Source organism: Tasmannia lanceolata, unplaced genomic scaffold (assembly GCF_043159265.1).
Source record: "Tasmannia lanceolata isolate RefF3 unplaced genomic scaffold, GAP_Taslan_0.1 ptg000015l, whole genome shotgun sequence".
NCBI classification, from domain to species: domain Eukaryota; kingdom Viridiplantae; phylum Streptophyta; class Magnoliopsida; order Canellales; family Winteraceae; genus Tasmannia; species Tasmannia lanceolata.
In genome coordinates, this window is record NW_027518692.1 from 51,638,355 (window position 1) to 51,692,674 (window position 54,320).

At 38.3% G+C, this 54,320-nt stretch overlaps 4 protein-coding genes across 5 annotated transcripts; 3 read left to right on the forward strand and 1 right to left on the reverse strand.

Annotated features, from left to right (window-relative positions):
* Positions 1-13,708: 13,708 nt before the first annotated feature.
* LOC143892291 (aquaporin PIP2-4-like) lies at positions 13,709-17,597 on the forward strand. Its single transcript, XM_077396805.1, has 4 exons — positions 13,709-14,122; positions 14,843-15,138; positions 16,667-16,807; positions 17,239-17,597. The coding sequence occupies exons 1-4, from the start codon at positions 13,819-13,821 to the stop codon at positions 17,356-17,358; spliced, it is 861 nt and encodes a 286-aa protein (XP_077252920.1). The 5' UTR covers positions 13,709-13,818; the 3' UTR covers positions 17,359-17,597.
* A 4,859-nt stretch (positions 17,598-22,456) lies between these two features.
* LOC143845938 (zinc finger, C3HC4 type family protein) lies at positions 22,457-33,096 on the reverse strand. Its single transcript, XM_077354335.1, has 3 exons — positions 32,939-33,096; positions 32,669-32,773; positions 22,457-22,703 (listed from the first exon to the last, which is right to left on the reverse strand). Exons 1-3 carry the CDS (start codon positions 32,957-32,959, stop codon positions 22,587-22,589), a joined length of 243 nt encoding a protein of 80 aa, XP_077210450.1. The 5' UTR covers positions 32,960-33,096; the 3' UTR covers positions 22,457-22,586.
* A 3,866-nt stretch (positions 33,097-36,962) lies between these two features.
* On the forward strand, positions 36,963-44,070 carry LOC143892292 (protein disulfide isomerase-like 1-4). Its single transcript, XM_077396806.1, has 12 exons — positions 36,963-37,606; positions 39,721-39,850; positions 40,400-40,565; positions 40,660-40,778; positions 40,860-40,940; positions 41,283-41,369; positions 41,541-41,615; positions 42,311-42,379; positions 42,478-42,558; positions 42,641-42,775; positions 43,553-43,609; positions 43,708-44,070. The coding sequence occupies exons 1-12, from the start codon at positions 37,047-37,049 to the stop codon at positions 43,864-43,866; spliced, it is 1,719 nt and encodes a 572-aa protein (XP_077252921.1). The 5' UTR covers positions 36,963-37,046; the 3' UTR covers positions 43,867-44,070.
* A 1,905-nt stretch (positions 44,071-45,975) lies between these two features.
* LOC143892293 (V-type proton ATPase subunit G-like) lies at positions 45,976-52,150 on the forward strand. Of its 2 annotated transcripts, none has more exons than XM_077396807.1 (4): positions 45,976-46,029; positions 50,296-50,399; positions 51,652-51,752; positions 51,832-52,150. In XM_077396807.1, exons 2-4 carry the CDS (start codon positions 50,312-50,314, stop codon positions 51,973-51,975), a joined length of 333 nt encoding a protein of 110 aa, XP_077252922.1. In that variant the 5' UTR covers positions 45,976-46,029; positions 50,296-50,311; the 3' UTR covers positions 51,976-52,150. The 2 variants fall into 2 exon arrangements, with proteins under 2 accessions (XP_077252922.1, XP_077252923.1); XM_077396808.1 differs by lacking the exon at positions 45,976-46,029 and adding an exon at positions 46,168-46,273.
* The last annotated feature ends 2,170 nt before the right edge of the window (positions 52,151-54,320 follow it).

The window sequence follows — 54,320 nt, forward strand, 5'->3', positions numbered from 1 at the left end:
CTCTTACAATTTACGATACAATTCCGATTTTCAGAACATTGCTTCTTGTAGCGTAGAAGGAAAAGGGGTCTTTGAAAGCAAATCATGTTTTTAATATAAAACTTAATTAGGATACATCTCATGAATAGTACGATTTACGATTGAATCGTAAGATTTTCAAAACAATGGTTGGAAGTATTTAATTCGTTGGAACGGTTGCGCTGCGTGCTAAGATTCCAGTCAAACTCTCAATCTCATCTATATCTTTTACAATTTTCGTATGGCTTTCATAACATATAAATATGGAAGGCTTATTGAACCTGAAAACAGTTAAATATGAACGAAATTGATGTTTTGTTATTGATTGTGTGTGATGCCTTTTCTGAAGTACGATGCTTCATGTTAGGTCCGTTTTCTTTCCATTAATGAATCTTTCTTTCTCTCTTTTTTTTCTCTTCCCTTTTCTCTTCCATCCCTATCTCTATTTCCCTTATTTTTCCCTTTTCCTTATACACCCTACCCGGTTAGGTTCCTAAACCGATCACCTCTGTTGGGTTTATAAATCACACACCCTCGTCTGGATTCATAAACTGTCCCCCTTGGTTGGTTCATAAACCGTTCCCCGTCTCCTATCACCTCTCTTGAAATTGATCTTAATCTACTATTCTTTTTCCTTTTTATCACAGTGGTGAGCAAGTCTTTCTTTCTCTCCCACTCTCTCTATTGGATACCATCTGCAGTTAGACAACTTTGGTTGAGAAAGTAAGGCCGTGAACCCCGAATTTGCATCAATCAGCTGATTAACCATGAAAACAGTTGAATATGAATGAAATTGACGTTTTTGTATATTGATTGGCCTTTCTATGAAGAGTGATGCTTCATGTTAGTTCAGTTTTCTATCGCTGAACTCATCGGATGGGTTCATAAACCGTTCACTTTCTCTAATAATACCACTTCTTTTTCATGATCTTGATTATTGATTCTCTATTCTTTTCTGAGCAACTCTTCCTTTCTCTTTCTCGCACTCTCTATTGCATACCACCTGCTGGTAGATGACTTTGGCTGAGAAAGTAAGCATGTCAACCCCAGCTTTGCATCAATCAGTAAAGGTATGCTTCTGGACGGAACATATTTGACAAGGGTAGTGACACTAGTTGAAGGAACATATTTGAAAAAAACTATTTCAATGTGTTTTTGGTTAAATGATTATAATCATGATGACTTTGGAGTCGAAGAGGCAGAATGAAGGATGGATAGACCAAATTCTTAATTAGAATAATGAGGGAATTGTAGATATCTTTGATATACGAAAAGTGCATTCTTGACAAGGTAGTGGTTACAGCAAATTCTTGTTCAAGGGGAATGGAAATGCGCATACTTGACAAGGTGGTGGCTACTGCAATTTTTTGTTCAAGGAGAAGTAAACATTGACAGAGTACATCTATGGGTAAGGATCTTTGCGAGGAAATTGTAGATAACTTTGATATACGGAATGCGCATACTTGACAAGGTGGTGGCTACTGCAAATTTTTGTTGAAGGGGAATGGAAAGATGAATTGTACATTGAGAGAGTACATCTATGGGTAAGGGTCTTTGCGTAAACTAATGAAAACCTATAAATGATGTGTTGTCTCAAACAAGTTAAAGTTGATTACTTGTCGCCGTGTGTAGTATGCTTTTCTTTAGATTAATAGTACCTTTAATTATTTTGGATACATGTTGATAGGATTTGGATAAAAGACTCAGACGTTGCATAAAAATTTTAAATTTTTTGGTGAATGGCACCGAAAATCAAGGTGATTGGATTATTGCGTCATACAGTCCAAAAGACAGTTTTGCCCTCAAGTGCAACTAAAGCACAAAACAAGTCATCTTCTGTCTCATTTTTCCAGTTTTTTCATCTCTGCAATGCTAAAAGAAGAGGAAGAAGAATAAGAAGAAAAAAAAGAGGAAGAAGAAAAAAAGAGAGGAGGAAGAGGATAGGATGAAGAAGGAAAAAAGAAGAATCTGCCCCAAAAAATGGAAGGTGCCGAAAAAATGAAAAAGAAGAGGAAGAAGGGAAAAAAGAAGAATTGACTCTGGGTCATCGCTCATCTCGGTCGGACTCGGGGTCATCTTGGTCACACTTACGATTGTGGCGGTCTGACTCGTGGTTATCTCGGTCTTTTGACTTTGGGTTCATCGCACATCTCGATCGAAGTTAGGTCGTTCTAATGACCCCAAGTCAAACTGAGATGACCTCGAGTTCAGTCGATTCTTCTTCTTTTTTTCCCGTCTCCTTTCTCTTCTTCTTTTTTTCCCGTCTTCTTTCTCTTCTTTTTTTTCCCGTCTTCTTTCTCTTCTTTTCCATTTTTAATTTCTTTTAATTCTTCCTTTTTTTCCTTCCCCTTTCGTTTTTCCATCACGTGCCTTCCAGTTTTTGTCACAGATTCTTCTTTTCAGCTACGCTTCCTCTTTTTTTCTTCTTCTTTATCTTCTTTATTTGCTTATTCTTCCTCCTAATTTTCAGAGTTGCAGAGATGAAAAAATTGAAAAAAATGAGAGACGGAGAAGATGACATTTTTTCCGTCCTTTATTTGCACTTGAGTGCAAAACTGTCTTTTGGGCTGAATGGTGCCACAATCCAATCACCTTGATTTTCGGTGTCAATTCACTGAAAATTTCAGAAATTTTAATTTTTATGCGCCGTCCGAGTCTTTTATCGATAGGTTTTACAGGGCAGGTTAAAGTAGAACGAAAGAGATGGTTATGATGGGAGGTCTAGAGGGGTTTATATATTTGCTTGTATTCACTTCCACTCATTATTGAAGGGCCTATTTAAAATTTCTCAGTTTTTTTGTGGAGCAGCATACTTTCAATCCTATTGTATTGTACTTCCTTTTTTCTACATTGAGTTTTTATAGGGAGTACGTAATTCTATTGTTGTTATCATTTCACTTCTTCGACATGGGCAGGCCTTAATTGTTGCAATTCTTCTATCCATGCAACAATTCTTTCTTCATATTTTCCACAATGGCAAGTAGACTAATACTATGTTACTTCCTGTCTCTCTCACGTGTCTGTATGACCATCTCTGTCCCTTTCGTTTGTTTTATTTCCTTCCGTTGACTTTAATTTTCTAGTTTTATGTGCCGATGCTTCTTTCTTTTTTTCCTTTGTTGATTGTCTTTTTTTTTTTGGTGTTGGGGGGGGGGCTATTTTGGTCGAATTCAACAGTCTTGTGCAAGGAGAAGCCCTCTTGGTTGTTCTGGTTAGAACCAGGTTGACAATTTGATTGGAAGTTGCCACCAAATAAAATTTTTGAAACCACAACAATAGAAGAAGAAAAAATTGCCATTCAAAAATAATAATAATAAGAAAAAAAATTAGTTTGACTAGCATTCAGCAAGGAAATCAAAATAAAGTCCATTGGTTGGAGTTCTCTCTATTCGGCCCTACAAGTGAAGTGACAAAATGAGTTAGGAAATATATTATTCTAATGAAATTATTGGAGTTTTATCTTGCCAGTGTCTAAAAGATGGGACATCATTTGAGGCTAGTTAGAAGAATGCAAGGCAGTAGCACAAATAAGAGGGGATGGCGATTGCAAGCACCAAAATTTTCAGGTGAGGGGATGATAAAGGATAGCTGTCGCAAAAAGGTTTCCTTGAGCAATTGAGTCCAATGTCAGGGTTCGCGGGTGACGTGGAGATGAAATGTATGTGAGGGAAGAAGACAAGGGCAAGAATCACTACAAAGGGATAATGACAGATGACTTAATTTCAAGTTCATGAGGGATAGGGGGAGGGTTTTTGCAGAGTGATTGTTAGAAAAGGTGTCTTGAGAGGTTGAATCCAGCATTAGGCCTCGTGGGCATTGGGTTGATGGCAATAGAATTCATCTGTGAAGAAAAGTAGACTAGATTGGGATGATGACGGCAAGCCAAAGGCTTTAGTTTTGGAGTCGGGGGGCAGGAGGAGGAATTGTTATTAAGGCTCTACTCAGCATTAGGCCTTGTGGGCATTGGGTAGATGGAAATAGAATTCATCTGTGAAGAAAAGTAGACTAGATTGGAATGATGACGGCAAGCCAAAGGCTTTAGTTTTGGAGTCGGGGGGGCTGGAGGAGGAATTGTTATTAAGGCTCTACTCAGCATTAGGCCTTGTGGGCATTGGGTAGATGGAAATAGAATTCATCTGTGAAGAAAAGTAGACTAGATTGGAATGATGACGGCAAGCCAAAGGCTTTAGTTTTGGAGTCAGGGGGCAGGAGGAGGAATTGTTATTAAGGTTCTACTCAGTAGTCGATCCATTTTAAGATATTTCTGTGTTCCTTAGCTTAGAATCCATTACTTCCCACTTTCAGATTTCTTGTTTAAAAGAAATGTGATAAGAAGTTAAATTAGTCATTCAATGGGTGATTCCACAAAAGCCATTTAAGAAGGATTGTGTATTAAAAAAAGAAAAAAGAAGGATCGCTTATTCCATTTTATTTTGCGTCTTTTTAAAAGTTTCTTTACAATCATGTTCAATGTTTTATATTTTTGGCTGTTTGTTTCTCATTGGAAGTCTGATCCTTGGACTTTTGATCTAAGTTACCATCATCCTATCTAGAGAATTTAAAACTAGTGGTTTGTTTGAAGACCCTTGAGGCTGGGCTATCTCAATTTATGGGGTAAGTCATAGGCCATGAATTGCAACAATTGGATGGTTAGAAATTAGAATCCGTCTATTGGTATCCTAAACACAGCTGCAGAAGTCATTGTGCCAATGTGATGATTCTTACAGTTTCGATCTTCTTTGGATCTTTGATACTATGTTACAATCAAAATTTTAGGCCAATGAGCCTCAGATCTTTTTGAAAGCTCCTATGTTTTGGATTTTGATACTTGTTGCAATATTAAAAAAATTCTTTGTTATGAATTATAATTGTTTCACCATTCAAAAAAGAAGAAGAATTATAATTGTTTCTATTAGGGGTCATTGGTATGGTACGCTCTTTAACTGACGGTCCTGTTCACATCATGTGGCAGGTGGTGTAGATGGTTGGGGTTGTGAAAGTAATACATGATTTTTTTGTGGTGTTTTAACCAGAGCTCCTCGATGAGTTTTCTATTTCGTTCACACCTCCATCAGACTACCAGTTCTAAGCGTGTTAGAATCTATTTAAGCTGCGCTGTTTTGAGCAAGATTTGGAGCCTTAAATATTTCATTTTATGAACTATTTGTGCAGTGGGCTTTGTGGAGGGATTGATTCTTGGTTTGGGATTGCCAAAGAATGATTCAATTCATGGATTTGCAATGAATGAAACAATTCGCTTGTAAGTTTCAATCATTATAAAATAGTAAGAATCTCCAATCTAACTCTCTCTCTAACTCCACTATCTCTCTCGGTCTGTCTTCCTAAAATCTTTCCTAAATCTCTCTCTCTCCCCCTAAGTTTCAATCATTATAAAATAGTAAGAATCACCACTTCTGAAGCAGGAGAGATGTCAATTCTGATTCCGCAGCACTTGCTTACCCGAACACTACGATCTGCTTACCCGAACACTACGATCATCGGAATTCACATTCCCTTTACCAAGGTAATTGGAATAGGATTGGAATCTGATTTCCATACCGATTCCCGATCCAAACACATCCTAAGGTTACTTAGTTGGTAGTTCGCATGCTCTAATGTCATCTTAATTTTTGGTTAGTAATCTCAATTCGTAGTTGTCCTTTACATCGATTCAACATATCCAGACTCTACGCTTGATGGGACAATTGCTCCTAATCAGGAACAAGAACGAATTATTCTGTTAGTAGATTCGAGTTCATTGCTACATAGATCGAATTGGGTGGCAAAACTTGGTATACGAGGTGAATGCCACTCCGGTCAAGGAATTTGGGAACAAACTTTAACTTTGCCTACCTCTCCCCACTGGCAGGTGAATCAACCAATATGCTCGAGGGTGGTTTGCTTCGATTCTGCGAAAAATAATGTGATGCTGGAAATCAAGAAGTTATATTAGAGTAAAAAGGAAAGTAATGGTAAAGTAGGGTGAAAGAAAAAAAAAGTTCTCTTTCCAAGACTCATTTGGTTGACCATAATTTAAGAGTGAAAATAGAAACTAGAGGCGTATAGGAACAGCTTCCAAAATAGGGATGTGACAACTCTACAACAACTTCCAAACTGGGAAGGAAAAAAGCTGGTAAATCTCATCTTAAAGAGAAGCAAAACCAGTCCTGAAAGCTGCAAAACCTCGCTAAATCTTTGTAAAACAGGGGAAAAGACAAACAAGGTGAGTTTTCGAGGGATCAATACAAACACTCTATATCTCTCTTTGCCGTCTCAACATCAAGAGAGAGGAGAAGAGAGAGAAAGGGACGGCTGTGATGGTCATTGAGAGAGAGAGAGAGGGGCGGGGGGTTGGATTCCACATCTCTCCCTCGCTCTTGTTTTGGGAGGAACAAAGGCCTCTAAATCGGAAAATTTAAGCCCGAAAAAGGACTGTCGTGCTGCCAGGTAAAACTACCCAAACAGAAGGGAAGTGATATATCCGCCCCTTTTGATTACTTGGGACACCCAGCCGCAGTGTATCAGTGACTGGAGAGAGGCTGATGTACTTCACGTCAGAAAGATTCAATGGTTCTGATTGCCACATACAGAGGTCAGAAGGGGCGGATATATCACTTCCCCGAACTGAAATGGGAAAGTGAAAATGACATCATTTTCACCCTCTTTCAGTCTTTACGACTTATTCCCAGTTTCAGTGGCATCCAAATGGACCCTTAGGGATTTCACTTAAATTTTCAATATAGTCAGGATACGGTTTCGTATATGAGGAAAATGATTGTGAGCTTGAGGGCCCAAACACATGTGAGCCTACATTGTTAGGATGATCCAAAACATTCATTTGAAAGGCCCTTACATGGATAGGGTGTGTACAAAAAATCAGCTCCATAGGATCATCCTAACCCATCCAAAAGTGGAGGGCAAAATGGACAGACACCGTTTGCCACAAATTTGCCCATTTTTGCCCTTCGCTTCTGGAGTTGTTAGGATGATCCAATGGAGCTGATTTTTGGTACACACCTTATCTATGATGGGGCCTTGTAAATGAATGGTTTGGATCACCACAAAAAATGTGGGACCCATGTGTTTGGGCCCTCAAGCTCATATAAGCTATATGAGCTTCAAGTTCACAATCATTTTCCTCTTCGTATATACCGGAAGATCTATCCTCCTGTTATTTTTAACTGCGGCACTCCTGAACAATTCAGAGAATTTGATCTCTTTTTACGACTATTTGTGGTTGTGGCTGTAGTCAAAAATCAAATAAGCCAGGCTGGACTCTTGTCTTGTCTTGCCCCTCGGGTCCCTCTTTTGAAGACAGGGTTAGATCTACCCTTGAAAAGGATTCGGGCCTGGGAAATTTTCATTTGATGGGAATCTCTTCCCCAGCAGTATTAGAGTTTTAATTATTCAGACCTTGTATCTGGCCACTAGACTAGCCTTCACAATAAATTAACCCACGGAACGGGATAGATTGTCTGACAAGCAGGGCTGGTTGTTGCCTTATATTTACTACCATAAGGCTTTCTAAAATGAGCTGTGAGGCCGGTCATGCTATATGGCTCAAATGTTGGGCCATCAAGAACCAGCATGTGCATAAGATGAGTATAGCGGAGATGCGAATGCTTAGATGGATGTGCAGTCACACAAGGTTAGATATAATTAAAAATGAAGACATCGGTAAAAAGGTAGGGGTGACACCAATTGAGGAGAAGATGAGAGAGCACCGCTTAAGATGGTTTGGGCATATCCAACGTAGGCCTTTGGATGCTCTAGTGAGAAGAAGTGACTCGTGCCAAGTTGATGGAGTAAAAAGAGGTAGGGGCTGGCCGAAAACACCGAGGGTGGCACCAATTGAGGATGAAAGAGCACCGCTTAAGATGTTTGGGCATATCCGACGTAGGCCTTTGGATGCTCTAGTGAGAAGAAGTGACTCGTGCCAAGTTGATGGAGTAAAAAGAAGTAGGGGCAGACCGAAAACAACTTGCGTAGAAACAGTGAGGAAAGACTTGATGGCTAGGAACCAGGGGCGGATCCAGAGGGGGACGAGGAACACCCCCCCCCCCCCCCCCCCTCTCTGAAACTCTGAAAATTTTGGGATTTGCTCAGAATGCGTTTTTAGGTTAGGCCCCCTTAAATTCTGAAGTTTTCCAGATTTGTTTAGCTTGGGTTTATTTAAGGTAAAGCACCCCTATACTAGTGTACGGTCCCCCGTCTCTTAATTAATGCTCCCGCCAACCTCTCGCAGTCTCTCTTTCTCTCTCCAGATAAATCAAAAAGTATTGGGAAATGATATATTCTCCCCCTTTTATTACCTGGGCAACCCCTTCTATTGTTTTTAAAGTAGTCACAGATACACTAAAGGGGGTTGGCCCAGGGAAGAAAAAGGAATGAATAGAAAAGTGTTGGGAAATGATATAGTGCCTCCTTTTCTTACTTGGGCAACCCCATTCTAGTGTAAAAAATTGGTCACAATTTACAAATACACTAAGGGCCCGTTTTGATACCTCCCATTTTGTATTTGGATTTGAATTTGAGTTTTGAATACAAAATGAATAGATCGGGCAGCTCATGTAGAGGGAGACAGAGAAGGAAGGGGGTACTTCCTTGTGGAGGGGAGAGGTTGAGGAGCAAAGAGGATGAAGCAAACTGCCAGATCCATGGATTTCCAATTTTTTATTTCCACACCAAATTTAGAAATCTGATTTTTTTCACCGTCAGCTGCTGAATTAGAAATCCAAGAATTTGATCCGATCCAAATTACAATGCAAAAAGGGCTGCAAATGTGAGAAATCCAAATCAAAATCTTCTCGGCATCCAAACGGGCCCTGAGGATACCTCCCATTTTGTATTTGGATTTGGAATTGAGTTTTGAATACAAAATGAATAGATCCGGCAGGTCATGTAGAGGGAGACAGAGAGGGAAGGGGGTAATTTCTTTTATATGCTTCACTCCTTTTTGCATTCATCATGTGAGTTAATTTGTACAATTATTTGCTAACCGTTATCCAAGCGTTTGAATAATGCACATGTTCTAATCTTTCGGGCTCTAATCTTCTATTGTTGGGGCGCCCGAATGGTACATCTGCCTCGGTGAATATTTCTACTTCGAACTGCTGCTCTTTATGTGATGAATCATATCACCCTGTGATTCCAAACAATTAATGTGTAGGGACAATTTATCATTGGCTGTTAAAAAACAGCAGTAAATCTAACATAACTGGTGGTCATAAAATATGGGGCGGTAAATTGGATTTATTCTGTATTTGTAAGCCGGTGAGGACCATATTTTTGGGCAAATGTTATGAGCACAACCATAATTTGATATTTCCACAAACCCACCTGTCTTTTCTTTTTTAACCGGCTTGTGAGAGTTTTTTGGACATGCAATAACCTTTTGACCGCTCTTTAAATACTTAAAGACGAGAACTTATAAGGTGTCCGACCGTGAAAACATAAAAGGAGAGAGAGAGAGAGAGAGAGAGAGAGAGAGAGAGAGAGAGAGAGAGAGAGAGAGAGAGAGAGAGAGAGAGAGAGAGAGAGAGAGAGAGAGAGAGAGAGAGAGAACCATCTCTTCCTTGATTTTTAATCCAAGAGAAACCCCCTTTTTTTACTTTTCCTTGGTTCAGTTCTCAAGGCAGCAGGTTTTGTCTATATGCGCCCTTTATGTTCTGAAGGTTGAACATCATATAAATTCTCCTAAAACACTAGATGTTTTGTGAAAAATGTCAAAATATGGTTGTGCTGATATCATTTCTCTATTTTTTGTAGTGTGGCTTTTTTAATAGTCTATATACCTAATAAAACAAGGGTTTTGCTAACCGTTAAGGTGCGTTGGGAATGATATTTTACAATCATTTTACACACTATTTGATAAAAATACTCATATTTAGTGAATTTATTATCAAAAGATGTGTAAAATATCATTCCCAATGCACCTTAACCTGCACTCGTTAGCAAAATCCATTGTCTTTTGACTCAACACCGTTTCATAGATTTAAAAAAAATAAAAAAATAACTAACACTTTCTAGTGGATCTCATATTAGAATTATATATAAAAACCTAAAATCAGAAATGATTTTTTGCCACGAGAAACATGTAGAAAGAAAGAAAGCTGGTGATCTTTCTAGGCTTCAAAAACCAATCAATTGAATTGTGTCGGTGAGATCATGCAAAAGCTTTAATGAAAGTTGTGTCCTTCTCATTCATGAAATTCAGACCATAACATTCCTTTCTTTTTCTAAGGTGTGATATGAAGCGAATTGAATCAGGGGACGAGATTCAAAGACATGGGAATCCAAAGAGAGTACTTTTCAAACGGCTCTTTCCTTGGTCCCTTTAAATGATATTCACATGTTCCCTCTCCTCACATGAACTTTATATGAAAACGTCTTGAATTAGGTGAGAAAATCGCCCTCTTTTCTTTGCTGCTAACATTTCCCTTGTGTGGCTCCATGTGAATAAGCTAAATAAAAGTCAAAACCCACATTCAAAATTTCTTTGATTTCTAATCGAGTAACGGTCAGTTTCTAGCTTAGAGAATCCTATCCATTAGCCACAAACTTCTCCATCCTTCTCTTCATTTATTTTAGAACATACAAGAGAACTTATGGTTCATGTATGTGAAATCAGGACCGTTGATCTTGTAGAACATCATGACGCAAGCAGCATGTTTAGCTTGTTTTGGGGGACCCCTAAATGAGGCTTGATAAATGGATTTTGATTCTCCACTTAATTGAAAATTATCAAGTTTTTTATGCACCATTTTCTTTAAAAAAAAATCTTAAATAACTCAAGAAATCTTACAAGTGCTTTAGATTTTAAAAAAAAAAGAATTTCAAAATTACCCTGTTTTAGCTTTATTTTATAAAGAATCATTAAGCAGTTATTTGGATGTATGGTGAGTTTAAAAAAAATTCATGAAAAATGAATGGGTTTTGCTAACGAGTGTGCATTGGGAATGTGTTTTCACAACTAAAAAGTCTTAAATGGTTGATAAAAATCCCAAAACATTGTCAAAACGTGTGTAAAAACACGTTCCTAATGCACCTTAAGGGCACTCGTTAGCAAAACCCAAAATGAATTTTCCAGCATTTGGTAAACTTATTTTCTAAGAATTTGCTAGGGATTTTTGGAAAAATGCATTTCGTGGCTGGCTGTTGCATGAGAGAGCAGCCACAGAGGCTCACTTTTCAGCAATTTTGCCTTATTCATCTGATGTGGTTGCTCTCTAATGCAACAGCCGGCCACGAACTGCGTTTTTCTACGAAAGTCTAGCAAATCCCTATGTTCTATGAATTTTTTCACAAAAAATTCCCAATTTTCAAGTAAAATTATAACCTAACGGAAGTTGAATTTTTTTCATGAAATATTATTGTCTGTTGTTTTGGAGTTTGTAAAATTAATTGTGAGTCCCTATTTTTAATCCAATAATCAGTTCTCAATATAGAAAAATGAAAAGGTCTTTAACAGTATCCACCTGAGGCTGTTGCAATGTTCCTAAATCCTAATTCTATACTCTAACGCTCTCTCTTTCAACGGTGAGTAAAACTTAAACTAAGGCTCTATGAAGTGAAACCATTGTTTAATTTACAAAAAGAGTGATGTTATATTCACCCCTTTTCTTTACTTGGGACAGCCCCTCCAGTGTAAAGGAGTAGTCAAAAATACACTAGAGGGGCTGTCCCAAGGAAAAAATAGTGAATACATCACATCCCTAGGAAAATATTATTTCCACCTCCTCTGCCAGCTATTGGACCGCCTTTTGTTTGTCATTTTCTCAAGATGAGTACATAATCAGGAAAAGACAATCCTCAAACTAATTAGACGGTTTGGATGCATGCACCAGTGTCCCTAGGACAATGGTGGAGATTTGAACGTGTGATATTTCATATGTAATAGCTAAAATGGATGGGGCCCGCCCATCATTTTACCTGTGATGAGGTAAAACCCTCATTTTACATCCATGCACAGTGAGGGTAGACCCACCATTATAAACCCCATCATTTTACATCCATGCGTAGCAAGCGTGGGGGTCAGCTTTTTACAGTGCATGTGTTGATACGGTTAGGCCCACCATCTCCACTCAAACATATGCATATGGTAGGGCCCACTATTTTACACCATGTTGTGATATGTTAGGTCCCATCTACTACACTCAGACCCAATCATTGAGTTGGCCACCATGAGTAGAGTCTCACAGGTTCTACCCAATCCCCCCTATTTTACAACTCCTGCTTTGATGAGGTGGGGTCCATTACCCATGGATAACAAGGGCTAGATGGGGATTATTGTTACATGTGAAAAAAGGGATGATTTCATGAGTTACAGTATCATCACGAGTGTAGAAGAAACGAAGGTGGGGCCTTTTTTATCTGACCACGTTAGCCATAGAGCCGAACCCTAGTGGGGATTTTAAGTGCGGAGATAAGCTACTGTGTGTGTTTGTCACTTTCCCAAAAGAAACAGATATAAAAAGGTATGGAAATGGTGGGAACGGCTTTTGATGTATAGTCATCGTCGTAGGTAAATTTTAAAAGAGAATTGTGTTAAAACAGAGTAGTAACCTGGTTGAAATTAAGAAAACCAATATCCATCCGAAAGTTTTCGATATAGCTATTTTCCAACGCTATCCTCCTTTTCTCCACTTCATGGGTAATGTAAATGGCAAACTACCCTTCTCATTTATAAGATCTCGTTAAGTCTGGATATTTTGGTAATTTCAATACAGGGAATTTTAATGGAAAAGTGGTGTATTTAACTAAGGCTCTGTTCACTTGTTTTTCAAGGAAAGGAAAAAGAAATGTTTCCTGAGAATCGTACGTGGCATTAGGAAAAGAAATCCAAGGAATCTGTGCAGGAAAAGGTTTTCCTAAACTGATCCTGAACTGTTCACCTGCGCAGGAAAAGGTTTTCAGGGAAAATGCTTGCCCTTCTTTTCGCACTAGTTTTTCCGGAAAGCGAAATCCGAGTATTTTTGGTTGGAAATGAAATCCCTAAAGGGGGGGGGGATGAGCTTTTCCATGTCATTTTTTGACTTATTGTAGAAATTTCACATGTTTAATTCTATTTTCACGAGAAAGCAAGTGAACACCAAAATCCTGTCTTGTCAAAGTCTTGTCAAGGAAAAAAGAGGTTGTTTTCTAGGGCTTTCCCGTGAACGCAAGTGAACATAGCCTAAGGGAACAACCACATAGGCTCACTTTGTCCAATTTGCATGAGAGAATAGCCACATAGGCTCACTTTTCGACAGATTTTGTCTTATTGATTTAATCATCAGATGTGGTTGTTCTCTTATGAAAAAGTCAGCCGCGAAATGGCTTTCCATGAAATTGCTTAGCAAATCCCTCTACTAACTCTCATATTAGTTATTACTAAGCCCTCATAGTGCTCAGCTCTACTGCTGTCACGTCTAACCGAGTCATGAAAGAGCCAAATGTAACTCGGGCTCAAAAAGTTTTAACTCGTGGGAAAAATGGAATATTCGATCGTTGAGATGTTCACGACTCACGACTGACAGGTTTAAAAAAGAAAAAAAAGAAAGAAGAAGAAGCAAAAAAGCATCCAGTCCACCAACAAAAACCATATCATACGAGGGAGATAAGAGGGGCCCACAAAGCCAAACAAAATGAAATTAGTCGGTCTTGGGCGGCAAATGTTACTTAGGTAAGTTCCACTATCCCTTTCCTTCAACCCCATAAATACCCCCTCCCTCTCTCCCCCATTATCAAACCAAAACCACCCTTCTCTCTCTAAAAAACTCTTGTGCATTTTTCTTGATTCTCTCTCAAAAAAATTCTCAAATGGGGAAGGATATGGAGGGAGACTTCACGGCAAAGGACTACACGGACCCACCTCCTGCACCGTTGATTGACGGCGAGGAATTGATCAAGTGGTCGTTCTACAGGGCTTTGATTGCTGAGTTCATAGCCACCCTACTCTTCCTCTATATAACTGTGGCTACAGTGATTGGGTACAAGAGCCAGGTAGACCCCATAAAGAATACCAGCCCAGATGCAGCTTGTGGTGGGGTCGGCATCCTCGGCATAGCTTGGGCCTTTGGAGGCATGATCTTTGTCCTCGTCTACTGTACCGCCGGTATTTCTGGTCTGTATCTAAACGTTACCGGAATATTCCTCCCACATTTTTTCTAACAAAATCAACACTCCAAGTTTTTTCTTTTTTTAACATTAACGACTATTTTTTTGTAACATAATAAAAAAAATCAACTCTCCAAGTTTTTTTTTAACAAAAGAAACGTTTTTTGTAACATTAACGACTATTTTCAACTGCCAAAATTCGTCATCCAAGTAATTTTGTTTTTGGCAATGGTAAAAAAAATAAAATTTTAGGCTACTGAAATTGACAGTGTCATATTTTCATAATTGCACTGAGTCATCTTGTCCTTTATTATTTGAGAAGCTCTTGCTACCGTTTCCAAAAAGTTCTAGAAGCCAATTAAAACTGAAAAGACAAGATGAGTTTGTGCAATTATTAAAACATAGTACTGCCAATATCAATAGCATTTTTTTATTAGGGTTTTTTTTTTTTTAACATTTTTTGTAGAAGCATCTAAAACCTGTTTTCTTCCTTATTATTGTAATGTAAATCGTTTAGGGCTCGTTTGGCTACAATGACTTTATTTTTATTTTTTATGATAAATCGGTGTTACTAAAATTAAAACCTATGATGTTTTTTTTTTTTCCTGTAACAGAGGGAAGCTCCAGGAAAACCCATGAAAATTAAAACCTATGACGTTTTTTTGGGATATTATATTAAGTAGGCGCACATTAGCATAATCTAACGGAAATTTTCTATCATGCGCAGGAGGGCACATAAACCCAGCCGTAACGTTCGGTTTGTTCCTGGCCCGGAAGGTATCTCTGATCCGAGCCGTGATGTACATGGTGGCTCAGTGCCTTGGCGCCATATGCGGAGTGGGCTTAGTGAAGGGCTTTCAGAAGTCATATTACGTTAGGTACGGAGGTGGAGCCAACGAGCTCTCACCCGGCTACAGTAAGGGAGTCGGCTTAGGAGCCGAGATCATCGGCACCTTCGTTCTTGTCTACACCGTTTTCTCCGCCACCGATCCTAAGAGAAGCGCCAGAGACTCCCACGTGCCGGTAAGCCATCGTTCACCCGGTCACTAACGTTCGCATATTGTGATATTGGCACTCCCTCCTCCTATCATAACTCTCGTAGGGTTAGTGCGTAGTCCGCATACCGTAGATAAGGAGTTTTGACTGCAGTTTGTATATTTACGTAGGGCTCGTACGCGAGAGTGTAGGTACGCATGATGCAGATTATAGAGAAAGCATGTTTCATGCTGCAAAAAATGTGCAGCTTTGTTAAATTTAGTGAAATATACACTTAGACCCCCTGTGGTTTCTGACACATTTAACTTAACCCCTAATGTTTAAAGGTAGACCCCTCAGATGACGGTTCGTCAACTGATTGTAGTGTTTGGATTCGGATATGGGGTTTGGAAGGGTGTATCGGGTCTTCATTAGCATTCATAGTTTTCAAAAGAGAGAGCCTGAAACCACAGGGGGTCTACTTGTTACTTTTTAAACATTAGGGGTTAAGTTGAATGTGTCAGAAACCACAGGGGGTCTAAGTGTATTTTTCCCTTAAATTTAACCATGGTTGGTTGACGTAGGGTGTCCCAACCCACTTTGTAAAAACAACGATAGTTTTCACAGCAGATGTGGCTTCCCTATGTGTAGCCGTATAAACCCGTATATGTCAAAAAGTAGGGGAAACCGTCCATTTGTTGGGCGGTTGTGCCCCAAAACTCATTTCGGTTAGGATGATCCTAACCGTCCGATCTATAGAGGGACTGTACATTATGGAAACCTCAGTTGATCGGAGGGATAGGATCATCCTATGGAAATGATTTTTGGGACACAACTTATTTATGCCGGGGCCCAATAAATGGACGGTTTAGATAATCCTTTGATGTGTCTCCGACAGTACTTTTTGAAAATACGGTTCTATACGGCCACACATCATGTAGATTTTGCCATAGGCGGATTTCTCACGGTACCGAATGGTTCTCGGCAGTTTTATCTTTTACGATTGAGAGATAACGTGAAGGGTGGGGCCCCTTTTAGCTAACCATCACCACATGTTTGCCACTTACTATAGAGATGATGCCCAATCGGAAAAGGGGTTCACTTTAGTCCTTTGTTTGGAAACCTAACTTGTGTATCTCGGCCCCGCTCTGATTCCTCCCATGGATTGATTATATGGCGCAGATTACACTGCAGTGCACGTTAGTCTGGTTTCTGTTTTTCCTTCTGTTATTGTCTTTTCTATTTCTTGAAAAAAGACTAGGTCACATTCTTAGTCATTAGAAAAGCAATTCCACCCAACAAAAGAGAAAAGGCCAGTTCCACTAACGGGAACCTTATTGAAATGGAAATCATGACTCACATGAGGCCTTTGATGTAACTGACCTTAGGGTGACTAAAGCCAAGTTAAAGTTAACCCCCATAGATTTAAATGTCAAAATCACCCTTGTTCTCTTTCAAAATGACTCTTTCCTTGCACACTTGTGGAAATTGTTGATTAGGGACTTGTTTTTCAGTGTTTTTTCTGTGGAATTATTTGTACATTTGTTACAAAATTGGCCTTGAACTTCTCATCTAGGTTTTGGCACCACTCCCAATTGGATTTGCTGTTTTCATGGTTCACTTAGCAACGATCCCGATCACCGGCACTGGAATCAACCCGGCCCGAAGCTTTGGCGCCGCCGTCATTTACAACAAGGCCAAGGCGTGGGATGATCAGGTATGGTGTTATCCCATTCACCTCTATCCCTACAAGTTCATGAGGGTATTTTCGACATTATGTATTGATGGGTATTTTGATCATTTATTGAAAATTTCACCTTAATTAGTAGGTTGTTTGTTGAATGGTTGGTGGTATTTTGAGCTTTTAGTGAATATGGTTCAAAATCTCCACATCCTCCCTCTCACTTGAATTTTAGTTTCACTACTTTTGTCATTGTCTAGATAATGTGTATTTTGTTTCATTTTCAAACTTAAAAAGATTCATGATCTTCAAGGTGGGCACTTGGGCAAATGATAAAAAGTTCTACACACACAAATACTAATGCTAGCTAGCATCTATGAACTATCACCGGATTCCCGTCTACGGCTGCCGTAATTTGACACAATCCATTGAAAGACTCACAAATTCTCTCTATATGTTTGTTTCAGTGGATCTTCTGGGTGGGGCCTTTCATTGGGGCCGCCATTGCCGCTGCCTACCACCAATACATTCTCCGAGCGGGAGCCATCAAAGCTCTGGGGTCCTTCAGGAGCAATCCCCGTGTATGATTTCTCATTGTTTTTCCTTTGATGTTACAGTTGATGAAAAGGAGATTGATCTTTCCAAAGAATAATGAAGTGGAAGTCTGTAAGAGGTGGTCACCATAGCTCTTTCGTCTGTGTGTGTAGAGAGGGAGAGAGCTGAGGACCATGTAAATGTGGATAAATACGTAAAATCCCATTTGTCTGGCACCCATGTTTTTAGCATATTGCATGAATGTATCAAAGTGTTGTTTTCTTTTCTTTCCTATTCTCTTCTTCTATGGTATTTACGATGGTATATGCTTCAAAAATCTAGCAAGTGGTTTGAAAGGGACTAAAATATGTTGTGAGTAATGTTTGTGGTAACTGTTAAATACCTTATAATTGTAAAATTATTTATGCTGTACATGTAAATTTCACTCTGACCACGAGAGGGTGTACGGGGAGGCAAAAACTCTCGATGGGGGATCTTATACCTTTCTTGAAATGATTCTAAATTTGGAGGGGGATGGGAATCGAAGTCACCAAAAGATACCCAAGGACCACAAAACCCTAAGTAGAAAACTAGAGATGAGAAATTCTGATAAATTGGTGTCTCTCAAGAGAGATGCTTCCAAATAGGCATTGAGAAATACCATTTGTTCTAATACCCATCAAGGGCCTGGAAAAATGTTGATGAGAGTGTAGTGAGGATGGAGATGGATGGTGATTGGTGAGAAGTGAAAAGATTTTCCTCCAAGATACAGTGAAGCTGAGTAGACATAATCTGACGTATGTTGACGTTACCCTTAAACGGAAACGGACATGAAACACCCTCGAATTTTGCAAGTCCGTAAGATAATAGTTTCTATTTTTGTGATAGATAGATAGTCAGAGAGAACAAAATAAAAACGAAATAAAGGAATGTTTAGAATGGCTTGAAGTGAGTGTAGAAGGCCTTTAGAATCACTAGAGGGAAGTCTCCACAATGGAATCTCTGATTCAATCACAAATGGTGTGTTTCTGATATCTTCTGATGCTTTCTCGAGTTGAAATACACCATTTTCTGACTCCCGAGTCCCGATCAATGTGAACTGTTAATATGACCATTACATCGTGCCAGATAGCGATTATACAGACCAGATTGGCACCTGTGGCGGCTGTTGGCTAGTGTAATACCCTTTTCCTTCTAATATTATATAAAAAATTTAATTTTTTTGTAATTATTAACACCCTTTTCCCAATTATGATTATTTCTAAATAATAGTTATAATAGTTTTAGAATGATACAGTTAAAATAAGATTAAATTAAAATAATCTTAGGGGAAAATAAAAACCAATTTTGGTGGCATCATAAGATGTCGAGCCCTATAAGCAAACTAGCTGATTTGAGGAGGCGCACCCACATCCTTCAGGATTTTGTTTTACACATCTCTTTTGGTTGAGAACGGGGACGTTATTAAATATTTTATTATTTCACGTCTCTTTTGGCTTAGAACTGCGACGTTATTAATATTTTATTATTTCTCATGTCTTTTTTGGCTAAGAACGCTACTGGATTCTAGAGTACGCCGCCGGAATATCAAGTACGCCGCCGGATTAAAGGAACACCCACCGTTCAAAGATATCAAGTAAGCCGCCGGATTCAAGGAACACCCACCGTTAAAAGATATCAAGTACGCCGCCGAATTCTAGAGCACGCTGCCAGATTATAGAGTATGCCGTCAGAATATCGAGTACGCTGTCGGATTTTTGGGGTTCAAATATGTGCTCCAAATGTATCGAGTACGTCGCCGGATTCTGGAGTACGCTGCCGGAAATATGGTGTACGTCGGGGAATTCAGGGGTACGCCGACGAAAATAATGAGTACACCCGTGGAATCTCATACAGAGAGATGGCGGTATTGTTAGAAGACGCCACCGTTCCATATTGATGTCCACGTGTCGTGGATCCGACCGTCTATGCATATTGGCGATGGCCAAGATTTAAACGAACGAAATGGACTCTGGGTTCAAAGGAAATTTTCAAATCCAAACCAAACCAGCTGTGTACAAAGGTGCCAGTGTTCCAATTTTTTTTTAACATGTGTAAAGCATCCATCCGTCTCTAGTTATTTCCGACGGCAAAGATAGAAACAAACCCATGGTTATGTCGATTCAAATACACATTCAGACAAACCAAAAGAAGGCTTGTGAAACGCGCCAATTTAATGGGCAGTAATGAAAAGGGGAGCTGAAGGACGTTTCGGTTGATGTTAGAAGGGTATTTGAGTCTTTTTACCACCCATTTTTGGAGAATCACCCGTGTTTGATGCTTGTTTTAAAAACCACTTTAAATCCGTAATTTCTCGAAAATTATACCCACATTCCATACTTTTCTCATTAAAATATGAGCTTGAAGGGCCCAATGTACCATGAGTCGTACAAAATATAAATTTTCCATCATGTGAAAATCGAATAGTTTCTATGCTTTGGTAAACTCTTGCACTGGGATTAGGATTGAGATTTATGTAAGGTTTTGATTGAAGATAGTATATTGTACTTCATATAGTGGGATCTTTTGGATTGCCTTTACCTATGGATGTAGTTGCAAAACATTGTAAATCTTTTACATTCTCGATTGGTGGGAACTTAAACAAAAGATATGCTTTTATTCATCAATGGGTGTTTAGGATTGTCAAATTGAAGTGATCAGACAAAATAAGGGATGTCATGGGCACTGGACTACAATCTACATATGTGTATGTTTTTGTGTCTTACACCAAATGGAAGGTCCTACGCAATCAATTTTTTATATTATCATGTTTATTATTGTATGGTCACAAATAAACTATGAGTTTAGCCTAAGCATTTTTATCATCAATGTCTTCTTAATCAACTTTAGCATTGTGACAGTTTATGAGAAAGATTTTGATACAAATACTAGAAGTCATTGAAAGTGAGATGGTTTTGGTTGGGTTTGCAATGAGATGGATTTAAATGAATCGTCATACATTGCCTAGTAAAGAATAATGTAATGCAGGTGAGATTATGACCTTAGAGTGTTTATCTAATAAAAAAGGAATAGGTGTTAGGTTAGTGGCTCTTTGGATTCCCTGCTCTGAGGTAGGGGGTATGCAACTGTCCAAGCTTATGTGAATAATTAATGAGTTGAAGCTTATCTTCTCCTTATTTTCATGACCTTTTGGCCTTTATTTTATGGGGTCGGTAGCTTTGAGCTGTTGAGTGATGTTCTTTTGTTTTGAGAAAAGGGTTGAATAAAGTGTTTCTTTCATTTTTAATTTCGAGAGACAGTCTTTGCTTTGTTTATTAATGGACACTAATGGGGCTTGTTTTCCATGTGTAGAGAGAGAGAGAGAGAGAGAGAGAGGTGGTGATGCAGGGCATCTTGCTTTCCAATTTCACCACTCGGTATTAAGAAGTTGCCATTTGAATCATTACCTAAAAGATATCAGTTTTATTTTACCAAATTACCAACCATGGCAACAAGTGCCAATCCGAGAGATTTAGATTTAGGAAACTAGCCTTTCTTAGTTTAATAGTTTAGCAGGTTCCTTTCTTAAGTCTAGCTAAATAGCAATAAATTACTTTTTGGTTACTACCCAATAGGAATGAGATCTAAAACAACTTTTATTTTATATTTAATTTTTCAATGCAAAATTGTGTAAGATCTTTACTCCTCAATTAGACTTGCTACTTTCTTTGTTTGTTTTTAGTTTCCAAAGTTAGGAGAATGCTCTCATTAGCCTATTTAAACTCAATGTAATGGAGAAGAGCTTGGTTTTTTACAACTAAAGTACTGAATGAAAATTGTTCTTTTCTTGTGGAGAAAAGCTGTTTTTGACACTTCTTTCTTAGAGCTTCCCTCCAACGTGGGTTAGCTTTTGAGCACCACAATTATCTTTTATTTTTATTTTTTATCGGATCATCATCGCCGTTATCGATCGCACGCCCATCCAGCGTTAGGTGGGGGGTGTCGCGGCACAAGAAGAACGATCAAACGAGATGATAATGGGGAAGGGGCTAACAGACGAAGTAGAGATCGAGGGGACAGAGACATGTCAAATACAATTTTTTTTTCATTTTTAAGATAAATCATCAATTGTAATAATAAAAGATGAGTCCCATAATTTCCAGTCATCTTACTTGTGCCCGATTTGTTTTGAATTTTGAGAACAGATTGTGTCCAAAACTGATTATGGGCCTTCGTTTTAGATTTTGATAACCGATTTTGGGCCCCAAGTATTATTGTAATAAAAAAACATTTAATTTTGAGTCCAGTAATGGGTTTGGAGCCCACAATCGGTTGTCACAATCTAAAGGTCCTGTTCTTTTCATCCCAACAGATTATTGGCCCACGATTATTTAGTTTTGGGCCAAAACAAACAGGGCCTTACCTAATCCCAATTGGGAGACCAAAACTCAAAATTACATGTAATTTTAGGCCCATGTTTGTGCTAGATTTTGAGAATCGATTTGAGTCCAGAACTGATTAATTTTGAGTTCCAAAATCAGTTTTGGACTCGAAATCAATTCTCAAAATCCAAAAGGACCATAGCCTAAAAGCGACTGTGTCCTGGGTAAAATGACAATTCAATCCCTTCCATTTGTCCTTAGCTGTACCTGAAAACCATAGGCCATGTTAGGCAACGTTGAAAAAGAATTCCATGGAATATTTGTGGTATGAAAGCATTGGCATAATAAGGATGGGAAAATAATAAGCCCCACATACATGGGTTGATCTGGTCCATTTAGATGGCAGTGATCAATCAACAATCCTAACCACACAATAGGAAAGGGGTTTTGGGGTGTTCCACTGTTGGGCATAGCCATTTTTTGGGATGTGGTGCGTCAGATTTCATATGTATGTTGGGGCCCACAAATCTTGGAGCAATTAAGGGGAAGTGATGTATTCACCCCATTTTTCAATCGGGACAGCCCCTTCTGGTGTATATATGACTACTCTTTTACACTAGAGGGGGTGTCCCACGTAAAAAAAAAAGGGGGCCTTCCGTGCAGTTCTTTTACACTAGAGGGGGTGTCCCAATTAATAGGACAAAGGGGCCTTCCGTGCAGTTCTTTTAGAAAAATAAAAGACTTATTCCTACAAACGAAAGTATAAAGAAAATAATTATTAAGACCCATGGAAACTAAAAAATGTAGTGTGATGGATAGCTAGAGAATATCAAGATTATAATCAAGTTTACAACAAGGACAACTAGAGAGACAGAGAAGGTTAATCATGGTAACAATTTTGCAAAATAGTGAAGAAGTTTCTACCAGCCGCGCGAGCTGAGAGAAGCAATTACAGGCCCAAGAGTACCATCCACAGCTTTGTTCCATAAATGAACGAAATCTGACCGGGTGGATTTTCTGAATATGGGTTCTCTTTCCTGCAAGATGTTTAAGCTCTTTGGTTATGTAATCAAGTTATGACACATTGAGATTCAAGATTCAATGGTAAAAACCAACATTCAAGGGCCTTTCACCTACTAGGTGAAAAGAACCAATGAGGTAACTGACAGAGAAGCTGGGAGAAGATAATCTTGACATTATTGGGTGAAAAAGAACCATTCTACAATACTCCTGTGTAAGATATTGTCAGGTGGGGATCACATGAAAAATGTGGTGGTTAAAAGAAAAGCTAAAATTGAAGGCCATTACTATATAAAGGGTGCAACTAGGTGAAGAGTACCTACAAAATGTATGATTACCAAAAAGAGAAACCAACATTCAAAGGCATAAGGCTCATACTAGGTGAAGAAAATGAAAGGGAGATTAAGGGGCAAGGGAACCAAAGGGAGATGATGAGGGAAAATAAACAGTAATATTTCAAGATGCATATTGCACCAAGACAATGACAGAGGTCTTGAAATTGAAATGGAGATGAGCGGAGAGGGGAATCACAGGGAGATAAGGGCAAATAGACTAACATTTCAAGAGAGAGAGGAAGAGAAGGGTAGAGAAGTACTAGGTTTCTGGGATGAGAAGGAGATAGTCAAGGGAAATATGTAAGTTTGAATAAGGTTTTGAAAATCAAATGAATCTGGATAATGAAAAGAAAGAAGAGAGCAAATGAATAGTAAAAATAATTTCAAACATAAAAGCTGATTCATCACACTACATCTGGGTTGATGATGATGAGATGAAGAAAACTTGGTTGGAGAATAGAACAATTACATAAAATACCCACCAAATTGTGCAATATAGTATTAAAAAGAGATCGATCAAATCAACCATTCAAAAATTACCAGCATAAATAAACCCTACCACTATCTTCTCTCTAATCCCAACTTTCTAAAACTAATTAAATCCCTCTTAATTTTCTTAACTTTCCTAAACTCTAAAGTCTAAACCCACCGTAGATTACCAAGTAAAACCAAAACAACCCTAAATCTATGGAACTTTCCAAAATAAGAAAGATTCAAAGTTGAGTCCAAACATAGTATTCATGTTTCCCTCTCATATGGCCAGCCAACACAGACCTAATTAAACTATATATTCGGTTAAATGGAAAACAACTAAAATTCATCATAAACCTAGAGCAATCCCATGGCCTGCCTACCAAGAACAATGTGTGAGGCCTTCATTTGGTTAATGATCAACCCCCCTTCTTCTCTAGTTCTCTTCATTATTCTTTTCCAAATTATGAGCTAACTCATGAACTTTTCTTGCACCACAAGGGCTCCAAAAGAATTCTTTTAAAACCAAGGAAATATCTAATTCGGGATGAAGGTAACAGTTTCTGTCTCTTTATTCATGAAAACTATTGTCAATGGACTTGTAAGAGAACTATTAACTGGAGAGAGGCTGAAATGCAATATCAATGGATTGAGCTCCTTACCATCAGACAAATAGGGAACATAGGCCCCGTACAGGCATTTCATCTATTGAAAATGACTAATCCATAGATCTTGCATTCAGTTGATTGTCTTTATTTCTCTCAACGATGAGAGTTTATAAGGAACATAGCAACTTAGAAACACATGAAGGAAAAAAAGAGAAATAGCAACAAATCAAAAACTCACAGAATAAGGATAGAGGATGTTTGACATCAAGTGCTTCTTAACTCATCCCTGGCCAATGAATCAGTGATCTCGTTAGACCATTGATGGAGTAGTGTAAAGACAGACTAGGGAGATAACAAAAATCTTGTATTTTTTCCAAACTTCCACTAATCCCAACAGGCTAAGAATCTAAGATCATTTTGGATACTAAATCTAATAGCATTAAGAAAGTCACATCCCCTAAGAGAGGCAAAGGAATCAAGAAATAAAGGAGATTTTAGTAACCACATCACCCAAAAAAAAACACCCAAATAATCAGTTGACAATGACTTGGATCTCAATGCAATCAAGACACCAATAGTAGCAGCTTCAGTAATGTTCATTAATTCACTGAAGGAAATATGACGTTACCCATCAACTATGCCTCACTCTTTCTTTTTCCTCCCTTCCTATGAAAAGTCACCTTGAAGCTTCTCCATTCTTGACACCACCTCAGTAGGAATTATAAATATGAATAAGAAATAAATTGACTAGTTGAATAGCCCGTCTTTATAAGAATAAAGGTGCTTTCATAAGAGTAGGATAGGCTGCTTTTATAAGATGTCTCTTCTTACCTTCCTTCCCATGAAAAATCACTTTGAAGCTTCCCGATTCTTGACACCACCTTACTAGGAATTATGAATATGGACATAATACATTCACAAGTTAGATAGGCTGCCTTTATGTAGTAACCCCTCCCACCTAAAGGACAATGGCATTTCTTTCCATGTAGGAAGCTTCCTCTCCATCCTTGGGATTCCTTCAAAATTCCTAGTTGTCCTGTAGTTGGATCATCTGGAACCACAAGCATACTCAGAATGGGATCTACATCTTTTTAGATTTTGAAAAATTATTTTCTTTGAAGTATGATGACAGTCGTACTCTGTGTTCTGTGTTCCAGGGGAGGTTTTTGGCCTCTATGGCAGAATCAATAGAGAAGGCTTGAGAAGCAGTGGTTTACATTTTAGCAGATGTTAGCCAGTTTGTTGATCTCCAACTTCAAAATTATATAGAGGTATATGATAGCACCCAACTTTTGTGATTTGGAAGTTTGATCTGTGATTTAGACATTGATAAGATTCACCATACATTATACTCATGGCTCCTGGAGATCACTGTTGAACTTCCTCCTCTTTGATTAATTAAGAGGAATCTCACATGGGCTATAAGCATTTACCATCAACCAGTTGAGACCCTACTCATAGCTAACAAGGCAAGACCCTTTTCCTGACAGTAGCAAGAAAACCTCCATTTAGTGACCAAGAGAACCAGAATGATGCTTTCACTTCTGGTCCGTTTGGATGCCACAAAAAAACCCATAACGTAGATGGAAAATCGGGAAATTTTCCCATTAAATGCTATGTTGATAGTCGTTAAACCGGGAAAGTGGATCCTTGAAAATGGCAAAATACTTGACCGCCACCGGCTGGCTCATGTGACAGCGACCTTCACACAAAAGAATCGCCTATCCATAGAGGAAAGAGAGGTGAAACTCTCTCTCTCTCTCTCTCTCTCTCTCTCTCTCTCTCTCTCTCTCTCTCTCTCTCTCTCTCTCTCTGATATAAATCCATGACAGCCAAGAAAAGTAAAGAGAAAGGAAATAGAGAATTAAGATCAAGATCAACAAGAGAGATCAGGATCCAAAAGAGAGGAAGTTGGCAGGATGAAAGAAGAACTATCTCTCAATTGGAGGTAGGATTACCTTGATCAAAGTGGCCCTTGCCAACCATCTTACTTTATATCCCTCTTTCAAATTCTAAAGTAGGTGGCAAAATGAATTTAAAGACTTCAAAGGAACTTCCATTGGGAGGATCAGGAAGGAAGGCAAAAGCATCAAGTATCTTGTCAAGTGGGAAGTCGTTTGCAAGTATAAGGATTTTGGTCTTGACCTTGGAAATTTGATCCTAAGGAATAAGTCCCTCATCAGCTTGGAGATCTAAATTGAGATCAGCATGTCGAATTAGAGATGAATTCTGGGATGGGATTAGGTTTAGAGTGGGAAAAGGGAAAGGTGTTGTGTTTTGGGAAGATATTTGGCTCGGTAGAGTTGCTGTATGTCATAGGTTCCCAAGGCTCTATGGATTAACCAAAAGGGAGGTAATTGAAGGTCTCGCCGTGTTATGAGAGAATTGTGTGGAGAGTGGTATGGGGGTGGGAGTTCTATAGAAATTTGAAGGAGGGGGAAATCAATGCCTTACTAGACTATTTTTTTTTCATAGAACATTTTTTTTATCTGAGGGGTTTATGGAAGATAAACATGTTCGGGTCCCGGACCCTAAAGCCAGTGTTTGGTTGCACAAACACTCGGCATCCATTGGAATTTTGGTAAAAAAATATAAAGCTGATTCCTTTTTGTTGCCAATAATGCATTGGAATTCTAGGAGACTCCCCTACATGTTTCAGACATAATTGTTGCTTTTTTGCCCGTGTAACGCCCATGTGGCATTCATGTCCCCCTTCTCACATTCAAACCAAATTCTACCAAAATGCACAATTTTTGTAGAAAAATCTTGGAAAATGTGGTTTTTCTCTCTCTCTCTCTCTCTCTCTCTCTCTCTCTCTCTCTCTCTCTCTCCTATCTCTCTTCACTCTATATTCGTAATGACAACCCTACTTTTTCCACTACTCTCCGATTCTATGCCGCGCAACAAAACACTACTTATCACTATTCCAATATTCTCCGAGAGGTAATTCTAGACAAATCAAATGCGTGTCTCCTCCCTTTTGACTTCTTATTCCACTACTCTCTGAGTCACCCCCATGGATCCAAACATACCCTAAAGCTCTGTTTGGTTGCTTGTTTTGGGGGGATTGTAGGAGTTTCAAATGCATTAGATCTCCCAGAGATCTCCCCAAAGCATGTTTGGTTGTCATTTACACCTTTGACCACTAGACAACTTCTAGACATCATTATTGGTTTTTATCCTAGGTGGTGCCTACGTGGCGGAGATGTTCCCCCCCATAATCTTCTCCCCTTTTTTCACCAAAATGGAGAAATTTGTTGGGGGAATTAGGAGAAATTCTTGCCTTATTCTTTTTCTCTCTTTCTCTCTCTTACTTTTCTCTCTCTTCCACCTATATTTTGATAATGACACCCTACATCTTCCGCTAATTTCCTCGCGCAACCAAACACTACTCGCAAATCTCCCTCCTAATATTCTCCCCATCTTCCATTCTCTTCCATTCTTGTCTAATTCTCTTTGACTTATTTTTCTCCTATTCTCCCAGCCATCTACAAGCAACCAAACAGAGCATAAGGGCATCTTCTCGGTTATGTCCTTCAAGGTTCTTCACAGTGCCACCAAATCTCCTCATACTTTTTGGAACAAGCTTTCGGCTGCACCTATGCTGCCTTGGATCATTGTGCTCGCATGGACTGCATGCCTTGAACGGATAAACACTCAAGACCATCTTAAGAAGAGGGGTTCAGACTTGCAAACAGATGTACGTTGTGCCATGCGGAAGAAGAATATGCCAACCATCTCCTCATTCACTGCAAGGTCAGCAAATTGGTATGGCAAGAATTTTCAGATGGTTTGGAGTTAATTTGTTCTTTCCAGATCGTAATAGGAATTATCACAGAGTTGGAATCATAGCGGTTTGGGTCTCTTTGGTAAGATCCTTTGGAAGTTTTCTCTGTTTTCTATACTTTGGACCGTCTAAATTGAGAGGAATGACAGAACTTCAACGAAAAAAAGTCTACATATTCCAGGCTTGAGCTGAAAATCAAACTCCTGATTGTCAGGTGGGCGACCTCCAGGAAAGAAGGTTGGGGCATTTCATTTTTTGAGCTGATTAGAGGCTGGAATCCTCCCACTGCGCATAGTCTGAAACTGAACTTTGATGGCTCTTCGATTGGAAATCATGGACCTGCAGTGGTTGGACGTACAATAACAACTCTGATGGTGATATTTTGGGATCATGCTTGGTCTTATTGATAAAACTGACTCTAATGAAGCGGAAGTGAGAACCCTCCTTGGAGATTTGAATCCTTTCATTGTTGAAATCAGGGATACATGCAGCTACAGTCATACTTCATCTACAGTCCTCGTAGTGCTAACGTTATTACGGATAGGCTTATGAAAAACAGTGTAGATAGATGAGATTATTCATTGGGCAACCTCTACCCAGTGATGTTTGGATGTAACTGGATTTTTATGAAATTCTCATTTGTTTCAAAAAAAAAAAGCTAGGATAGAAACCAAAGCAAGCTGGAGAAATATGCTCCATTCTATCAGGAGCTAGTTACGATTGGTAAACCTCCACCATCCAGCTTAAAGGGGAGTGTCAATTAGCACAAACTATCTTGCTTCGAGTTTTGCATTTTTGTATCTTTTAAGGGTGTTATTGTTACTATGAATAAAAAAGTGTGACCATACACATTCTTTTAAGGGTGTTATTGTTACTATGCATAAAAAAGTGTGACCATACACATTTATATGCCAGCAACCGCGGTAAGACAAGGATGCAAGCGTTATCCTGAATGATTGGGCGTAAAGCATATATAGGTGGCTTTTCAAGTCCACCGTCAAATCCCAGAGCTCAACCCTGAACAAGCGGTGGAAACTACAAAGCTGGAGTATGGTAGGGGCAGAGGGAATTTCCGATGGAGCGGTGAAATGCGTACAGATAGGAAAGAACACCTACGGTGTAACCATACACACATTTCAAAATTTAGAAAATCAAACACAGATTTCCTCATGGAGATACTGTATCCAGATTCGTTGTTGATTTGGACCTCGTGATTTCATTTCAACATGACATTGAACCTTTCTCCAACCAAAAGTTCCGTCTTATTTTTTCTTTCCACGAGTTATTGTTACGTGCCTAGTTGGCCGTAACACAAATAGAAAAAAACAAAAGATAGAATAGAGAAGGGGATGGTTGATTCGAGGCAAACGGATCTCCAAAAGGCTCAATTCGAGAGGAGCCATTACTCTCATAGAAACATAGTTTCTGTTTTTGCTGTAAATTTCTCTTCTTTTATTAATGATAAACATGCCCTTTAAATAGAACAACTCCATCCCACGTTTACAGTTACCCAAAAGATAAGTAACAATGAGAAAGATCGGGAAAAGAATGAGAAACCAAGATTCCTAATAACAACCATAACTTTCAGGACTCAGATAAAACAATTAAAACCCAAAACCTAGGAGATTCATTTGTGGGAAGATTTTGTAGCCATTATTGGAGAATCCACATTCTGCACGCATCATTCCTACCCCCTTAGGAGCAACCTTGTCCTTAATTCCTCAAGATTGAATTGTTGGAGAAACTACCTCAATCCACTTGGGTCCCAAATCCTATTGGGCAGAGTTGATATTAGCTTTTTACAATCTTCAAAATCTGATGTGATCCAAGTTGGAAAGAAATACTATTTTTCCATGGAGTCGCATCGAAATGACAAAACGATTGAATAGTTGAAGAAAATCAAGATGCTCTTCGGTAATGTGTTCAACTAACTCAACCTTGTTGCCATGAATTCTTGCACTTTCCTCGACCCGAACATCAATATTTTCAAGACTATGATTTTCTTCATCTTTGCGCAATTCCTCTATCATTATGCTGATTTCGTCCAAGCCTTTCGAAAACCGTCTATGCCCTTCCATCATTTCCAAAACAAGTTCTTTGATCCTTCGAAAATCATCATGTAGAGAATCCAAGATCTCCCGAGACACAACCATGGAGCAGGATCGACCGCTTTTATACCAATTGTTACGTGCCTAATTGGCCGTAACACAAACAAAGAAAAACAAAAGATGGGGATGGTTTATTCAAGGCAACCAGACCTTCTAACGGCTCAATTCGAGGTCATTACTCTCCTAGAAACATAGTTTCTGTTTTTTGTTGTAAATTTCTCTTCTTTTATTAATAATAAAAATACCCTTTAAATAGAGCAACTTCATCTCACGTTTTACATTTATGTGGATAATAGCATGACCCAAACCCGGACAGCTGTGGCTCTTTGGCTTAAAGTCATGGGTATGCCACCCAGTGACGCAAGTTCGAATCCCCCTGTAGTAAACCCGATGCGCGTGGTTTACAGGTGATTGCGTGCATCCATCCCCACTCTAAACCGGGGTGGGGATACCCTATGTCATCAAAATAAAAAAAATAGCATGACCCAAAAGATAAATACCAATGAGAAAAAATCAAGAAAAGTATCAGCAACCAAAATATAAACTTTAAGGACTCAAATAAAACAATTAAAACCCTAAAACCTAGGAGATTTATCTGTGGGAAGATTTTGTATCCGTTATTCGAGAATCCACATTCCACACCCATCATTTCCCAGCCATGGCGTAGGATCTACCGCTCTGATACCAATTTGTTACGTGCCTAATTGGCCATAACACGAATAAACAAAATAGAAAATAGAAATGAGGAGGGGAGAGGTTGATTCGAGGCAACCGGACCTCCTAACGGCTCGATTCGAGAGGAACCATGACTCTCCTAGAACAGAGTCTCCTTTGTGCTGTAAAATTCTTCTCCTAGAACAAAGTTTCCTTTGCTATAAAGTTATCTTCTTCTCCACTTTTCATTGAATTCCTACTACATAAATACAGGCAAGAGAGAGTGCCACATCACAAGCACACTTACCCACTAACAAGACACATCATAAGTAACTAACTCCCACTACCCTAAACACATTAGCCACAACTAATGGCCATTACACTAAAACACATACTCACTACTATGCACTAACTAACCCCACATACAACATAAGAAAATACACATAGCATTCCTTCCCCCTTACAAACGACCTTGTCCTCAAGATCGAATTATTGGAGAAAAACTTATTCCACCAGGGTCCCAAATCTTAATGGTCCCGATCAGTTGAGCCTCGCCTCCAAAATCCATCGTGATCAAAGTTGGGACGAAATAAGATTTTTCATGAAGCCGCTTCAAAATGATGAAATGATCATGATGATCCTTGGTGGTGTCTTCAACAAAAACTATTCTTGTCGCCATCGATTCTCGCATTTTTCTAACATAATGCTTAGGGAAATCATTATCAGAAACCGCATCATGTATTATTAAAAAAACATGACAATTCAGAAGAAAATTATAAATAATAAACACGTCTTAACATTTTCCGACAAGTTGATCCAAATATCTTTGATGCGGATGAAAATCATAATGATTGTTCCAGTCGTTAGCGTTGAACAATTTTTTTATATTTTAACTATTATTTTCGTCATTTTATTTGTAACCTACTTTTTAAGCATCAAATCTCATCCGTTTGGTGGGTTTTTTTGTATTATTAGAAAGGTTTTTCAATTACCTATCTAATGGGCCAAATATCATATGATTTGGATGTGTTTTGAGCAAGTTATGAGTAGGAAGGGGTATAGGTCAATTACGGGATTACTATTTTTTGTAAGTTTTTATCTTTATTTAGCTTTGTTTTAGATTAGATGAATGGTTGAGATTAGTTCTTAACTTTAGGTTATCTTCTAGGGTTTCTTTTTCTTATAAATAGATCTTATGAAAACAATGTAAGAGACTTTGAATATTGAATAAAATTGAGATTTTCTTTTGTGAGAGCTATTGTAGCTTGGACTTCTTCTTCCTTTCTCCTCTTGGTGGTTTGGAACCATCTTCTCTCATCTCCTCTCCTCTATTATCTTTTATTTCTTCAATCAAATCAGCACAAAGAAGGTTAGTAAATCAAATTTTCTTTTTTCTTTGTTCTTGAACCCTAAAATATAAAAACCCAAAATCCATAGATCTCTCTCGTCCTTCGAGATCTCATTTCGAGACTTTGAATGATTGTTTTTATGATTAAACTTCAGCCTAAACACCAAAAAACCCTAACTTTAAAACCCTTTTGAGCCTTATTGAAAATTTGCACCCTTTTCAAGCCCGAAAACCTTTTTTTAAAGATCCTTAGCCTAAACTTACCACCACATCAGAGCCTAAACCCTAGAATTACTTGTATTTTACCCATTTAAACCTTTTACCCATGATATGGACAGCACTTTCCTTCAAGTTCCAGATCTGTCCAAATTACCAAAACGCCCTTTTGGCCTAAATTGGGCTAATTTAACCCCGTTTTGCTACTGCCCTTAAAATAATCACGTGTAAATTCAGCCCTAGGTTAGTCTTTTAAGTGTTTTCTAGTATTCCATGTTAGCCCTAAATATTTCCTAAACATTAATCCCATTAGGAGTGTAGGATCTTCCCTATTCTAGGTATTGTCCTGCATCAATCTTTCATCATCATCCAATTCACGTAAAATGAAACAACACAAGTCTAATTTTTAGAATTTCCCCAATAGAACATGAGAACAAAGAGAAAAATGAAATTACCTGTGGCCGTTGATTTGATGAGATCAAGCTGTAAATGCTCTTGCGCTCCTCAAAAACTATGAGGCCCGTAAAAACACATCCTAATGCGGCGCCTAGAAGACGCTCCTGCGTAATAAAAAAGCATCAGATATCATTCACCCAAAAAATAGGTTAGGAAATAAAAGACAAAAAGAAATTCCATCTCTACAGGAAGATTAAATTAGCCAAATGCAACGTGATGAGAAAATTCCATGAAAAAAAAATCAATAGAAATTCGAAGGAAATTCTTACTTGAGCGACAACGCTAATCATCGCGGAATCTTTTTTCCTCGATGGAGAAATGAAGAACGTCTCCTAAATTTGCGTCTGGATTCTGAAACCCAAGCTTTTCTTCCAATTTCTATATGCTCTAGGTTATTAAATAGGCACGGATTTAGATTAGATTTACCGTAATACCAGGAAGGGCCTATCTCTACTAGGAAAACGTGCTGTATTGTAGGATGATTCCACACGGACCCCACATGGATGATCTATAGCAAATATTATGGCTATTGGATGATCTTAGATTTATACCCAATATTATGGCTATTGGATAATCCTAGCCATCCAATTGATGGTCAGCTACAAGGAAAGAGATGAAATTTTAAGGGGAGTATATACTCCTCCCTTTTCTTCCCCGGGTCACCCCCCACTAGTGTATTCATGACTACTCATTTTACACAACAAGAGGTGGCCTGCGGAAGAAAAGGGGAGAATGTCGTTTCCCAATTTAAATTGATCATGTTATGGGCCATCATGTAGCGGGCCCACTAGATCAATCGGCACTCACATGTGCTAGTTGTACGCTATATGTGAGTCAATTAGCTCACAATCATGAACTAGGTGCTTCAGCTTATTTGCTTTGTTGACTTTGAAGTATAAAGCTCTTAACACTTGTCGCATGAATGAGCAAATAGTGACATGTTGGCTTGACGACCACGATGCCACTTACACTTACCGATTGGATCAGCGCCCAAACCTAGTGGCTGTCACTAGGATCGTGGCTATAATAACTATCTAAAACTTAGTTAGTGATGGAAAAGGCGTTACCATTATCTTTATTGGGCAGCACCAAAGCATCGAGGCCGAGTTGATCAAACTATCTCCTTGGTCATGCCCTCCGAGCCTAAGGGGCTTTGCTGGCCTCATAAGCCAGCAATCCATCCCCCCAACTCTCAATCAATGACACCCGTGACCTTGCTCTGATACCACCTGTAGGATTGTGGTGCTACCAACTATCCTAAAATCAATTGATGATGGGAAAGGCACATCCATTAACTTTATTGAATAGCATCATCGTGGAGTTGGGGCCAGATTGATCAAACCCTCTCTGGTCAAGCCCTCTGAGCCCATGGAGCATTGTTGCCCCCCATAACCCAACACTATCAAATTTGAGGGTACCCATTTCATTATACGGGGACTCTTTGGCAAAAAAAAATTAGATTTGAGAATTAATTTTGAGTTCAAGATTTGCTCTTGGCAAAATTTGAATCGCATTAGGGTTCTAGTTCAAAGTTGTAGGATCCCCCCCCCCCCAAAAAAAAATCACCATGGTGGCAGTAAATGGTATGAAATCACCAACATCGCTTTCGCAAGTCCGTCGAGGGCCACATTCTCTTAGTGTTGTACAATAAGATACTTCGACTCATCAAAAAAAATAAGATACTTCGAGGCACATTATAATTGTCGCTTCCCTTAAGAAAATGGCCGCCCCACCGATTGAAGAACTTGTGGACACAACCTCCAAAATACAATGAAGCTCTGTCACAATTGACTCATCTCTGTTGACGTAATGCACTGCACTGCACCGACAACGATAGACCTGAATCACCCTTGAATTAGACAAGCCTAATGAGAATCCTAGTCTATATTTCTAACAAAAACAGGAATAGAGAAGAAAAGAACGCATAAAGAACAAGTCAAAAGGACTTCCATCTAGAAATCATAATTTTCATATTGTGAGTTCGTAGTAAGTTTGCAATGGCTGTTTTGCGGTCCTTTTATAAACTTACTGGGGGATTTTCATCCCTGCTCGTCCTTGTTCAGTGTGGGTTGAAATTTGACCATTGGATCTGTTGGCCCAGGGGCAAACCCGAGAGGAGGTGAATTGGGATTTTGAAAACTTTTGTTATGAAAATAATTCAATAATCAAAACAAGAAAAATTAGAAATTTAAGAGCTGTGAAGATAAAATTAAATGCACAAGTAAAATAGAAGAGAGGGTAAGAAAAGTGTGCACCAATTTTATAGTGGCTCGGTCCAATACAGGCCTACATCCACTCTCATAAAGATATCCCCTCTTCGTGGCTCCACTCCGGACTTCTTACGAGTGAAATCCAACCCATTACAAGCTTTGCTCCAAGCTCTGAAGGTTGATTCGGTGCCTTCCCACCAAGCCAAGGCTTTATCCCCAAGCCATGGGACCGAAGGTTAATTCAATGTCTTCGCCAAATAAGAAGAAGAAAGAACAAAAAAAAAAGGAGTGTTTTCATTCAAATATATGTAAAAGAAGGTCTCAAGATTGTTCATTTATGACTAGGGGCCTTAGAGCCCTTTAAATAGACCAAGGAACCCAAAACTGATGTTGCAGGTTCGGTCAGGGTTTACCCGACCCGCATCGACCCTACCCGAAAATAACCTGGGTCGGGTTTAGAAATCATGGGGCTTGGGTTGGCTCAGGTTTTAGGTTGAAAAGGCTAACCACTCATAGGTATGGTCATGTTCAAAGGAAAAACCCGAAACCTGACCCAACTCATGCAGGGTGTACAATGACTGCCTTAAATATCTCCAGAATAACCCGATAAATTACTTTCCAATATATTGATATAACTGTTTTCATCGAGGTGATCGTGGTTGTGATGTGAAAAAATAGTTTCCTTCTTAAAGATCTCTTGAATAACCTGATAAATTATTTCTCAAAAAGTACTTTACAGCCCACACCATAGGATGATCCAAACCGTCCATTTGACGGGCCACATGTAAATAAATTGTGACCAAAAAATCATTTCCATAAGATGATCCTAGCCTTACTATACGGCCCACACCATAGGATGACCCAAGACGTCCATTTGATGGGCCACAATGGTGCTCAAAAAATCATTTCCATAGGATGATCCTAGCCTTACTATACGGCCCACACCCTATGATGATCCGAACTGTCCATTTGATTGGCCACAATGTAAATAGTTTGTGACCCAAAAATCATTTCCATACGATGATCCTAGCTTTTAGATCTATATAGGTTTCCACAACATGCAGTTCCTCTATAGATCAGAAGCTAGGATCATCCTATGTGGAAATTATTTTTGGGTCAAAGCCAATTTACATTGTGGCCCTTCAAATGGACGGTTTGGATCATCCTATGGTGTGGGCGGTATAGTAACTTTTGAAAAAATAATGAATTATGCAAGCTTACATCATATAAAAACTCTAAAAATCAAGGCGGTGTGGGAAAATCATATTGTCACCCGTAACATTCCTTAAATAAAGGGTAATATTGTCATTTTGAAATTTAAATCCCTCTTCCGTTTAAATTCAGTCAAGACACCATCAACTTGACTCCATTTGCCAAAAAAATGGCCAAATGGTATTACTCTCTCTTTGCAAATTAGCAGGCCATGTTACTCTATTTGAAGTAGCTTTGTCTAGCAATTTCCACGAATCTTACATTGAAGAAAGATCCAAAAACACAAGATCTCGCTTATTTTTTAAGAAATGGACTTGTTTAATCTATTGCTACATTCATTGACAAAATGAGAATATTTTAGACAGAATTGGTCTGTTAGTTTTTATATAAATAAAAGAATCCAGAATACCAAACTGAAGAGCGTCCTTGCATAAATCAGCTGCAAGAGCGTCTCCATTGGATCAGAACCACTAAGATTTTGGCAAGGACGCCCTTGATTTTAGCATTCTCATAAAAGAGTGTAGCAGGAGTGCAGAACGAGAGGAAACAATTCCGAGTTTGTTTCTTTCAGTTCCACACTTCCTCTGCACCTCACGTCCGTGTCTATTATTTTATTCTATAAATTGAACCCCCTCATTTTACAGAAACACCCTTTTTCTTACCCCTCTCCTCTCCAAAGAGTATAATCTTCCTACCTACCAAAAACAAAAGTATAATCTTGGTAGAAAGAAGACTAGATGTGGTGACTCATATACTCCACGTGGCAAGTTCCGATTCCTCCATGGAACGGCCATCCTCCAATCACAGCTATCCACGTTGCAAATTCCTTACATAGAATACACCAAATGGCGTACACTTCTCGTTCATTTATACAACGAGATCTGAAATCTCTCTCAGACCTCAGACCTCAGACCTCTTAAAACCCTAACACAATCCTCTCAATTAGGGTTTGAAAATGGCGAAAATGGAGATTCGAATCCTCCTCATTCTCTCAATCACTACTCTCCTCCTCATCCATGCCTTCTCCTCCACAACTCCTCCCAAAGAATCTTCTCCAAAAGACTCCGATCTCGAAGATCTAAGCTTTTTAGAAGAAGACGATGAACTCCCTCCATCTCAACCGTCCATTCCTGATCCAGATCATTTAACCGATGACGAAGACTTCGAAAACTTTGATGATTTCGAAGGATCGGAATCCGATCACGGAGATTCATACTCGGCCCCTCAGATCGATGAGAAGGATGTTGTGGTGTTAAAAGAAGGGAATTTTAGTGAGTTTTTGGAGAAGAATAGGTTTGTGATGGTGGAATTTTATGCGACTTGGTGCGGCCATTGCCAGGCGCTTGCGCCGGAGTATGCCGCGGCCGCGACTGAGCTGAAAGGTGAGGCTGTGTTAGCTAAGGTTGATGCCACTGAGGAGAACGATCTTGCTCAGAAGTATGAAGTTCAAGGGTTTCCAACGGTGTTTTTCTTTATTGATGGGATTCATAAGCCCTATCCTGGGCAAAGGAACAAGTAAGATATTTTTTCACTCCAAGAAAAACATTTTTGATGGATTTTTTTTTTCTTTCCACTATTTGGAGGGAAATGACATGATTGTAGTTAATCTAATGGGGTGATATCATAAATTGAAGGCGCTTCTAAGTAAAAATTGAATAGGATTGGTTCAAGTCAGCTTTTTTCATGTGTAAAAATTTAGGAACTTTTAGTTTTTTTTTTCCTTTCCAAACTTTTCTGATAAATTCTAGCTATCCAAACAGGGTCTTAGCGTGAATTAGAAGATGGTTAAGGTGATTTTACATTTTTCATAGTATTGTGAGGTTGAAGAAGTGAATGTCTGCGGTTTGATGGAGGAATTCATCGATGATATGCTTGCTGATGTTTTAGTCAATGTTAGGGAAGTTCTCATTTTGACAGATTTGGTATTGGTCGAGTTGATCCCGATCGTTTAGAAATGAGTCATGATGAGTCTACTTCCACTATTAGATTGTCAATGTCTTGATTACTTGTCTGCCGGAGCCCATGAAGGATTGCTTGAACTTCTACTTCATTAGTCTTTTATAGCAATAGGGCTGGAGAAAACCCAAACTTTAAAGCTAAACTCATCTCTAAGGAGGCATCCAACCCCTGCTGGGCCCGGATTACCCATACAAGATGCGTCAAAGTTCACATTTGCTTTGTTAAATTTTGCCATTTTGGTTTTCAAATTATTAAATTTAAAGTAGACGGAGCAAAAGTTTTGTTTCAAGGAGATTTTAGGTCAGAGTTAGGAAATAATCGGTTTTTGAACATTCAGGTAAGAATCATCAATTGCACCAATCATTCAAACAAAAAAAAAAAATCATCAATTTCACCTGACCTGATGAATAGGCTTTCCTGAACTTAATCATGAAAGTTACTTTAACCAAGGTAAGCAAGGTGCCTAAAAAAGCTTAGGGCAAGCCTAGACAGAAATAAGAACTTCAGTGATAGTGTTGGAACAAATCCTTTCTTTTTGCATGTTTATCTGTATTACAAATAGTTCAGGCTTACAAATAGATTCATGTACGAATCCTTTCTTTCTCACATTTAGCTGTAATTATAATTGTTCAAGCATTCAAATAGATTCGTTTACTGTTCAATAGTTTACTCATTATTCATTAGTGGTAAATGCATATCTACATATGTTTATCATGTTTAATTCATATCATTGATTGCCATTCAAAAAAAATAAAATAAAAAATCATATCATTGGATTTGACATTTGCTCTAATTATTGCTCTTGTTAGTGAAAAATAATTAGTAATTGCTAATAGCATAACGACTAAATACTAATTATTAATAGTAAAAGTTAATATGTTTATAAAATTGTAAATGAAGTGCTGGCCAATTCTGCCCCCAAGTTGTGGGGAGTCACCTGGGCCCTAGGTGGCCATCAACCGACAAGGTGATAGCCTACACCATTGCCTTATAGCTGTGCAAACATTGAATCACTAGCCAATATGGAGGATAGCCTGCTTTCACCTAGGTGCCCGGGCCAATGGAATTGACCACACTGATTTTAATTGATAGTAAAAATTTCTAACTCATTCTTAATTTGACCACACTGATTCCTCTGGGATTTTTTGAATGAAATCATATTTCAAAAAAAAAAAAAATTGATAAAAAAGTGAAAGTGCTCAGTTTTGACTGCATTTTTCTGTCAACGATATCAGTTGCTGTGTAGGAATCTGTAATTCAGGTTGGAATATTGAAGTGGTGATTTTTTTGTACATTTTTTCTTACGGAAGCTTTCCTTTAATCTTTCTCAAGATGTCTAAATCCACTTTCACCATCAGCTTATTGAATTTGAACTTTTCTTTATGAATCTTTGGGATTTGGCTGATTATGCTTAAAGTCAAATCTTTCTTTTCCCTACAATGATTGTGTAATTATTCTAGTCAAGATTTTTGGTAAGAATTATATGTTATATATAGCTTAGGTTTCAACTCTAGTTAAAATTGTAAGTTCAAGGATTTTTTTTTTGGTGGGAAACTTCTTGTTTTGTTGTTGCTTTGAGTTTTAATTTATGATCTTTATGAAAAATGGATGACATGATTCACATATTTAGACATATCTAAAGGTCACTGCCTTTTGAATATAATCTGTAGGGATGCAATTGTGACCTGGATTAAGAAGAAGACTGGACCTGGTATTCACAACATAACCTCAACTGAGGAAGCAGAGCGAATACTGAATGTTGAGAGTAAACTGGTTTTGGGCTTCCTCGACTCTCTAGTGGTACTCTTTTTTTCCTCTTAATAGTCTGCCATAATTTACCATTCAAAAAAAAAGTCTACCATAATCAGTAGAGGGTTTTTACTTCGAGAATTACAAATGCTACAAATTTTAGTAATGTTTAAATACATGATTTACCGCATGTAAACTTGTTGGATTGACCTTACTTAGTAAAGAATCAGATCAAGTGAGGGAGTAATTCTCTTTTTATTTTCCAAAATCTGAAAAAGCTCAAGAAATTTGATTCTTGGTTGATCATTGAAAAACTTGATAGAGTACTCAAAAAATGAAAAAAATGGGAAGTGTGAAAATAGCTTTTTAAACTCACACACCAAATAAGTGATTGAGATCTGAATTGACTCATATTGGGTCCACGTTTCGTCCTAGTCAAAATATTAGATTCTACACTTGGTTTGTAGTGGCACCTTGAAAAGACAATAATATTTACTATTAAAACAATGAGTTAGCTTTTCATTTTTTTGTTTTGAGATACACTATCTTCTTTCATAACAGCGCAGTCTCATTCAAATTGATTTCTTTCAAAATCCACAGGGTCCAGATAGTCAAGAGCTTGCCTCTGCCTCAAAGCTCGAAGATGACGTCAATTTCTACCAGACTTCCAGTCCAGATGTCGCCAAGTTATTCCACATCGATCCTAAAGCTAAGCGTCCGGCTTTGGTCTTGTTGAAGAAGGAGGCTGAGAAATTAAGCCACTTTGGTTAGTCTTCTCATTGCCTTGGACATGTTGAGGTGCCTTCCAGTTAAATTTTCAAAGAATATTTCTTTGATCCAGCATTTTTCCATTTTCACAGATGGTCAGTTCACTAAATCAGCAATAGCTGACTTTGTTTTTGCCAACAAGCTTCCTTTAGTCACCACTTTTACTAGGGAAAGTGCTCCTTTAATTTTTGAGAGTTCAATCAAGAAACAGGTACATTTCTATACTGGAGTATGTCTTTCATTGGAAGATTTTAATATTTTTAATGCTCATCAATCACCATTTTATTTTCAGCTTTTGCTTTTTGCCACTTCACATGATGCTAAGAAGGTATTACCGACCTTCCAAGAAGCGGCAAAACTTTTCAAGGGAAAGGTAAGTCATTGCAGTTGCTATGTATTCTCTTTGGAGCTTTACTTAACATGGATGAACTCACCATCAGTATCGAATAGCCTTGACTCAACTTGAAACAGTCTGGATTTTTTAATTTGACTTGGCAGAGTCAATGTAAAAGAAAAACCCTTATTCCCGACACTAGAAAAAGTTGGAACTTGGACTTGATATTTGATTCCAGGTCAAACCAAGTTCCTTCTGCGTACTGATGGATTCCTGTGCTATGGTCTTAATCATAACATGTTCAATCCTATCATTCTTTTCAAAAGTTAAACCTATAAATAACTAACCTAGCATTGCTGATGATTTTCTGGTCCGTTACAGCTTATATTTGTCTCTGTGGAAATGGACAATGAGGACGTAGGAAAGCCGGTCTCGGATTACTTTGGTGTTACTGGAGATGGTCCTAGTGTAATCTCCTTCCCTTGATCCATCCCTCCCACCCATCCTCTTTTTTTTTTCTGCAATTGATCTGTACTTCATTAGAGTTCCTTCAACTTATGAGTTTTTTTTTTATTAAAATAGTTCCTTCAACCTATGCGTTGGGAATGTGTTTTTCTAAATGTGTTTTTTGCCCTACAGGTTCTTGCTTACACAGGAAACGATGATCCCAAGAAGTATATGCTTGATGGTGAATTAACTCTAGACAGTGTCAAGGTTGGATATAATACACATTTCTACTTTTCTTTTCTATTCTTTCACACTCTAAAATGTTGCTCTTGATGGCGAAGTAACTTACAGACTGCGTCAAGGTTGGACATGCATAAGCATTTCTGCTTTTTGTTTCTATTCTTTTACACATTAAAATGTTGCAACGAAATGACAAATCCTACAAAAACTCACTGATTTTACACTTTTTAAGGTGATGTTCAGACACTTGGCCTTGACTTGGAAATTGGGTTTACATTCCTGATTTCAATTTGCTACTATATGAAATACTCACTTTTCCATTAAATATATATATATATATATATATATATATATATATATGTGTGTGTGTGTGTGTGTGTGTGTGTGTGTGTGTGAAAGGCTCTTTGATTTTATAGAAATAAACATGGACTTTGACCTGGTATTTGGAGCACATGCAAAAAACTGAGTAGACAGCCTGGCCTGTTCTGAGTTGACCAACAACTTTTGCAAAAAAGAGACTCACCCATTTAAGATCCGTTCCAAGCAATAATGCAGAGGGAATAAAATTGGACTCTTATCTGGTTGCACCGAATTTGAACATGAATATAGTATCTTGCGTTTCTAACTGAAGTAACTACTTTTACTGTCATTGCTTTTATGAATTTCCTGTAGTACGAGCATTAACGTTGACATGTTTATGCACACTCTCCTCTCTTTGTCAGGCATTTGGGGAAGGTTTCGTGGAAGACAAGCTCAAGCCTTTCTACAAGTCTGATCCGATACCTAAGAGTGTGAGTTGTTAGATTGTAGTTCCCCTGGCTATTGGTTTGCCTTTTGGATTCTCTGATCCTCAAATGTCCTCACTCTTTCCGCTTATTGATTGATACAGAATGATGGGGATGTGAAAATAATTGTTGGAAACAATTTTGATGAGATAGTGCTGGATGAGTCGAAGGATGTTCTTCTCGAGGTAAGGAGCTACATCAATGGGCTGAGGCAAAATCTATCTTTTTCATGATTTTCAGTGATTTTCATCTCCTACTGCAAACCAGATTTATGCTCCATGGTGCGGGCATTGCCAAGCACTGGAGCCTACTTACAACAAGCTTGCAAAGCATCTACGTGGCATTGATTCCCTTGTCATAGCCAAGATGGATGGAACCACTAACGAGCACCCGAGGGCAAAGGTCTTATCCATGAACTTAAGTCTCTATTGTCACCTTTCTGTCTATTTTTTGGTAGACAACAATGTTCAGAAACTCGGACTTGGCAAGGAATTGGTTTTTCCAGTTTCAAGTTGACCTTAGCCAAGTCAATGAGAACCCGATTTAGTTGGAGCCTGGTTCTTAGTACTGAGCTGAAACAACACTTTATATGGGTCTGATTTCTTTTAATAAATTTAGCAAGCTCTTCAAGTGATGAATTTCGTCGGAAACAAGGGTTTTGTTCATTGATGGTGTCTTTAAAATTTTAACAAGTACTAGATTGTGACTGCCAATTGATTTTGTGCCAAGATGGGCTTGGTATTCATCACCCTAACACATACTTGTAGCTGAGGGCCCTGTTTGTTTTGGATCTTGAGAACTGATTGTGAGCCCAAAACTGATTATTGGACTCAAAATTAAGGCCCTGTTCATTTAAGACTATGACTACCTATTATGAGTGCCAAACCGATTGTTGGACTCAAAATTACATTTAAATTTGAGTCCAACAATCAGTTTATCACTCACAATTGTTTGGCATAATCTTAAACAATCAGGGCCTTAACAAAAAGTTGAGTCCAATAATCAGCTTTGGACTCACAATCAATTTCCAACATTCAAAGAATAGTTGAGCAGATTGAGTATACCCTTTAAAAGATAGTATGCCAAGAAAGTTCTTGCTCCTAATTTAGAATCAAAAAGTGTAGGATTTTTTAGCTTTATATTTACACCATTTTAATTTAATCTGTTTTGCCCATGCAGTCAGATGGGTTTCCAACACTTCTTTTCTTCCCAGCAGGAAATAAGAGCTTTGATCCAGTAAGTTGAGATGAAACGGCATTTAATTTCTCCTTTAAATCTTTTTTTTCATTGCTGTGAGTCACTTTCTATCATTTACATTATGATGAATTGAGCAGATTACTGTTGATACGGATCGAACGGTTGTGGCGTTCTACAAATTCATCAAGCAAAATGCTGCAATCCCTTTCAAACTCCAGAGACCGGCCTCGGCTGCGAAAACGGAAGATGAGAGCCCGAATGACAGCAGCAAAGACGATGTGAAGGATGAGTTGTGAGGGTTTTTAGGTATGTAGATGTATCTGTCTTTATTTATCAAATAGGAGCAGGAGAGTTACTACTGACAGAGGTGAGTGGAGAGAAAGGGAAATTATGTTAACAGTTTGTTGCCCACTCTGAAGTTTTGACTTGTTATGAATCTCCCGTGGATATCCTGTGAAACACTGCAAAGGCATGACAATAAAAGTTTGATATTTTCTTCAGCTTAGTGATTACTATGATATCTGAAAACTTGACTTGGTTTTCAAACTAGAGCAAACTGACTTTTGATCAGTGGTGTGGTGGAGTTGAGCAGGTGCACCATGTAAGCTAAATCCCATTGGGGGAAAAAAAAGCAAAGACGTGGACGAGTATTTAAGGACATTCTCTATGTCTGGGTAACTGGGTTACTGGGTAGACCTCAAAGAAGTCTCTTGAGACCCAGTAAATGAATGTGTGGAAAGAATACTGAAAAAATGGTTTGCTTTTTTAGGTGGGGGGAATTATCCTAATTAAAGCACTTCTGGCTAACATCCTCATCTGTTGTTTTTCACTTACGGAGATCTCGTTTGAGGATGGATTTTGAGTCTAATAATCTGCTTTTGGACTCAAAATCCAAAACGAAGAGGGCTTAAACGTTTCTAAAAACCAATGCGTAAAGAGAGAGGCTACGAAGTTCACTCATAAAAAGATATATATGCAAAACACTCTTAAGCGCAGAATGATACAAAAAACACACACTCGTGTCATATCTGTCTCGAAAATCCCTTTCAGTATTCCCATGTCATATGCATTGGCGTACCGTTTGAAATAGCATTTAAAACGGAGTTTTGCAAAACGGCATTCTGGTTCAAAATGGCGCTTTGCCAAACGGCATTTTCATGTTTGGTTGGCCAGATCAAAACGGCAAACGGAGGTATTGTGTTTGGTTGCAAATGCTCCAAAACGGAGTTTTAGTGGTAAAATGACCAAAAAGGGCATTGTTTGGTTGGCCTCAATGTAACTCAACTACTCTCTCATTAGGCCCAATATTAAAAGGTCATTAGGATCTCATTCAAACACTATTAAAATTTAACATCATTGCTAAAAAAATTAATGGCTATACCTTTGAGGTTCTTCTCCTTCTTCTTCTCAACAGCCGGATTTGCCGGATTTGACGGACGAGTGGAGGCGCTGAGGCAGTGAGGCGGGAGAGGGTTTGCAATTTTGCAAAGTAGATGAAGAAAGTAAGAAACTAGGATTTCTTTTAATTCTTTTGTCTTTAGAAAATCAAAATTAAGAGATCATATAATGATATTAGCAGCCCCTTTTTTTGAATTAAATATTAACAATTTAACAAATTTGTGTCCTAAAGAATGATATTAACACCCCCACTTTTTTGGTATTTGACGTAACGCGTAAAATCGCGCGCATATACGTAAAAATGGGTTTTGGTGAGGGCAAACATGTAAAAACCCACAGCCTAAAAACTCCGTTTAAAACGGCGTTTTGCAAACGGACCTCTCCCCCTCCGTTTGCAAAACACCGTTTTGAGGGTTCAAAACGGTGTTTCAAATGGTGGCTGCGCACCCAAACACTCCCAAACGGCCATTTGGCCCCAAAACGGTGTTTCAAACGCCAAACGGTGTTTTAAACGGTACGCCAAACACGCACTAAATGTGGAACGGGAATACAAAATTAAGGGTTGCCCGTAAGAAAGATCCGTGACAATAGTGTGCCTTCGTAGCAGTCCCAAACTTGAATGTAGGTTGTGCCCTAAAAATCTTTTTCCATTGGATGATCATAACCCTGCCCATCTATAGTGGGACTGCACATTATATTAACTTCTATAGATCGGAGGGTTAGGATCATCCTATGGAAATGATATTTGGGGCAAAACCAATTTATGTTGTGGCCCATCAAATGGACGGTTTGGATCATCCTATTGTGTGGGTCGTACCATACCTTCTTTTTTTTTTTTTGGAAAAAATACGTGTTTATAGGGCACACATCATATAATCATGTCATCTTCATTGTATGGACTACCAAATAAAGGGTCAAGATCACATTAGTAACGTGTGGTCCAGATCAAAGTTCTAATGAGGGGCATTCCCGTCATTTAGATATAATTTCCGGAATATTTCGATATAAAACCCACAGACCCTGGTTGAAATTATTTTCACCGATCCCGTTTCTATAGCCAGGTACGTTTCTACACCAGAATCTCTCTTCTTCTTCCAAAAGGAGGACTTTTTTTTCCAAGTTCATGTTGTTTAGAGTTATTTTAGTTTGATTCACATAAAAAGTAGTTTGAATTATATTAATTTAGCTTTTGTTGCTTGCACTGTCTTTTTCTGTCTCGCTGATAAAATTTTATAGTTGATGGATTCCTGAAAGGGGAAATTGCAAGATTCTGATGCGTTTTAGACTGTTTCTTCAAGTTTAAAGGTTTGCTTGATTTGTTAATTATTCTTGGTTTTTTTCTCGCAAGTGGATTTTGTCTTTTAATTTTTAGTTGCAGACCATAATACAGTATTATGGTTCTGCTTAGATTTTTCTTTTCTGATGCGGATCAAACACTGCTGTTCCTGGATCTCGACATAGAATTTCTAAAAGGATTTAGATTTTAGATGGGTTCCCTCATGTTCCTTGGGTTACTAATTTTTTACTTGGTATTTCTCTGATGTCTCTCTGTCTGCCATTATTTTGAGTTTAAGTTGCAGAAAATAGTAGAATAAACTGGTTTTGGGTTTCACTGCTTAATGTATTTTTTCTTTCTTGCTGTTCAATCTCTCTTGCTCATTGGTTTCTGAAGAGAGATGTATTACTGAAAGCCTCAGACATTTTGATTTCTTCTTCTTTTTTCTTTTTTCTTTTTTCTTTTTTTTTTTTTGGGGGGGGGTTCTCTGAGAATTTTGGTGGGTGTTAACTGAGATTGACTGATATTTGGAATTTGGAACCTTTATCAGGGTTTTTGGTCAGGTTTTCTGACTAGAGAATAGAATCATGGAAGACATCTAGTATAGTATAATTCTGTTTTTTTTCTGGATTACAGATAAAAATTTTATTTCAAAATAGTGACCTGAAGAATGTTTAAAGATAGATACAAACCCTAATAAAGGTTCCAAGTTCCAAATATGTCTATACAACAATTAACATTGAAAGAAGGCAATTTGTATAAGTTGTTAGGGAATACGGGTGACAGGTGGAGCAGCTCTCATTGCCCTAGTTGACTCAGGTATGGATGATACAACTCTATAACACATGCGTCTAGGCTATATGAGCAAGAAGGGGCTTCAAGTTCTTTATGAGAGGAAATTACTCAAGGGACAACACTGTGCAAACTAAGCTTCTACAAAAAAAATTCATATGGAAAGTAGTGCAAGGTGAAGTTCAAGACAGGCCATCATACAAGCAAGGGCATTTTGGGCTACTTCCATTCGGATGTATGGGGACTTGTACATGTTACAGCGAGAGGTGGAGCATACTATTTTATTTCTTTTATTGATGACTACTCCAGGAAGGTATGAATATATTTCATGAAGCATAAGTTATAGGCATTCACAAAATTTAAGTAGTGGAAAGCAAGTGTGGAGAAGCAAACAGGAAATTAGGTTTTATAAACACCTGTGAAATAAAAGGCTCTCCAAGCCCTACTACCAAAACGAGGAGGCACAAGAAGATGAATTTTCTCTTGGGAAGAGAGAGGAAAGGAAGAAAAACAAAGGAGTGGAGATATTCTCTTGGTTTTCTAGCCTAGATGAGAAGGAGAAGGAATACGATGGATTTCTCGCTTGGGCGAGAGGTAAGAACATGCTCAGTTATTCTCTTGTGGGAAATACAAGAGATGGCAACAAGGAGGGTTTGAAAAGGGTCGCAGGGTAAGATTTTTAGAATCGATCTAGTGTTAGATCGATTGAGGAACTATTATAATCTTTGTTTTCTTTCTTGTTTATTAAAATATTCTTCATATTGCCCATGGACGTAGGCCTTTGTGCCAAACGTTGTAAATCGTGTGTTCTTTTGTGTATTTCCATTGTGTGATTATTTCATTCTTGGCTTTGATCACGGTTATTGATTGGATTTTTTGTCATTTGGTTTTCTACATCTACATTTTTAAATTGCATAACTTTCTATCATATCTTCTCTTGGTGATTGAATAGTTTGTATGTAGCTTTTTATGGAGCCATGTTTATAACTGCATTAGGAGTTTTAGTTTGTGACCTTTACAAGTTAATTTTTACATCCTTCCATTCCTGAGTACGAGGACTGCTGGAGTAATATTTGGGTTTAAAATTTCGATTTCAACCCTTTGAACAAGGGAATTACTTTTACACGGACACTACTTTTTCATAGGCGTACTATCTTGTGAATAATCCTAGTTCAGGTTAAACCTCATTATCGCAATGGATCAGCAAACTTTGGCTTCAAAGCAGCCATTTAAATTGGAAGCTTGTACACCAGATGATTGCAGGCCTATGTTTTTTTAATTGGAGTGTTGTTCTCGTGTGAAGGTTTTTTTTGTATGTAATCCATGTCCTGTCATTATGGTGCACGAGAACACACTATAGATAGTTGCATGCTTTCCCCAGGGCGTTCTATCTCATTACGCTTTTCCTTCGCTATCATAGCCGTACTATCTAGTGAATAATCCCAGTTCAGCTTAAACCTCATTATCGCAATGGATCAGCAAACTTTGGCCTCAAAGCAGCCATTTAAATTGGAAGCTTGTACACCAGATGATTACAGGCCTATGTTTTTTTGTTGGAGTGTTGTTCTCATGTGAAGGTTTTGTTTGTATGTAATCCATGTCCTGTCATTATGGCGATTTTTTTTGGTAATTAATTGTGCTACCATATGTGTTTGTTTCTTCGCTTATTGAATAAATTACTTTATGCCATGCAGTTTTTCATCGAAATTAGTGTTCCAAGTGTACAAACATGATGCTTCTTGAGCCTCTGTCTTTAACTCGGCCTTCTTGTTACTATGCATCCACCAGTCTAGCTATTCATTTTTCTCTCAATTGTTGCATGTTCCACACCGTTAACTGTGTTGAACTTATGTGTATCCCTCATAAGTTATGGTTTTCTTTCTCAATTGTTGTATGTTCCACGCTGTTAAACTGTGATGAACTTATGTCCATCCCTTGAAGTTCTAAGCAAATTTGAGGACTAGTGTATTGTGAAACTCTACTCTGATGTGGGATATTAGCTTGTTCCTTCTAGTTTTCTTGTCAGGGGAGCATTGCAGCTTCTCTACTGTTTTACATTTTTTTTCCATCCCAATCACAATAAATTCTTTTGTTGTTAATTGTTATTCAATTCTCTTTATAGAAGCTTTCTTACTCAATCTTTGTCACATTCTACAGAAGAAGCGGTTTGATATTCTTTCTAGTAGTTTATTTCAGATTTTAGCCCTCTATCTTGTCATCATTGTCCGAAGTTCTTGGACATTGTCTAGAAGTTTTATAAGACAAGCCGATTTTCTCATGAGTGTAGATATATGACAGCTCCTTCTCATTGTACCCCGTTGTATTTGTATGTTGAAATTAAAAACAAATTGAGAATTCAGGGTTCTCAGTTCTGATACCCTGCTTACCTGAGAATTGGAGGAAAATTATGCTTAACTTGAAATAATGGGTTCTCCTACTTCCCTAGTATGTAGAAATGCCAAATAAAATGAGCAAAATACTTATATTAGCTGGATAAAGAGAAAGTTGCAACTACGGCCTCAAGTAAAAAGTAAAGTATTTAGACGACCGTTTCAAAGCTCCCTGCATCAATCGTCAAGTCATTTGAGTCAACTCTGTTTTACCTTGGTCGAGTTCTTCTCCGAGTCCGCATTTAGCATTCCCAATTAAATTAGAACTCATTTGACTCTCAAGTTATGACCACCTCTTTTGTGCCACACCAAGTCATATAGGATTTCTTTGGCTGTGGTTTGACCCATATCCGCATTTCAAAACACTGATTTAGATTTGTATACGTCTGAATGGGACAGTTGTCGAAAGAATCACTTTCCTCACTGTTGTATGCCTCATTTGACACCTGCCTGTCCATTTTATACTCTGATACTTCGAATGAGAAATTAAACCCATTGTATTTAAACTGTTGTTAAAACAGCTTATCAAAAGGAAATACTGCTTTAATATTATTAGGATTTGTCCATATGATTCGTGGGTAGATATTTCCACATCAAAATTGAGCTGTCAATAATTAATTTTTTGAGGCAAACCAACAGGGGCGTATCCTGCTAATTATTCCTCATTAACTCTATCAGGGTGCTGATTCTATTTAATAGTTATCACATCAAGTCGTTGATGTTCAATGGAAAGAAACTGTTGTAGACTGCAGTTTACTTGCACAAGCCATTTCCTGCCCTAGTGTCTCCACTTTTTTTCTTTTTTCCCCTTTTTCTGTTTCTATCTTTAGTATTTTGGACGCATTGATTTGACTGATAGATTTGAGCAGGCATTTTGAGGCAAGCATGGAATCGAACAGGGGTCAAGGTGGAATTCAACTCTTGCTGGCTGCTGAGCAAGAAGCTCAGCGCATTGTCAATGCTGCTAGAAATGGTAATATCTCCCCTTCTTGTATTCTACGACTTTCACCATGAAACAAAGGTACTCATTTTTGTTAAAAGCAAATGCTGTATCCGACCCGTCGATGACATGGCAGTGAAAACTTCTCATTATGATGTTATCTAGAGTCAGACATTTGTGGTTTGTATGCTGTGGTGGTTACCATGTGCAAAAGCATCCTACCAAATTTGCAGTTTGCGAAAGTGGCTAGACTCTCCACACATGCATATGGGCGGTTTACTTAGTAATAAAGAGCATATTGTGTGATAGGGCCCTACCATGTAGTGTGCATGGCTTATCATGCTAATAGGAGGCTAATAGAGCCCTAGGAAAACACAGATGCATCTTTCTTTGAAAAATAAAGTGCATAGGCATGTGTCCATTGTAAAAGAGCAAATGAAGTGGTAAAACCACTGGACAAAAGAACATAAATTATGAAAATACCCATACTTTAAGGTTTAATTTTCTAGAGAATAGGAAGCCATCTCTTGTGGCCAGATGAATGGAGAATTTGTCATATGGTCATCCATAGCAATGTCTAGCAGATAAATGGATTGGATCATTGAAAAAGTGGCTCTACTTGTGCTTCTGCCCACCCATATTCATCTAAAGAAAAATATATGTATCTATCATATAGCAGCTCTTTATGTACACCCAAGGTTTTAAATTTCAGTTTCGGAGGTAATTTCGGTCCTATCCGAAACCGAAATTTTTGCCGAAATCCCTAAATTTCAGCCAAATTTCAGTAACGGGCACTTGAAATGTCGTTTTTTGGGCCAAAATTTCGGGCAAAATTACTGAAATTTTGGCTGAAATTATGTAAAGGAATAAAAAATTAATATTTTATCTTAAATTTCACCGAAATTTCTGAAATTTGGTAAATTTCGACAATTTCGGTCTTCGGTTTCGGTCCTCACCAAAATCTGAAATTCGGATTTCGGCGAAAATTTAAAACCTTGTGTACACCCACGCACCAATGTATTTCTGTTCACCTGGATGCATTATATGAATGTCTTTGCAATTTTGGGTTTTCTGAGGTTGGGTCTCCAAGTATATATATTATTTGGCATTATCACCCATATCTTGTGTTTTTATCTGAAGTCACATAGCTGTATAAAATAGTTGCACAGACAAGTCGTTCTGTTGGGTTTCTCGGAGTGATTTTGTCTAAGCTTGCACCTCATATGAGTTCCAATAAATAGGAGATTGTTTCTGATTTTTTTTGTTTGTTTGCTTTGACTTCCAGCAAAAATGGCTCGACTGAAGCAGGCAAAAGAAGAGGCTGAGAAGGAGATCGCTCAATTCCGTGCTCAAATGGAAGCTGAATTTCAGAAAAAACTCGCAGCGGTAAATCTCAATCAACCCATTACTCGTTACATTTCCACGTTCTTAAACACTAAGCTCTCTCGTATTAACAATCAAACAGAGTAGCGGTGATTCAGGCGCGAACGTTAAGCGCCTTGAACAAGAAACAGAGGCAAAGATCCAACACCTAAAATCTCAGGCAGAAAGGATATCACATGAAGTTGTTCACATGCTTCTAAAGCACGTGACAACTGTGAAGAATTAACTGAGTGTTGTATAAGCTGGTATGCCGAAATCTCTCCTACTTAGAGACTACTACTGTGTTTTGTGGTGTTCATCCAATGAAGGGTGCTTATCTCTCTCTGATTGACATGTTGGTTTTAACTGTTGATTTGGGTCTTATGATTGTTCAAGTGAAACAACTATGTATTTGCTTTCAAGCATTTAAAGATCTCAAAAACGAATTAAATACTGAGATCTCTTATAAGGGAGCATAATTTGCCAATTAAAATACCAAGAACTGAGATCTCCTTCTTGGGTTGCCTGTTAAAATCCAACTTGACTGCCTCCCTATCAGTATACAGGGGCACAGGTCTTGCTTGTAGTGTTCAAATAAGATGATAGCTCTGATTAGGATCCAAGTTTTAAAAAAATGACCTCTCCAGTTGTGCAACTCATTTTCCATAAAATTTCTTTTCCAAAATGGAAACTTTACCTTTTTTTTATAGGGAAATTTGGCCCTGGTTTCATTGTACATGGAATAATTTTTTTGTGGAACATTTTTTCATTAACATTTTTATGTTATCTAGAGGATGTTTGACAGCCATGAAAAAATATTACATGCAATACTTGTGGAGGCAGTTGTGAGGGATGGGCAGAGAGGGAGAGACTTGAGAAGGTGGGAGTGACTGGAGCATAAAAGCTCCTAAATAGGAAACTCATTTCTTAAAATTAATGTTTCAACGCGCACTCTAAAGGTGCCTTTGAATTGTCATTTTGTTAAAGAAAATTTAACAAATTTTTTTGTTGATAGAACTTCAATTAGTTGAAAAAAGCTGAAAGCCTAATCCCATTTCTCCTCGCTTTTGACTATAATGACTTGGCCAAAAACACGAAAATTTACTAGCTACCAAATGCATATAAGAAATGTTCTGGACAACAAGAAATATGAGATTACTTGGAGAGGCCTTTTCGCTTTCGATTTGTGTGGTTAGGACTAGGTTATATGGTTCTTGATTGCAAGAAATTGTTCTTTCAAAAAAAAAACATGTAATATGAGCTAAGAGGGACTTGATAGGGAAGTGTGGTTGTTCCTTTCATGCAGAAGTCAGCCGTGATTTTCCCTAACAAATCCCGAGCAAAGAATGTCTATTTATCATTTGAAAACAATTTCACTCCCATTGTAAAAATGAATCATATTAGTTTTCAGTTCAGTTCATGCTTTACCTCTATTTTATAAATTAAACCAACCCAAACTTCATAAATACTAAGAATTGAATACACATGTTAAAATATATCCCTTGATTATCAAGTTCATTAGTTATACGAAAAAGTGCATTTGAAAGAATGTTCTCTACAAAAGAAACATGGCTTCCACTCGAAATACGATTTATCATTGCCCTCTTTTTAGCCACTTTCCACCTCTCTTCTCGAAAATGTAAAAAGATAAACACAAGCCACAAGATGAACGCGGAGAATTACGTGGTTCGGCCAAAATGTCTCTGCCCACGGGTTAGAACACAATCTTCCACTATAAGAAAAAAAAATACTAGTACTACAATGGATTGTTCTGCAAAGCCGCAACCCTTTTCCTTACTTCTCAACTAAGACCGTACACACAAGAGCAACCCAAGAAAAAAATCCAAGAGAATATCCAAGAGGAATCCGAGAAAAACCCCAAGAAGAAATCCTCTTCCTCTTTCTCCTTCTCTCTCCTCTCTTTATTAGAGTTGTAAAAGACTTGGGAATGAGCCTCTATATGGGCAGCTTGGGATAGGACATTACCCTGGGGGGTATGGGGCGGGCTCCATGGTCAAGGCTTTGTTCTTTGACGAACATGTCAGGGGTTCAACTCCAGCTTACCTACCCAAAAAACCAAAAAAAAAAAAGTTGCGTGACTTTCGTAATCTTTTATATCTTTAATACTTGCTAACCTCTGTAGTTTAATATCTCTCTTGATGTAATCTTGTGGTAGATAAAGATTGTTTGTAACTAGATAAAAACCATGTGTAAACATCCGTTTAGTTCAGGGATTCTTTGTAACTTTTATATGCATCTCAACTCAACTAAGCCTGTGTTTGGCGTACAGTTTGAAATAGTGTTTGAAACGCCATTTTGCAAAACGGCGTTTTCATGCTTGGTTGGCCAGATCAAAACGGCGTTTTAAACGGCAAACGGAAGTATTGTGTGTTTGGTTGCAAATGCCTCAAAACAGAGTTTTAGTGGTAAATTGACCAAAAAGAGCATTGTTTTAGGGAAGTTGGAGAGAGAGGGGGGGGGGGGGGGGGGGGGGGGGGGGGGGGGAGGGGTGTTAGGGCAAAAAAAACAGATGTAAAAATGGGTTTTGGTGAGGGCAAACACGTAAAAACCCACAGCCCAAAAACTCCGTTC

Bases quoted from the DNA above. Each gene is read 5' to 3' on its own strand.
- LOC143845938 (XM_077354335.1), bottom strand. From the start codon at position 32,959: ATGATTAGCGTTGTCGCTCAA. The intron at 32,774-32,938 runs GTAAGAATTTCC...TTTATTACGCAG, and splicing joins TGATTAGCGTTGTCGCTCAA to GAGCGTCTTCTAGGCGCCGC. The intron at 22,704-32,668 runs GTAATTTCATTT...AACATCTTGCAG, and splicing joins CATCAAATCAACGGCCACAG to GAAAGAGAACCCATATTCAG.
- LOC143892293 (XM_077396807.1), top strand. From the start codon at position 50,312: ATGGAATCGAACAGGGGTCAAGGTGGAATTCAACTCTTGCTGGCTGCT. The intron at 50,400-51,651 runs GTAATATCTCCC...TTTGACTTCCAG, and splicing joins TGTCAATGCTGCTAGAAATG to CAAAAATGGCTCGACTGAAG. The intron at 51,753-51,831 runs GTAAATCTCAAT...ACAATCAAACAG, and splicing joins TTCAGAAAAAACTCGCAGCG to AGTAGCGGTGATTCAGGCGC.
- LOC143892291 (XM_077396805.1), top strand. From the start codon at position 13,819: ATGGGGAAGGATATGGAGGGAGACTTCACGGCAAAGGACTACACGGAC. The intron at 14,123-14,842 runs GTCTGTATCTAA...TATCATGCGCAG, and splicing joins CTGTACCGCCGGTATTTCTG to GAGGGCACATAAACCCAGCC. The intron at 15,139-16,666 runs GTAAGCCATCGT...CTTCTCATCTAG, and splicing joins CCAGAGACTCCCACGTGCCG to GTTTTGGCACCACTCCCAAT.
- LOC143892292 (XM_077396806.1), top strand. From the start codon at position 37,047: ATGGCGAAAATGGAGATTCGAATCCTCCTCATTCTCTCAATCACTACT. The intron at 40,941-41,282 runs GTAAGTCATTGC...GGTCCGTTACAG, and splicing joins CAAAACTTTTCAAGGGAAAG to CTTATATTTGTCTCTGTGGA. The intron at 43,610-43,707 runs GTAAGTTGAGAT...TGAATTGAGCAG, and splicing joins GAAATAAGAGCTTTGATCCA to ATTACTGTTGATACGGATCG.